This window comes from Haliotis rubra, unplaced genomic scaffold (genome assembly GCF_003918875.1).
Source record: "Haliotis rubra isolate DU_JTF1 unplaced genomic scaffold, ASM391887v1 Scf12, whole genome shotgun sequence".
Lineage (NCBI taxonomy): Eukaryota > Metazoa > Mollusca > Gastropoda > Lepetellida > Haliotidae > Haliotis > Haliotis rubra.
The window spans coordinates 1,722,764-1,783,711 of NW_025765114.1; the positions used below are offsets into that span (position 1 = coordinate 1,722,764).

The 60,948-nt window shown below is 41.5% G+C and overlaps 2 protein-coding genes and 1 long non-coding RNA gene across 4 annotated transcripts; 2 read left to right on the plus strand and 1 right to left on the minus strand.

Moving 5' to 3' along the window:
• Positions 1–1,878: 1,878 nt before the first annotated feature.
• Positions 1,879–39,519, minus strand: LOC124262267 (protein VAC14 homolog). Of its 2 annotated transcripts, XM_046696755.1 has the most exons (18): positions 39,338–39,519; positions 37,433–37,583; positions 31,783–31,950; positions 30,065–30,127; positions 29,806–29,913; positions 29,333–29,442; positions 29,145–29,251; positions 25,956–26,094; positions 24,392–24,427; positions 17,663–17,836; positions 12,863–12,989; positions 11,550–11,615; positions 10,809–11,032; positions 9,494–9,668; positions 9,152–9,270; positions 5,310–5,389; positions 2,996–3,146; positions 1,879–2,299 (listed from the first exon to the last, which is right to left on the minus strand). In XM_046696755.1, the coding sequence occupies exons 1-18, from the start codon at positions 39,436–39,438 to the stop codon at positions 2,140–2,142; spliced, it is 2,259 nt and encodes a 752-aa protein (XP_046552711.1). In that variant the 5' UTR covers positions 39,439–39,519; the 3' UTR covers positions 1,879–2,139. The 2 variants fall into 2 exon arrangements, with proteins under 2 accessions (XP_046552711.1, XP_046552719.1); XM_046696763.1 differs by lacking the exon at positions 24,392–24,427.
• On the plus strand, positions 9,699–10,043 carry LOC124262291. Its single transcript, XR_006894541.1, has 3 exons — positions 9,699–9,785; positions 9,824–9,919; positions 10,002–10,043. It is a non-coding gene; the product is annotated as an uncharacterized LOC124262291 (long non-coding RNA).
• A 221-nt stretch (positions 39,520–39,740) lies between the features above and the next one.
• On the plus strand, positions 39,741–51,010 carry LOC124263027 (plasmolipin-like). The gene is made up of 5 exons (XM_046697646.1): positions 39,741–40,155; positions 40,534–40,728; positions 41,032–41,166; positions 48,120–48,289; positions 49,059–51,010. The coding sequence occupies exons 1-4, from the start codon at positions 39,805–39,807 to the stop codon at positions 48,243–48,245; spliced, it is 807 nt and encodes a 268-aa protein (XP_046553602.1). The 5' UTR covers positions 39,741–39,804; the 3' UTR covers positions 48,246–48,289; positions 49,059–51,010.
• The last annotated feature ends 9,938 nt before the right edge of the window (positions 51,011–60,948 follow it).

Sequence of the window (60,948 nt, forward strand, 5' to 3'; positions counted from 1 at the left end):
GCTGTGTAAGATAAAAGTAATTAATCAATCAGCGTGTTATCGGTTAATCCTTTGATCGATGTTTATAATGTTGAATATTTACTCCAGACACAAGAAATGCCAAATGGGAACCTTTGTCGGGTAAATCTAAGTGTGTTACCACTAATTATACCTGTTATAAATTCATTAACTGACCATCAAGTGAATGATGACAAATAACATGTGTAGGTTTATACCACCTAACACGGGTTACAACAAAAGGGAGTATTAATTGCTGTATTGCAAAGTGAAAACTTATAAATACGACACTGTTTTGAGAATTCAAACAGATTTTTACATGACATGATTAAATGCTCGAGGTAAAAAAACACAGAAATGGGATCAATTTGGATCCAGTCATTATACAAATAGGACTAACGACACCAATCAATTGTGACAGAAGCGTCTATGAAAACAAGTTGTAACTTCGGAAACTAGGCAAAGCAGGAGACAAAATTAAATGACAGTAGATTGTGAGAACATATAGCTTTCATTTTCCACAACAATTGTCACGATTTCAGGTTTATAGAAGCCTGTAAACAAGATAATTTACCCCCTAAAATGTAGATGAATTCTGCATCGGCCCTCAAAGCTATTCCTCATATGACGTCACAGAGTCACGCCGCTCTGATTGGTTGAAATTTTGTTCGCGGGTGAGAATTGTGCACTGTTGTCAAAAAGGTCGATTTAAGTCAATTAAAGGTTGAAATGAGTAGTTTTAATGATGGGGTTTCATTTATAACGATGCCAGTTAGTGATTTATGTATTTTACCCCTAGGGTTTATGTGACCTTTAAGTATCGAACTGAGAAAGTGACTCTGTAAGAAGAACGTGTGGTGAAATAGACATATAAAACAGTTAATTTACTGTCATAACATATAAAAAGCTCGCGCCAGTGAGATATCAACAAAACATTAGAAAAATAGCTCACACCAAAGCCTTCACCGAGTATTCACCGGACAACCCGCTTCCAAGCTGCGTGAACCTATTTCACTGCGCACGTGCTATGAGCGCAGCCCAACTGTTGAAACCAGTTTTCCCGAAAGTCGGGGAAAATTAGCGAAACGTTTTGAACTCGATTTCAGCGTGGGTTTTTCATACTGGGCGTTTTTTTTCAACTTTATAAGGTGAATTTGCATTTTGGCGATTTGTTTGGTAAATCCATACCGAAAGGTATCAGAATCTGCAAAGTTGTGTTTTACGTTGCATGTGACCTTTAAGCATTTTTGTTTCACTGTTGTGAAGTGAAGTCTTCTGTCTTTGGAAATATAATATACATTTTCCATATATATTTTCTCCCTAGGAAAATGTATCTAAACAAATGTATAAGAATCTCATCATGAAGTTGTTTTGGAGCACCCACAGTGAGAGAGTATCCCTTAACAATGTACATGTTCTTCAGGATTTGTCACCACATGACTCACAGAGATATCAATGACAGCCGCCGGCCCATTAGTGTAATATAAACACAGATGAGTATGTTGCACCATTAATAAACAAAACACCATGTAAACTGAGCAGCTGCTGAATACCTGACAAACCTCCAATACTACAGCATGCATTGACCCACTCAGATAGAAGCTACAGATCACATCTGATGACAGATACCCTAAAACAAATACTCTACAGACACCAAAGTCACACTTGTGACAATGATACACTACATGCCACATTGATGTTCCATAGTCCCACAAGTCCTAATTGTGATGATGATGATGAGACTGCCAGCATCCCACGGTTACAGGGGCATCTCTCTAGTAAGATGTTGAGTAGAGGTGAAGGTAAGACACAGAACACACTCCCTGCTGAACACCAGGACCTCTGAATCATTGCTGGGAATATCTGTACTAGATTTCACACTGTTGTCGTCCCTTCCCCTGCAAGCCATATCTAATGCTCATATTTTTCTGAGCAAATACAGCTGTGCCTGTTTCACAAGCATAACAATTTTTGTTTTCTGTTCCACTCAGGTGATAGCATACAGTCAGACATTACTGTCAACTTAACTACATTCTCATGGTGTCTGACAACACCAGCATCACACTGTGCAAATATATATACCAGGGTATTAACACTTATATTATCTATCTTGCATAAATTATGTTGTTTTCTAACAGTGGTTCACTGTATATTGAGTGCTTTAACTGCTGACAGCTTTAGGGCATGCTGACTACGCTTGGAATCACGATGTTTCGCCTGTACTTTGTGAAAATGAGCTAACAGTTCTTCAAAGTTTATCTTAGCTACAAGTGGCCTCTCTTCTTTTTTCTTAGGTTTTGATCTGCAAAAAAATGAACATAACATTATTTCATATGCCAGCTGTATACTGTAAAACAAAAGACATGTCATCCAATGGAGCAGAGTACAAACTACATTCTCTCAGGTTCCAGTGTAGACACTGTAAACATTTAGCAGACAGCTACAGTTCAACCCAAGTTCATTAAATGTGCCCAGTTGAACTTTATATTACAAATACCAATATTATAACAGTACTGCTTTGTAATTCATTTGTACCTATTAGAAGGGTTTGCGAGAAATGTCAGTCTCTTTAAAGCCTGAAAACATTCCTTTGACCTGTAAAATTATCAAGATCATTACAGTGTAAGTTCACGAAAGATCTCCCATAAGTCCTTTGACACCTATTGAAGAGAAAAGATGGCACAACAACATGTCATTATTAAAGGCAACAGGAATTCCACTGACAATGAATGAGACAAGGACAATGTCATACTCTACAAAGACCTCAAAGCTGACTTTCACCTTTGACTTAAACCTTTTCAAAGCTGAACTTATCCTAGAAACTTTACACAGAAAGCTTTATGTTAAAAGACACTATGTTTTGAGAGGTTTCTAGTAGGATTCATTTATATTGTCAGAATAATTCCAGATATGGATCACCTCATGGCAATAACCTTTGCACAGTTGAAAGAAGAAACTGTCATAACATCATTGCTGTTGTCAACAGTCTTAACCTTACGTTTTGTCATGGAAATGGTAGTGTGGGATGCACTCAAGTCGGTACCGCAGCAGCTTGAATGCCTCGGACTGCGGCAGCAACATCAGTAGTCCATACAGACTCTTGATCAGGTCTTCATTGTTCTCTACATCAAGCAGCTGCAGGCGTAAATCTGAAGCCAAAGGGTAACCAACCCTGAAAACCACCATGGAATCACCACAGGTAGACAGGGATGATGGGACTGGGGACATGGGATCACCACAGGTAGGACTGGGGACATGGGATCACCAAGGGTAGACAGGGATGTATGGGACAGGGGACATGGGATAACCACAGGTAGACAGGGATGTATGGGACTGGGAACATGGAGCATCACAGGTAGACAGGGATGTATGGGACTGGGAACATGGATCACCACAGGTAGACAGGGATGTATGGGACTGGGAACATGGGATGACCACAGGTAGACAGGGATGTATGGGACTGGGGACATGGATCACCACAGGTAGACAGGGATGTTTGGGACTGGGAACATGGGATCACCACAGGTAGACAGGGATGTATGGGACTGGGGACATGGGATCACCACAGGTAGACAGGGATGTATGGGACTGGGAACATGGATCACCACAGGTAGACAGGGATGTATGGGACTGGGGACATGGAGCATCACAGGTAGACAGGGATGTATGGGACTGGGGACATGGATCACCACAGGTAGACAGGGATGTATGGGACTGGGGACATGGAGCACCACAGGTAGACAGGGATGTATGGGACTGGGAACATGGGATGACCACAGGTAGACAGGGATGTATGGGACTGGGGACATGGGATCACCAAGGGTAGACAGGGATGTATGGGACTGGGGACATGGATCACCACAGGTAGACAGGGATGTATGGGACTGGGGACATGGATCACCACAGGTAGACAGGGATGTATGGGACTGGGGACATGGGATAACCACAGGTAGACAGGGATGTATGGGACTGGGGACATGGATCACCACAGGTAGACAGGGATGTATGGGACTGGGGACATGGGATCACCACAGGTAGACAGGGATGTATGGGACTGGCGACATGGGATCATGATAGGTAGACAGGGATGTATGGGACTGGGGACATGGATCACCACAGGTAGACAGGGATGTATGGGACTGGCGACATGGGATCATGATAGGTAGACAGGGATGTATGGGACTGGGGACATGGGATCATGACAGGTAGACAGGGATGTATGGGACTGGGGACATGGGATCATGATAGGTAGACAGGGATGTATGGGACTGGGGACATGGGATCATGATAGGTAGACAGGGATGTATGGGACTGGGGACATGGATCACCACAGGTAGATAGGGATGTATGGGACTGGGGACATGGGAGCATCACAGGTAGACAGGGATGTATGGGACTGGGGACATGGGATCACCACAGGTAGACAGGGATGTATGGGACTGGGAACATGGGAGCACCACAGGTAGATGGGGATGTATGGGACTGGGGACATGGGATCACCACAGGTACACAGGGATGTATGGGACTGGGGACATGGATCACCACAGGTAGACAGGGATGTGGGTTCACCACAGGGACTGGGGAACATGGAGCATCACAGGTAGACAGGGATGTATGGGACTGGGAACATGGAGCATCACAGGTAGGATCAGGGATGTATGGGACTGGGGACATGGGATCACCACAGGTAGACAGGGATGTATGGGACTGGGAACATGGATCACCACAGGTAGACAGGGATGTATGGGACTGGGAACATGGAGCATCACAGGTAGACAGGGATGTATGGGACTGGGGACATGGGATCACCACAGGTAGACAGGGATGTATGGGACTGGGAACATGGATCACCACAGGTAGACAGGGATGTATGGGACTGGGGACATGGGAGCATCACAGGTAGACAGGGATGTATGGGACTGGGGACATGGGATCACCACAGGTAGACAGGGATGTATGGGACTGGGGACATGGGATCACCACAGGTAGACAGGGATGTATGGGACTGGGGACATGGAGCATCACAGGTAGACAGGGATGTATGGGACTGAGAACATGGGATCACCACAGGTAGACAGGGATGTATGGGACTGGGGACATGGGATCACCACAGGTACACATCGATGTTTAGGGCTGAGTACTTTCAAACATCAGAGGGAGTAAGTTCAAGAGATAAAAACGTCTTAACGTCATCTATATAATTTAAATACTTTTGTTTTGATGAAATTAATTACATGCTGCAAACTCATGCAAAGAAGAATAGCTTTTGGACAAATGTGAACAGAAGAAATGTGACAAATGTGTATACCTACACACAAAGATAGGAGACTCAATGAGCTGTACCAGCTTGTCAATCTCCTTCAGGAAGTCCACAGTCACCTCAAGGTCACCACTACAGAGGTTAAGGAACATTCACCATTTCACAACATCTATATTGACTTAAGTGTTTTACATCATCTGTACAGGTGTGTGGTGAGTACCATGATGTATTGAGAGTATCTGAGTGTTAAAAGATGTATTATTCTTGGTATCTGGGTTTACCTGGGTATTCAGGGTGTTAAAGTACTGTCAGAAATAGAAAAACAACCTGATTTTTCGCATTGATATCTACAATTTATGTAGTTAATATGTGTTAGTGTGAAATATCTGTTAAACCAAGATTACAGTCTCAGTGGTAGGGAGATAGGAAACGTGGAAAAAGGACTTTACTGAGAGATTAGTGCAAAAATGAGAAATGCAACTTATTTGGAACACACCTTGGCTTTATGCAAATTAGTGTGCGATAATATTAGATTACAAAGGACAATTTTTAAATGTCCATTATGAAATTAAACTTAGCTTTAATATAAACGATAGCTGACGTAAAAAAAAGTAACTTTAATACTGAAACTATGAAGGATGTAGCTACCATGGAGTCTCACTATTAGTGTTGGTATTGGCATACAACCTCTGATACGATACATCACGATACTCAAATTTTAGTCACAATGATATATTGCCAAAATATTGTGTACTGAAGCTGCGATATGATACGAATCCCGATATAAGGGGGGCGATTTGATACGTATCACGATACTAAAATCTTCAATTTCTAACACCAACTATAAAACACCTTAAGATCAAAACAAAACCATTTTAAAGTATTTTGTCAATACCGCCAGCATTTTTTATTGTTCATTCGGAAACAAGATGATTAAGGTTATACACAGACTTTGTGAAGGTTAATAACACAGTTTTTGACGCATGAATTTCCGAGGAAAGCATATATTTTAATCATCAAACATAAGTAAGTCTTTTTTGCTTGACAGATATCGTGATTCGGCAATATTCAAAGTTAAACATTGATGTATCGTGGTCCATTTGAAGTATCGTATCGGGATATATACGACAATGTAAAAGTTTGTATCGATTCACTGTAGCGGCGGCCCATGGATCGATGCATCGATGCGTATCGATGAATCCTCACACCACTACTCACTATCACTATAAAAAGAAACAGGTAGGAGGGGTCGTCTCAAAAGCAAATCCAGGACGGGTGTCGCAGACGGTGGTTGGGGTCGAGCTTGGGGCTAGAGATATAAGCTGAGATAAGATAATCCTTTAGGGGAATTAAGCTGGGAAGCAAACGGCATGTCAATAACAATTTAGAAATAATATCCGACCTGTCGATCTTTGGGTGGTCATGCCACCTATATATTTTGAGACATTTAATACGATGGCTAATTTAAACTTTTCCATGGGTATCATACCCTTTTATGTATCTCAGCATAAACTTTTTGATCAATAGATGAGACATATTCAACACACATGAAAAAGCACAAAATATCTTTGAGATGACCCCTTGTGTCTGTAGGCAGCACATGCATTTCATGCCAGGTGAGTCGACGGTCCGTCGTCATACCTGGCTGAGCAACCTAATTGCCATCTATAGTCCATCTATTGTTTTGAGCAGCTATTCATATTTTTCCCAAGTTCTGCCCAATTTTACGAGTAAACATGCTTTTCTGGATATACTATTACGCATCCCACTGAATGCCCAGTTAGGCCGATGTGGGTTATTTTGATATATGCTATTTGTAAATTTTTCAATATTAGGGATACAGAGTAACACCCTTAAAACAGTTTTTTTCTATTTCCGAAAATGCTTTAGTATGTAACATGAGGTGTTGAGAGTATCTGAGAGTTAAAAGATGTATTATTCAGGGTATCTGGGTTTTACCTGGGTATTCAGGGTGTTAGTGTGTACCATGATGTATTGAGAGTATCTGAGAGTTAAAAGATGTATTATTCAGGGTATCTGGGCTTTACCTGGGTATTCAGGGTGTTAGTGTGTACCATGATGTATTGAGAGTATCTGAGAGTTAAAAGATGTATTATTCAGGGTATCTGGGTTTTACCTGGGTATTCAGGGTGTTAGTGTGTACCATGATGTATTGAGAGTATCTGAAAGTTAAAAGATGTGTTATACAGGGTATCTGGGTTTTACCTGGGTATTCAGGGTGTTAGTGTGTACCATGATGTATTGAGAGTATCTGAAAGTTAAAAGATGTGTTATACAGGGTATCTGGGTTTTACCTGGGTATTCAGGGTGTTAGATGTGTTATACAGGGTATCTGGGTTTTACCTGGGTATTCAGGGTGTTAGATGTGTTATACAGGGTATTCTGGGTGTTAGTGTGTACCATGGGTATTGAGGGTATCTGAAAGTTAGATGTGTTATACAGGGTATCTGGGTTCTACCTGGGTATTCAGGGTGTTAGTGTGTACCATGATGTATTGAGAGTATCTGAAAGTTAAAAAGATGTGTTATTCAGGGTATCTGGGTTTCAGGGTGTTAGGGTGTTCAGGGGGTCTGGGTTTTACCTGGGTATTCAGGGTGTTAGATGTGTACCATCTGATGTATTGAGGGTGTTAGTGTGTACCATGATGTATTGAGAGTATCTGAGAGTTAAAAGATGTATTATTCAGGGTATCTGGGTTTTACCTGGGTATTCAGGGTGTTAGTGTGTACCATGATGTATTGAGAGTATCTGAAAGTTAAAAGATGTGTTACACAGGGTATCTGGGTTTTAGCTGGGTATTCAGGGTGTTAGTGTGTACCATGATGTATTGAGAGTATCTGAAAATTAAAAGATGTGTTATACAGGGTATCTGGGTTTTACCTGGGTATTCAGGGTGTTAGTATGTGTATCTGATTACATGGTTATACAGGGTATCTGGGTTTTACCTGGGTATTCAGGGTGTTAGATGTGTTATACAGGGTATCTGGGTTTTACCTGGGTATTCAGGGTGTTAGATGTGTTATACAGGGTATCTGGGTCTACCTGGGTATTCAGGGTGTTAGTGTGTACCATGATGTATTGAGAGTATCTGAAAATTAAAAGATGTGTTATACAGGGTATCTGGGTTTTACCTGGGTATTCAGGGTGTTAGATGTGTTATACAGGGTATCTGGGTTCTACCTGGGTATTCAGGGTGTTAGTGTGTACCATGATGTATTGAGAGTATCTGAAAGTTAAAAGATGTGTTATACAGGGTATCTGGGTTTTACCTGGGTATTCAGGGTGCTAGATTTGTTATACAGGGTACCTGGGTTCTACCTGGGTATTCTGGGTGTTAGTGTGTACCATGATGTATTGAGAGTATCTGAAAGTTAAAAGATGTGTTATACAGGGTATCTGGGTTTTACCTGGGTATTCAGGGTGTTAGATGTGTTATACAGGGTATCTGGGTTCTACCTGGGTATTCAGGGTGTTAGATGTGTTATACAGGGTATCTGGGTTTTACCTGGGTATTCAGGGTGTTAGATGTGTTATACAGGGTATCTGGGTTCTACCTGGGTATTCAGGGTGTTAGTGTGTACCATGATGTATTGAGAGTATCTGAAAGTTAAAAGATGTGTTATACAGGGTATCTGGGTTTTACCTGGGTATTCAGGGTGTTAGATGTGTTATACAGGGTATCTGGGTTCTACCTGGGTATTCAAGGTGTTAGTGTGTACCATGATGTATTGAGAGTATCTGAAAGTTAAAAGATGTGTTATACAGGGTATCTGGGTTTTACCTGGGTATTCAGGGTGTTAGATGTGTTATACAGGGTATCATGGTTTTACCTGGGTATTCAGGGTGTTAGCGTGTGACATTACTGAAGGATACAAGGAGTGAAGGAGATTGCAGGCATGTGTGTAGTTCTGTGACAAGTAGCACAGACACACCGTTGCTACAGGACTGTGACACCAGCACTTGTACAGGCAACAGAACAGCGAACAGCTCTCCTGGATACAAAAACAGTTACATAAAACAACAGCAATATCCTACAAATTCTGCCAACAGGCATCTTACTCTGACTGATCCAGAAATTAACTAAATTGTAATTAAAGCTGCTTTGACACATGGAGGGTCTCTAACTGCAGGTAGAAATGTTACTCATAGTGTCAGACAGTAACATGGCTCAACAAGTTGAATAAACAAAAAATGTGTTTCTGTTTTTTTTAGTACCTCTGTTTGCAGATCTTTGAGTTGCGACCTGAGATGGAAGAGTTCCGTGGATGTGAGGAGGATGGTGTTCAGTGTCTGAACCATGGTACATACGAAGGTCACGTCCTCCTCCTGGGGCAGGATCTCAGCCAGGCACCGGAACAACGCATCGGCATTCAGATATACAGCAAGCTGTCTACAATAAAAGACAAGTTCCTATAAAAATAAACAGTTCCCAGCATGTGTATCTACCTGGTCTGTTCAGGTGTGAAGGAAACACTTCCCAGCATGTGTACCTACCTGGTCTGTTCAGGTGTGAGCCCAGTATGTGTACCTACCTGGTCTGTTCAGGTGTGAGGGAAACACTTCCCAGTATGTGTATCTACCTGGTCTGTTCAGGTGTGAGGGAAACACTTCCCAGCATGTGTATCTACCTGGTCTGTTCAGGTGTGAAGGAAACACTTCTACCTGGTCTGTTCAGGTGTGAGGGAAACACTTCCCAGCATGTGTACCTACCTGGTCTGTTCAGGTGTGAGGGAAACACTTCCCAGCATGTGTATCTACCTGGTCTGTTTAGGTGTGAGGGAAACACTTCCAAGCATGTGTATCTACCTGGTCTGTTCAGGTGTGAAGGAAACACTTCCCAGCATATGTATCTACCAGATCTGTTCAGGTGTGAGGGAAACACTTCCCAGCATGTGTATCTACCTTGTCTGTTCAGGTGTGAGGGAAACACTTCCCAGCATGTGTATCTACCTGGTCTGTTCAGGTGTGAGGGAAACACTTCCCAACATGTGTATCTACCTGGTCTGTTCAGGTGTGAGGGAAACACTTCCCAGCATGTGTATCTACCTGGTCTGTTCAGGTGTGAGGGAAACACTTCCCAGCATGTGTATCTAACTGGTCTGTTCAGGTGTGAGGGAAACACTTCCCAGCATGTGTATCTACCTGGTCTGTTCAGGTGTGAGGGAAACACTTCCCAGCATGTGTATCTACCTGGTCTGTTCAGGTGTGAGGGAAACACTTCCCAGCATGTGTATCTACCTGGTCTGTTCAGGTGTGAGGGAAACACTTCCCAGCATGTGTATCTAACTGGTCTGTTCAGGTGTGAGGGAAACACTTCCCAGCATGTGTATCTACCTGGTCTGTTCAGGTGTGAGGGAAACACTTCCCAGCATGTGTACATGTTCATATCCATAGTCTGACCAAAGGACACTTTAAAAACAAGAGTCAAAATTATTTTCGTCCAGCATTTTCTTGACCACAGTAAAACAGAAGCACACACACAAGATTTCATATAGCAGTCCAACAGTACAGTAAAACAGAATGAGCCTACCTAATAATAAAAGATCCTCTATCTTCCAACAATTGTCTGTCTGTCTTGAACAGGTCCAGCAGATGAATCATGAACTTGGTGAAATACTGATTGAGACCTTTCTGTAGATCCACCAACTGCCTCACAGGACTTGGAATTGTCAAATTTGTAGTTTCTGTGGTAAAATTGTCACCAGCAGGATTGGATGAAATTTCTGCCAAGACTTCAAGATCTAGTAACACCACCTACAAGCATATGAGAACTTTCTATTTTGGTTGACTTAGAAATAATTATAAATACATGTTAGGTTTACTAAATATAAATGACATAAGCTGCAGAGTACTCATAGCATGCAGATGTTGTATTTCCTAGGACACTGTCAAATTTGGCTAACAAACATCTTTGTTATGTTTATTTATGTAATATCTTTTCAAGCCCACCCACCCCACAAAATTCATATTAAATGTTTGTAATTGATTTTTTGAAAAAACTCCACAGTGTTCCCCCTTCTCCCCAATCTCCCAAATAAGGCACCAGTCACTCAACAGGAAACAATAAATAACATAAGAGTCAATCAAAACCATGACTGGGTACAATGGCAGCCATGTACATGTACCGCCAACTTCCAATTACAAATCAACATTCAAACAATATGAGATTACATAGAAACAATAATTAATAAAAAAACTGTTTATTTCTAATGAAACTTCATCTTTGATTTGTTTTTCTAACTTTTAATCTAACAATTAAGATCTGACTTACATCATCAGATGGGTCGGACAAAGTGTTGAGAAGAAGTTTGAAGAACTCATCTATATATCGAAAGGTCTGTAAAAGAAAACATGGAAGCTACTGACATCAGGTGGACAGTATGGACTAAACATCTAGTGTATGGAAAACCCATCTTTGCCCATTGAAAACAAATGTATATCTAACTACACCTAGTGTACAGACAACAGTTACATTGTTATTAAATACGAAAACAATAAATATGCTACAATAAGCCACTCGTGTCGACATGACAGTAATGGTGTCTCCTGGCACAGAGCGGCATGGGGTCCTGTGCACTCTGGACTGGTAACAAGTGGGTGTCCGCCCAGAAAAGCCACATTTGAAAAATACCAATTGCCGCTAAAGCCAGATTTCAAGTACAAACCTCAGTGCCGTGAATCGCCGCGAAAGCCACCCAATGAGTAAGGGAATCAATACCGTTTTTTCAAATAAGCGTTACCTATTGATCACATATGATGGGCGGCTTCTTTATTCTCATTGAAGTTTTTAGTTAACATAAGATAACATATGTTCTGAGATAAAATGATACATGCTAATGGGCCATTCTATGGAAAAGGGCAATTTAAGCTTTTGCTCTTAAGAAAATATTATTTCTATTTTCTGTATTTTTTATGCCTTCATCTAAACTACTTTGGTTTGTATGATTGGTATGCTGCATCAGAAGTTTGAACAAGAATTTTCCATCAAATGTATTGTGACGTTTCAACTTTAAATCAAAATGCAATTACTGTAACCGTGGCAAAAATACCGTTTTGGAAAATCTAGTCATAAGTTTTGCTTAAAATTCAATTGACCCTCTCATAAGTCAAAATGCTTCGAAGAATTATTGTTTGTATAATCATAAATAATTCGTAAAAGGTGTTTGAGTACCAACGTGAGGCAGCTAGTTTGCGTGATCTTGACTTTTCTCCACGAACAATTCAACTGGATTTCTAGATTTTACATAATGAATATTTCACATTAGTTACGGTAACATGGATTAGCTAATAGCGCATTGCCGGGAGAGCCACATTCAGATGATCACTCAACCATGCCCATTGCTGGTTAAGCCACACCATTTTCAACTCTATTTTTCTTAAATGTGGCTTTAACCAACAAATCAGGGCAAGTGGAGCATGACTGTGTCTAACAGCAATTCAGCTGGTGACTCCTTTTTGGGCTTCAAGATGAAGCACTTGTAGCACATGTAGTGTCTTCTTAGGGATGTCACTTGTTTTGTGATTCTGTTAGCCAGTAGGATGAGATGGTAACATGACAGTTACCTAGGACTGATTATTATTTACCTTATTGGGTGTCTTTGATAGAAGTAGGCTGAACCACCGTAGGGCTGAAACTCTAGTCTGTATAGCTTTGTGGCCTAACATTCGTTGTAAAACTTTGATCACAGATAAAACATCCAACTGTATTGCACTGAAACAGCAAAGGCACCATGATCACATCAACTCTTGCTTTCACTCAAACACTCAGGGCGTTTCTCACACGCATATGACAGTAAAATCTCAATGTAAAAAAACAGAAAGTAAACAAACCACACTGGCTGCTGTGAATCTATTATTGTTTTGCTTTGTTCTTCTTTGTTCCATGTCACCTAAAAACATTCCTCTGTCTTCGCTACTGCCTTGTGTTTGCGCTTAGAGCATAGCCAAGTGTTGTGGAGTCGAGAGCATTACAAATGACCTATATTATTATAATATATGAGGTCTGCATTCAACAGTTCATGTATAGTGAGGCCTGCATTCAACAGTTCATGTATAGTGAGGCCTGCATTCAACAGAGTTCATGTATAGTGAGGCCTGCATTCAACAGAGTTCATATATAGTGAGGCCTGCATTCAACAGTTCATGTATAGTGAAGCCTGCATTCAACAGTTCATGTATAGTGAGGCCTGCACTCAAAAGAGTTCATGTACAGTGATGCCTGCATTCAACAGTTCATGTATAGTGAGGCCTGCATTCAACCGTTCATGTATAGTGAGGCCTGCATTCAACAGTTCATGTATAGTGAGGCCTGCATTCAACAGTTCATGTATAGTGAGGCCTGCATTCAACAGTTCATGTATAGTGAGGCCTGCACTCAAAAGAGTTCATGTACAGTGATGCCTGCATTCAACAGTTCATGTATAGTGAGGCCTTACATTCAACAGTTCATGTATAGTGAGGCCTGCACTCAAAAGAGTTCATGTATAGAGAGGCCTGCATTCAACAGTTCATGTATAGTGAGGCCTGCATTCAACAGAGTTCATGTATAGTGAGGCCTGCATTCAACAGTTCATGTATAGTGAGGCCTGCATTCAACAGAGTTCATGTATAGTGAGGCCTGCATTCAACCGTTCATGTATAGTGATGCCTGCATTCAACAGTTCATGTATAGTGAGGCCTGCATTCAACAGAGTTCATGTATAGTGAAGCCTGCATTCAACAGTTCATGTATAGTGAGGCCTGCACTCAAAAGAGTTCATGTACAGTGATGCCTGCATTCAACAGTTCATGTATAGTGAGGCCTGCATTCAACAGTTCATGTATAGTGAGGCCTGCATTCAACAGTTCATGTATAGTGAGGCCTGCACTCAAAAGAGTTCATGTATAGTGATGCCTGCATTCAACAGTTCATGTATAGTGAGGCCTGCATTCAACCGTTCATGTATAGTGAGGCCTGCATTCAACAGTTCATGTATAGTGAGGTCTGCACTCAAAAGAGTTCATGTATAGTGATGCCTGCATTCAACAGTTCATGTATAGTGAGGCCTGCATTCAACAGTTCATGTATAGTGAGGCCTGCATTCAACAGTTCATGTATAGTGAGGCCTGCATTCAACAGTTCATGTATAGTGAGGCCTGCATTCAACAGTTCATGTATAGTGATGCCTGCATTCAACAGTTCATGTATAGTGAGGCCTGCATTCAACAGTTCATGTATAGTGATGCCTGCATTCAACAGTTCATGTATAGTGAGGCCTGCATTCAACAGTTCATGTATAGTGAGGCCTGCATTCAACAGTTCATGTATAGTGAGGCCTGCATTCAACAGTTCATGTATAGAGAGGCCTGCATTCAACAGTGAAGCCTGCATTCAACAGTTCATGTATAGTGAGGCCTGCACTCAAAAGAGTTCATGTACAGTGATGCCTGCATTCAACAGTTCATGTATAGTGAGGCCTACATTCAACAGTTCATGTATAGTGAGGCCTGCACTCAAAAGAGTTCATGTATAGAGAGGCCTGCATTCAACAGTTCATGTATAGTGAGGCCTGCATTCAACAGAGTTCATGTATAGTGAGGCCTGCATTCAACAGTTCATGTATAGTGAGGCCTGCATTCAACCGTTCATGTATAGTGAGGCCTGCATTCAACAGTTCATGTATAGTGAGGTCTGCACTCAAAAGAGTTCATGTATAGTGATGCCTGCATTCAACAGTTCATGTATAGTGAGGCCTGCATTCAACAGTTCATGTATAGTGAGGCCTGCATTCAACAGTTCATGTATAGTGAGGCCTGCATTCAACAGTTCATGTATAGTATGCATTCAACAGTGAGGCCTGCATTCAACAGTTCATGTATAGTGAGGCCTGCATTCAACAGTTCATGTATAGTGATGCCTGCATTCAACAGTTCATGTACAGTGAGGTCTGCATTCAACAGTTCATGTATAGTGAGGCCTGCATTCAACAGTTCATGTATAGTGAGGCCTGCACTCAAAAGAGTTCATGTATAGTGATGCCTGCATTCAACAGTTCATGTATAGTGAGGCCTGCATTCAACCGTTCATGTATAGTGAGGCCTGCATTCAACAGTTCATGTATAGTGAGGTCTGCACTCAAAAGAGTTCATGTATAGTGATGCCTGCATTCAACAGTTCATGTATAGTGAGGCCTGCATTCAACAGTTCATGTATAGTGAGGTCTGCATTCAACAGTTCATGTATAGTGAGGTCCGCATTCAACAGTTCATGTATAGTGAGGCCTGCATTCAACAGTTCATGTATAGTGAGGTCTGCATTCAACAGTTCATGTATAGTGAGGCCTGCATTCAACAGTTCATGTATAGTGAGGCCTGCATTCAACAGTTCATGTATAGTGAGGCCTGCATTCAAAAGAGTTCATGTACAGTGAGGCCTGCATTCAACAGTTTATGTACAGTGATGCCTGCATTCAACAGTTCATGTATAGTGAGGCCTGCATTCAACAGTTCATGTATTGTGAGGCCTGCATTCAACAGTTCATGTACAGTGAGGCCTGCATTCAACAGTTCATGTACAGTGATGCCTGCATTCAACAGTTCATGTATAGTGAGGCCTGCATTCAAAAGAGTTCATGTATAGTGAGGCCTGCACTCAAAAGAGTTCATGTACAGTGATGCCTGCATTCAACAGTTCATGTATAGTGAGGCCTGCATTCAACAGTTCATGTATAGTGAGGCCTGCATTCAACAGTTCATGTATAGTGAGGCCTGCATTCAACAGTTCATGTATAGTGAGGCCTGCATTCAACAGTTCATGTATTGTGAGGCCTGCATTCAACAGTTCATGTACAGTGATGCCTGCATTCAACAGTTCATGTACAGTGATGCCTGCATTCAACAGTTCATGTATAGTGAGGCCTGCATTCAAAAGAGTTCATGTATAGTGAGGCCTGCACTCAAAAGAGTTCATGTACAGTGATGCCTGCATTCAACAGTTCATGTATAGTGAGGCCTGCATTCAACAGACTTCATGTACAGTGATGCCTGCATTCAACACTTCATGTACAGTGATGCCTGCATTCAACAGAGTTCATGTACAGTGATGCCTGCATTCAACAGTTCATGTATAGTGAGGCCTGCATTCAACAGTTCATGTACAGTGAGGCCTGCATTCAACAGTTCATGTACAGTGAGGCCTGCATTCAACAGTTCATGTACAGTGAGGCCTGCATTCAACAGACTTCATGTACAGTGAGGCCTGCATTCAACAATTCATGTACAGTGAGGCCTGCATTCAACAGTTCATGTACAGTGATGCCTGCATTCAAAAGAGCTCATGTATAGTGAGGCCTGCATTCAACAGAGCTCATGTTAAGTGATGCCTGAGCAGTCAGTTAAGACACAGGGAGGAGTGAGTCAAGACATAGGTAGGAGTCGACCAAGACACAGGGAGGAGTCAGTTAAGACACAGGGAGGGGTCAGTCAAGACACAGGGAGGAGTCTGTCAAGACACAGGGAGGAGTCAGTCAAGACACAGGTAGGACTCGGCCAAGACACATGGAGGAGTCAGTCAAGACACAGGGAGTAGTCGGCCAAGACACATGGAGGAGTAAGTCAAGACACAGGGAGTAGTCGGCCAAGACACAGGGAGGAGTAAGTCAAGACACAAGTAGGACTCAACCAAGACACATGGAGGAGTCAAGACACAGTTAAGACACAGGAGGAGTCAGTTAAGACACAGTGAGGGGTTAGTCAAGACACAGGGAGAAGTCAGTCAAGACACTGGTAGGAGTCGGCCAAGACACAGGGAAGAGTCAGTCAAGACACAGGGAGGGGTCAGTCAAGACACAGGTAGGACTCGACCAAGACACAGGTAGGAGTCGACCAAGACACATGGAGCAGTCAGTTAAGACACAGGGAGGGGTCAGTCAAGACACAGGGAGGAGTCTGTCAAGACACAGGGAGGGGTCAGTTAAGACACAAGTAGGAGTCGGCCAAGACACAGGGAGGAGTCAGAGGGAGGGGTCAGTCAAGACACAGGGAGGAGTCAGTCAAGGCACATGGAGGAGTCAGTCAAGACACAGGTAGGAGTCGGCCAAGACACAGGAAGAGTCAGTCAAGACACAGGGAGGGGTCAGTCAAGATAAAGGGAGGAGTCAGTTAAGACACAGGTAGGAGTCAGTCAAGACACAGGGAAGAATCAGTCAAGACACAGGGAGGAGTCAAGACAAATGGAGGAGTCAGTCAAGAGACAGGGAGGAGTCAGTCAAGACACAGTGAGGAGTCGGGCAAGGCACATGGAGGAGTCAGTTGAAACACAGGGAGGGGTCCATCAAGACACTGGAGTCAGTTACTGAGTCAGTTAATACAGTGAGATACTACAGTTGGGATACAATGGCCACTCACCTGGAACTCTCTGGTGGGGCTGACTCTGTGTCAGGTGATGTCCCCCTGCTTGCATCAGGGTGAGAGTTGAGGGTGGAGTCTGCCAGTGACTCCAGGGTGGGTGTAGGCAGGTCATCCTGCATCTCTATCAGTTTCTGTAGACTGACATTCAGGTTCTCTGCTGCCTCCCGAACCCTAAAGAGGATCACACATGACACACTCAACAGATGTCTTAATACCTGTCTTACCTACCTGAAATGTTTAACAAGGTAAAGTGTGACTATCTATATTGCTAAAGTGTTGCTACCTGTGTTGTTATCTTTTTCACATCTGAACAACAACATTACATTGCCTTGTATCTTGAGCCTCATGATTGTACATATATATCAAACAAAGAGCTTGAACAATGAAAATTATTTGGGTAGAGTTGCAACAAATTCATTACCTTAGCCATGATGTAGGGTACATGTGTTTATCTGTATGTGTAACAGGTTTGTGAGTTCAACTTCCATTTGTCTTGATACACATAGTACCAACCCCCCTCAACAATGTTGGACTGGTGAGTCCAGAACTCACTACAGCACTACAATATTACACAGCATCTCTTTGGCCTGGCAAAAGCTGGTAAGATGAGAGACAGCACTGTACAGGCAACAAACATGTGAGACACCTGAGAATAAAGATACTGTACACCACAACAATACTGTAGGAAAGCATTATGTTTATTATCCTGTTGTTGATGAATTGTTAGGACTACACTAGGCACCTATATTAACAATGCATGTTTCATGTCAGCCAAAAGTCCTGTTATTTAAAGCAGACTATGCAATATGACCAGGAACTCACAGTTACTGTTGATTCCAAGAATACCATTTTTTCAATAACTTGTAAGAATTCTGAGAAACACATTTGATCATACAAGCAGCTTCTAGAAATCGTAATGGGAGGCAGGTGAGGGATGTGTTCTTATTATCACTACATATATAGTATACATAGCGGGGATTGCAGGCAAGGTGAGGGGAGGTGCATTATATAGCAGGTTGATGAACTCTCCTGACATCCATCAAGCCAAATACTGTAACATAGTGATGAACTCTCCTGACATCCATCAAGCCAAATAACAAAGTGATGAACTCTCCTGACATCCATCAAGCCAAATAACATAGTGATGAACGCTCCCAGCAACCATCAAGCCAAATAACATAGTAATGAACTCTCCTGACATCCATCAAGCCAAATAACATAGTGATGAACTCTCCCAGCAACCACCAAGCCAAATAACATAGTGATGAACTCTCCCAGCAACCATCAAGCCAAATAACATAGTAATGAACTCTCCCAGCAACCATCAAGCCAAATAACATAGTGATGAACGCTCCCAGCAACCATCAAGCTAAATAACATAGTAATGAACTCTCCTGACATCCATCAAGCCAAATAACATAGTAATGAACTCTCCTGACATCCATCAAGCCAAATAACATAGTGATGAATGCTCCCAGCAACCATCAAGCCAAACAACATAGTAATGAACGCTCCCAGCAACCATCAAGCCAAACAACATAGTAATGAACTCTCCTGACATCCATCAAGCCAAATAACATAGTGATGAACTCTCCCAGCAACCATCAAGCCAAATAACATAGTAATGAACTCTCCTGGCAACCATCAGGCCAAATAACATAGTAATGAACTCTCCTGACATCCATCAAGCCAAATAACATAGTGATGAACGCTCCCAGCAACCATCAAGCCAAATAACATAGTAATGAACTCTCCTGACATCCATCAAGCCAAATAACAAAGTGATGAACTCTCCTGACATCCATCAAGCCAAATAACATAGTGATGAACTCTCCCAGCATCCATCAAGCCAAATACTGTAACATAGTGATGAACTCTCCTGACATCCATCAAGCCAAATAACAAAGTGATGAACTCTCCTGACATCCATCAAGCCAAATAACATAGTGATGAACGCTCCCAGCAACCATCAAGCCAAACAACATAGTAATGAACTCTCCTGACATCCATCAAGCCAAATAACATAGTGATGAACTCTCCCAGCAACCATCAAGCCAAATAACATAGTGATGAACTCTCCCAGCAACCATCAAGCCAAATAACATAGTAATGAACTCTCCCAGCAACCATCAAGCCAAATAACATAGTAATGAACTCTCCTGACATCCATCAAGCCAAATAACATAGTAATGAACTCTCCTGACATCCATCAAGCCAAATAACATAGTGATGAACTCTCCCAGCAACCATCAAGCCAAATAACATAGTAATGAACTCTCCTGACATCCATCAAGCCAAATAACATAGTGATGAACTCTCCCAGCAACCATCAAGCCAAATCACAGTGGTGAACTCTCCTGGCAACCATCAAGCCACATAACATAGTGATGAACTCTCCTGACAACCATCAAGCCAAATAACATAGGGATGAACTCTCCCAGCAACCATCAAGCCAAATCACAGTGGTGAACTCTCCTGGCAACCATCAAGCCAAATAACATAGTGATGAACTCTCCTGACAACCATCAAGCCCAACAATGTAGTGATGAACTCTCCTGACAACCCTCAAGCCAAATAACATAGTAATGAACTCTCCCGGTAACCATCTTGCCAAAGAACATAGTGGTGAACTCTCCTGACAACCATCAAGCCAAATAACAGTGGTGAACTCTCCTGACAACCAATAATCCAAGTAACAGTGGCGAACTCTCCTGACAACCATCAAGCCCAATAATATAGTGATGAACTCTCCTGACAATCAACAAGCCCAATAATATAGTGATGAACCCTCCTGACAACCATCAAGCACAATAATATAGTGATGAACTCTCCTAACAACCAAAAAGGCCAATAACATAGTGATGAACTCTCCTGACAACCATCAAGCCCAATAATATAGTGATGAACTCTCCTGACAACCATCAAGCCCAATAATATAGTGATGAACTCTCCTGACAACCAACAAGCCCAATAATATAGTGATGAACCCTCCTGACAACCATCAAGCACAATAATATAGTGATGAACTCTCCTAACAACCAAAAAGGCCAATAACATAGTGATGAACTCTCCTGACAACCATCAAGCCCAATAATATAGTGATGAACTCTCCTGACAACCATCAAGCCCAATAATATAGTGATGAACTCTCCTGACAGCCCCCATTGTCAAAACAGTCATAAAAACACCAACATTTACAACTTTTCCCCTTCTGTATGCTTATTTCTTAAAGGTCACATGCAACGTAAAACACAACTTTGCAGATTCTGATACCTTTCGGTATGGACATACCGAAACAAATCGTCAAAAATGCAAATTCAACTTATAAAGTTGAAAAATAACGCAATGAAAAAAAACGCGTGAAATCGGAGTTCAAACGTTTCACTAATTTTCCCCAGACCTTTCTGGGGAAAACGGGTTTCAACAGCTGGGATGCGCTCATAGCACGTGCCCAAGTAAATAGGTTCGCGCAGCTTGGAAGCGGGTTGTCGGGTGAATGCTCGGTGAAGGCTTTGGTGTGAGCTATTTTTCTAATGTTTTGTTGATATCTCACAGGCGCGAGCTTTTTATATGTTATAACAGTAAATTAACTGTTTATATAATTTCATTTGTCTATTTCACCACACGTTCTTCTTACAGAGACACTTTCTCAGTTCGATACTTAAAAGCAATGTCATTATTTAGCGTTGACAGAAATTCTAACTGTGATATAGATATGTCGTTGTCACAGACAAAACTCAATGTCTTGTTTTATTGACACCTGTGTGTCTGCCTGCCTGTCTGCTAATGACAATATTCAATACACAGCTGCTATCACTGACCACATGCAATTTGAACTTAACACCAATCAGGCTATACACCATAAACAAAATGCATCGGTCTCTGTCACATTATGTAATTACACAGACAGGCAGGTGTGATACTTGAACACATGACATGTTATGATGTCTGTTGATTGCAAAATGTTATACACAAAAAATGAGCATGTATTTACAAAACCCAACATCTCTCTATATATATACACACAATTAGCCGCGAAGGCATCTGCAAATGAATCAGCCGTTACACTTGAGTGCACACCCACCCGCTCTGACTGGGTTCGGTATCCCGGTTGCTTCGTTTCTTGGGAAGTAAACCGAAGTACACAATTTTGCACTTTCGATTTGCGATTGTACGCTTATAATTTGGTTTAAATATTTTTTCGTAACCAGCAATGTATATTATATGTCATGAATAAGTGATAATTGTGTTTTAATTATGTTTGATTTTTTGATTGCATGTGACCTTTAAGTAATGATCTTGACACTGGTGACCTGATCCTGCCATTCCTTGACAAGCCAGATGGCAACTCATGCTCCTCTTGCTAGATTCTATATTGGTGACATCCACGAACATCTACTCCAGATAAGAAAGATAACTCCTATTCAATAAGCATCTTTTAAAATGGAGGTGCTTCTGTGGTGCCTGCTTGTGCCTGTTGTAAAAGTATTCAACCCCTCTAAAAACATACTTTCCTTAAAATGTCGATTTAACATGAAGTCAACTCATTTATTCTAATTGGTTCTTTTTTAAATAGGATTTCAAAATCAGATTAAAATAACTGACATTTAAAGATTTGGGGTTTAAAAGAATTTCAGCATTGAATTATCCAGTTAAGAATGGCAATTTCAATTTTGTGCTTAGCTTGCATGAAGCCACAATTTAAAACTTTTTTCTTGACTGTCTTTTCATGGATAGCATTTAACAAATAGTGATATGTGTTAAAATAAGCATTGTCACTAAGGTGACATAATCCCCCGCCGCAAATGATCAAATCAAACTTATAAAGTAATGAAAGTTTAAGTTAAATGTCAACAAAAACATGACCAGTCAACCTCTATTGATATCTTGCTCTTTAAGTGTTCAAACACACACATATTTTCAAGACTGAATTTGACCTTGACATGAATGTCATAGTGTATGAAATATGCAAAAATAGTACTAAAGAAATTGCTTATTGAAAAACATTTAAGGGAAGTCTTGAAAGTCTGAAGAAAATCCAGTGAACCGTTCTTGAAATATCTTGCTGACAATTCAGGTTAACATGCTCAAATCTTCAAAGTGTCGCTGTGACCTTGAAAATTAAGTGAAGGTCACCAAAATCAACAGGGCCCTGCGCCTTCCCTGGATGAAGCTTGGTGTCAAATATGAAGAAACTCCAGTGAATGGTTCTTGAGGTATCTCGCTGACAAGCATAACCTGCAGGTTAATATGCTGAAATCTTCAAAGTGTCTCTGTGACCTTGAAAATTAAGTGAAGGTCACCAAAATTGACTCGGCCCTGCACCTTCCCTAGATAAAGCTTGGTTACAAATATGAAGACAATCCAGTGAACGGTTCTTGAGATAGCTTAACATGCAGGTTTACATGCTGAAATCTTCAAAGTGTCGCCATGACCTTGAAAATTATGTGAAGGTCACCAAAATCGACTGGGCCCTGCGCCTTCCCTAGATGAAGCTTTGTATTGAATATGAAGAAAATCCAGTGAACGGTTCTTGAGATAGCTTTACATGCAGGTAAAACGTGAAAGTCCCCTTGTGACCTTGAAATGAAGGTCAAGGTCACCAAACCTGACTTGGACCTTTCTTATACTGTGATGAACCTAGGTACCAAATATGAAAAGAATCTAGAGAAGGGTTCTTAAGATATTCCAATTCGATGTACATATGTACGTGCGTACGGACGGATGGACGGAGCCTAATACTATATCCCCTGGGATAATAACACTACTAAGGATTGCCATATCATCATGTCTAGAGCTATATAAAAGTATTCCTTACTACACACATCTATGATGTTCTTTTTGTTGTCTTTAGTGAAGCATGATCTTGTTCTATAAGTAACACACTTGTAAATATCGACTTCCAAAAGCTTACCATAAGCTTAAGAGTACAGTAGGTACAAATTTTGTTTTGACTTCAATACATTGTTCAGCATATGGTTTTAGTAAACTGAACTACTTCCTGTACATAAATGATTGTGGACATTGGAACATATCATCTAACATGGTCTTACATGTAACAACCTCAACCGATGAAATACAGCTCTGTTATTATAGTAGCTGCAACCTCAACTCATAATTGTCAGAATTTTAAATGTTGAAGCAAATGCATGTTGCCGTTGACCGATTCAGATCAACAAGAATGTCACAAGAAAGTGTAATCCCAAATATAACATATGTAACAATGTCATGGAGAGTTGAAAGGATGCAACCACAAGTCCTTTCAGAAAATCCCTTTTAATGATACATTTAGCATGACATTAACATGAGATGATCATGCAGTGTTTCAGTTTCATATGGAAAGTTTTTAGGATGATTAATAAACAAACAAGCGAAAACTAAACCAATGCACGGTGCAGAATCAAATTGGTAAATCAAGCATGAAAAGTGAGTGAGTGAGTGAGTGAGTATGGTTTTATGCTGCTTTTAGCAATATTCCAGCAATATCACGGCAGGGGACACCAGGAATGGGCTTCACACATTGTACCCATGTGGGGAATCGAACCTGGATCTTCAGCGTGACAAGCGAACGCTTAAACCATTAGGCTACCCCACCGCCCCTCAGCATGAAAAGCATGATGAAACAAATAAGTTGATGCCATGCTGCTGCATACAGGAAGCTGGAGAGGAGGCTGGAGGGAAACTCAGTGCGGCACTGACAGTGACGGAAACTGATGGAAGTACTACCTTTCAGTGTGAATTGCATCAGGATGTCTATGGCCTCTAAGGAAAACACCAAGTGAAGATGATGAGTAACTTCTCGTCACGATTACTTACATTTATCACATCTACAGAAACTGCAAACATCACACTTTCCAAATCAAAACAACATTAACAGAAGAAAGCAACATCTTCAGTTTTGGAGTTACATTCAGGGAGGTGTCGTTTCATTTTCAGCAATTCATATGTATTCTCCTATATGTCTGGTACCAAATCAGTGATGGAAGTATGGGGTGAGTTATCCTCATATTACAATGAAGGAAACCGACAGTACATTTTCTCATTCTTATTACAATGGTTCACAGGTTTCTACCATATTGGACAAAGATTGCTGATGCTGGCGTCTCCTGCTGTTCCAGTAGGAGTTATCTTTCCTTACATCACACACATTGGAAAACTACAAAACCGTTGACTACACTCACAGAACATGGGACAGCACTACCAAACACATATAATCAAATACTGTAAATCTGAAATTAATGTGTTACCAAATTAATGTGCATGTCAACTCCAGTCTTAAAATGCGTCCTGAAATGTGTATTCATAAAGAATATGATTAGTATTATGTCACTGCCACTGAAGTTACTAGACTGGATATTTTCCCTATACCGGTGCACACTGTTTTGCTTGTAATTAATCATAAGACTAGTTGACAGTCTGCCAAGAAGACAGATGCCAAAACTAGCATAACTCCTTGAACAAGTTGAGTTAACAAACTGAACACACCTGATATAGACCTGAGTGAGAATCACAGTCTGCATTTATCCATCAATAACATTGTTTCTAGTGAGCTGTGTTACACATGCTACTGTTTCTGTCCATGTGCAGTATGTCCAACTGGACATGAGGATATACTCCAACATGTCCACACATCAATGTGTCACTTTCCACGCATGCATGAAAGGCATACTCACATATTCCACATTAAATTCATGATTTACAGTACGAAGCTGCTTAGTCCAACAAAACTATGAGGGCTATGGAAAAATAGAAACCAAAGAAAACAACAGTTTGTTTGAGAGGACATGCATATAACCATGATGCCCTTAGTTACGGAAGGTGTTCCAGTGACTACCAGCCTTGTTTTTCCTGTAAGTCAAGAGATAACCACATCCAAGTCTGCATTGTTGTTTGTCCTACCAAAACACCACAAGGTACCAGGTATTTCATCACAGAGGATATAAGGTCAACCATAGGTCTGGCTATGACTGAAATCAAACAACATTGTTGCATCTTTAGGAAAATACAACAACGCGAAATCTTCAAGAAAATACTTGTGTTACTGTATTGTAAGCTGCTGACAAGAAAAGAACAGATAGTTATATAATAAAATTGTATTTGCAGGTCCCCCACAGATAACTTCCTTCCCACCTAAGCAGATCAACACTGAACTTGCAGACCTGGATGAGGAGTCTGTTCTCTTGTTTTTTCTGCTCACATATTTTCAGTATTACACTAAGGTCTTTAGAGATAAATACTAAGGCTGATAGTCGACTTTACAACTCCACCATGCCACCAGCGAATGTCTTACTTTCTCCGTGTGTCATCATTGTAAGCCAAACAGGGAAGAATTGCGTTGAGTATTCCTGCCATATGAGGCAGCATAGTGCGCCCTGACAACACAATGAACTCCCGTAGCCAGGTTATAGCCGTGCTCTGTATCAGATCATCTGAAACACACAAACAATAACATTAGCCATCTGCATGAACACTGTAACATGAGCCCCCACCTCAACACTGAAGCATTAGCCATCTACCTCAACTCTGAATACATTAGCCATCTGCATGAACACTGTAGCATTAGCCACCCATCTCAACTCTGTAACATTAGCCCCCCACCTCAACACTGTAACATAAGACATCTGCACGAACTGTAACATTAGCGCCCCACCTCAACACTGTAACATTAGCCCCCCACCTCAACAATGCAACATTAGCCCCCCACCTCAACAATGCAACATACAACGTCTGCCTGAACAATGTACATTAGACACAAACCTCAACACTGTAACATAAGACATCTGCATGAGCTGTAACATTGGCCACCCAACTCAACACTGTAACATTAGCCACCCACCTCAACATTGTAACATTAGCCCCAACCTCAACACTGCAACATTAGCCCCCAACCTCAACACTGTAACATTAGCCCCCACCTCAACACTGCAACATTAGCCACCCACCTCAACACTGCAACATTAGCCACCCACCTCAACATACGTCTGCCTGAACACTGTACATTAGCAACAAACTTCAACACTGTAACATAAGACATCTGCATGAACTGTAACATTAGCCCCCCACCTCAACACTGTAACATTAGCCCCCAACACAACACTGCAACATTAGCCACCCACCTCAACACTGCAACATTAGCCACCCACCTCAACATACGTCTGCCTGAACACTGTACATTAGCAACAAACTTCAACACTGTAACATAAGACATCTGCATGAACTGTAACATTAGCCCCCCACCTCAACACTGTAACATTAGCCCCCCAACACAACACTGTAACATTAGCCACCCACCTCAACATTGTAACATCAGCCCCCACCTCAACATTGTAACAATAGCCCCAACCTCAACACTGTAACATTAGCCCCCACCTCAACACTGCAACATTAGCCACCCACCTCAACACTGCAACATTAGCCACCCACCTCAACATACGTCTGCCTAAACACTGTACATTAGAAACAAACTTCAACACTGTAACATAAGACATCTGCATGAACTGTAACATTAGCCACCCACCTCAACACTGTAACATTAGCCCCCCAACACAACACTGCAACATTGGCCACCCACCTCAACACTGCAACATTAGCCACCCACCTCAACACTGCAACATTAGCCCCCCACAACAACACTGCAACATTAGCCCCCAAACTCAACACTGCAACATTAGCCCCCCAACTCAACACTGCAACATTGGCCACCCACCTCAACTCTGTAACATTAGCCACCCACCTCGACAGTGCAACATTAGCACCCCACCTCAACACTGCAACATACGTCTGTCTGTACACTGTACATTAGCCACAAACCTCAACACTGTAACATAAGATATCTGCATAAACTGTAACATTAGCCACCAACCTCAACACTGTAACATTAGCCACCCACCTCAACACTGTAACATTAGCCATCCACCTCAACACTGTAACATTAGCCACCCACCTCAACACTGTAACATTAGCCACCAACCTGAACTCTGTAACATTAGCCACCCACTTCAACACTGTACATTAGCCACCCACCTCAACACTGCAACATTAGCCACCCACCTCAACACTGTAACATAAGACATCTGCATGAACTGTAAAATTAGCCCCCCTCCTCAACATTGTAACATTAGTCCCCACCTCAACACTGAAGCATTAGCCAAAAACCTCAACACTGTAACATTAGCCCCCACCTCATCACTGCAACATTAGCCCCCACCTGACCACTGCAACATTAGCCACCCACCTCAACACTGCAACATTAGCCACCCACCTCAACACTGTAACATTAGCCACCCACCTCAACACTGCAATATTAGCCACCCACCTCAACACTGTAACATTACCCACCCACCTCAACACTGTAACATAAGACGTCTGCCTGTACACTGTAATATTAGCTCCCCACCTCAACACTGAAGCATTAGCCCCCAATCTCAACACTGTAACATTAGCCCCCCACCTCAACACTGTAACATTAGCCACCCACCTCAACATTGTAACATTAGCCCCCCACCTCAACACTGTAACATTAGCCACCCACCTCAACATTGTAACATTAGCCCCCCACCTCAACACTGTAACATTAGCCACCCACCTCAACACTGTAACATTAGCCACCCACCTCAACATTGTAACATAAGACGTCTGCCTCAATACTTTAACATTAGCCATCTGCCTGTACACTGTAATATTAGCCCCCCACTTCAACACTGTAACATTAGCCATCTGCCTGTACACTGTCATATTAGCCCCCCACCTCAACACTGCAACATAAGCTATATGTCTGAACACAACAACACTGTCTCTCTGCTTTTTACCTGAATACAACATATGTCGTCTGCTCGAGTACAACATAAACCATCTGCCAGAATACACTGACCATCTGCTTCAATACAACATTAGCCATCTGTCTGAATATAACATTGAATGTCTTCCTGAATTCAACATCAACAATCTGCCTGAATACAACACTAAACATCTGCCTGAATACAACACTAACCATGCTAACTGTCTGCCTGTATACAACACTGTCTGCCTGAATACAACATTACCCATCAGCAACATCCTCTGAAGCCAGCTGTCCACACTGACCATTAATTGTGTGGTCCAGAAAGTGCCTGATGATGTGGATACTGTGCTGCATTGATGTAAGCTACAAAGTACAGGGAGTGATATGAGCACTACCCTATTTCCGGCATGCTGGCCACACAGCCACCATCAAGCATCAGATCAGTGATACAACAGGATCTACATTCTGGCACTATTTGACAGAAGTACTATGGAAACTGAATGAATTGAAATTATAAACCAAAAAAAATATTAACACAAGTACTATGGAAACTGAATGAATTGAAATTATAAACCAACTTCACATGATATGTATTAGTTCTGTAATTCACAAGGTGCCAGCACATGACAATAAAGAAACACAATGTCCTTGCAGAGTCAGGTGATACCAGTAGGACAGCCATCACATGCCACCACTGACCTGTATTCTGACTGTGAATGATGAGTATGTTTGCCATCCCTGTGAAATTGACACCATTTTTTGACTTCTTGATGCCAGTAAGAAACTCTTCCAGGACACCCTGGCACCTGTAACAAACAAGCAGGTTGAAGAAGCAACAACAGTCCCCCTTACCACAGTATCCATGTGAAGGGCAGTGGTTTACTCACAGTTTGCGTATCTCATGACTGCTGTCCCCCAAGATCTGGAATAGCCCATCTAGTATTTCTGGTAGGAGAACCAACATATTGATGTCAGGAACAGCATCCAAGACCTCCACCTGATGAGAAGTCATCGTTGTTAATACCACAATTCAGAGGTGAGAACATTTCAAGCTATAACAAATCACCATATGACTACTGTAGCATCGATGAGTGGATGTTATGGCCTACCTTGATCTGGATATTACAATCTCCCTCGGTCATGAAAGATCGATGGCTATTGCAACAAATAGTCAAACTAACAGTAAAGTTGCGTAACATGGCAAGGGGTTGTATAGCACCATAAACTGAATCCTGACTTATTTAATATTCCCCATCAGTTCTGTCCATCACTTAGACACACCCAAGGCTTAAACAGCTTTTACTGATGTTGACTGTGATAAAGCAGTTGTGATTATTGTCTCTCAACAATGTTATCTTACCCATGACACCACAAACTGTCTAGCAAAAGCATTCTTTGTGTAGATTCTCTCTCTGAGCAGTGGGATGAATGCAACTAGGTCAAAGGATGAACTTTCTGTCACAATGTCCTGAAACAGAAAGTGCAGACATCCTGAGAAAGCCATAGTATCAAATCTATGATAAAGATTAGGTGGGCACACTACCACCCAAGTTATCAAGTGAACAAAACATTTGGTTCATCACACAAACACCCAAGACACTGAGTGAACAAAGGCGTACCTTAATGAGTCTGTCGAGCAGTTCAGCTCCATTTTTGACGTTCTGGTCAGGATCTGCTGCCAACTGTATGACAACATGTAAGAGTGTGAAGAGGGATATATACATTCAATAACAGTACAGCATTGCTCCATGGTCTGTGAACCACTTAGTTTAAATAACATGCTTCACCAAAAATAGATTGCTGTAAGTTCGGTCTCCTTTAGAATACAGCATCACAACTTCTCGTGAGGACGATCTCTGCCGTTGGTCACGTGTCATTAAGACAAGCAACCAGTTTGTGAGAACCCGTCGGACGCGAACCCGTGACCTTCAGATTGTTAGCTCGACAGCTAACCGACTGAGCTACGTCCACACTGTTGCACAATGTGCAAATTTATCGAGTCATTCCTGTGACGTCGAATAGGTCACGGACAATTACGAAGGTTACGGGTAGACTTGGTGTCTCGTGATTTTAATCTACGGACAATTGCCGAAGAGATCGATGCCATTTGGCACACTTGTCCCATTCTGTAATCTACAGGATAAAGTGTGGTATGGAATGAGCCGATATGCCTCAAACTGAATAGGGTTGTTGACGTCAGGCGTCAGACGTCGATTTCACATGAAATGACGCGCCGTTATATAAATCGGTGATTTTGTGACAGAAAAGTGATGTAGGGAGCACTGTATGGATAACGTGGATCGCACGAAGGAAAGAGGGATACATGAGCATGTCTAGTGATGGCACGAGGGGGAGTTAGCCTTCGAATCATTACTGAACAAATGTTGCGTGTGTAAGAGGCTTGAGTGCACTAAGCCCTAACCCCTTAAAATAATCCTAATAAAAAGAATACATTGACCGAACCAGCACAAACATGACTGACGTGTCCAGTGTAATGCAGTATTACCGCTTCGAAAAATAAAATACTAATAAAAAACTTTTCTATCTAATAGTGCAAATTACTGAATGAAAAAATATATATATGTATGTCAGTTCACATTGGTAAATCATTTAGACCTAATAGTTACGTAGAAACCGAAATATAAAATATATTTACATAATTTAAATAATTACATTGACCAAAATTGCAAATTATCGAATATATATCATATAGACCAGTGTAACGCATTCTCGCTAAATTTAAAAAATACAAAATACAAAAATACACAAAATATAACACCTCACCCCCCCGTAATACAAATAAATATGAGTGTATTAGTTAAAAAAGAAAAATATTTCAAACTGGTGCTTGCAAAAATTGGCATCCGCCGGTATACAACTACTGGAAACTGTCAACATCGTTGGGCTTATGCAATGACATAGCTCGTAGAGATGAAACACCAGTGAGCGGAGCTTATATGCACTCGCTGAGCTGGACAACCGTGTTGCTATGCAGGCGTCATAGGGCATTGTTTCGAGAACATGCTTTAGAACAAAATCATATAAAATTACGTAAAAGGGTATTATGACGTATTTTTAAAGTTTGTGGTGCTGTATTCTAAAGGTAGGCCCCAATTCACAATAACTTGCAAAACCACAGTTTACCTGATATGCTAGTATCTCACAGAACTCTGCTGGAAAAAGATTCTACAGTTCAGAGATGTGGTGTTGTCATCTGTGGTAGTGCTCATACAAGGTTAATGTAGCTAAAAGAGACATCAACTTTAAAGAATTCATTGATTCATGTTGGCTGTGTCCACAATTTGTTTTCCTTGTATCTGAAGAATACTTAAATTACCTTACTCAAGCCATCAAATATTTCGTTGAAAAACGGTAGAACAGAACCCCTGGAGACTTTGACGATGTTGTAGAGGGCCTCACACGCGTAGTATCTCACACGACTGTCAGGGTCATGGAAGCACGCTATCACGGGTTTGGCCAGCTCGTTGATGTAGCTGCTGGAATCCTGAGGAAAATATGAAATGAGAACTGAAATCATAACAAGACATTATCTTGAGGCCTCAAAATGTTGTGGTTCTGATTACCCGACCGACCCTTGAATTCTGGTGCCGACTTTATTTTTTTTAAGCGGTATGAATAAAATATGCTTTCAGACAGACAGACACCATTGATTTTTCCTGGCCTGACGGACATCGGTCATTCTGACAGTGAAAGTTGACATGATGGCTGCAAGCTTGATTGAATATACAATTACACATTGATAAATGTGTTATTAGTTTGCACTTTACTTCTAAAAAACAATTAAAAAAAACCAAGAAGACAAAGTCATCAATATCCCCGCAACCCCAAAATACTCTTTATGAATATGTCTGCTAATAATGATTATATCTAGTGGTGGGAATCAGTTGAAATTTCATAATCGATTATCGATTGCAATCGGATTGTCCTATCCGATCAATGATTGATTGTACAATCGGTTACACTGATTAAGAATTAAATATTTTTTTACAACTTGACACCTGTGCAATTCCCAGGTAAACATTATAACTCTTTTACAATACTGCAATACTTTATGTTTGTCATTTTTAGAATTATGTGATAAATTGTGAGCATTAAATGAAATATGTCAGCTTTTGTGGTTGGTTTCTGTGAAAAACGTGACTTGAGGGTGCATCTACAAGAACTTACGAACTCCTGAATATAATATTTTTCATAAGTTTTATTTGTCATTTGAGGTCAAGACTGTACAAAATTACAAACAACCCAAGTCTACATTGATCAACCAAAAAATGTGTACAAAAATAAATACTGACAGACTACATGTACCAAGATATATAAAAGATGACTGTTCAAATCATTCTTTTGCAGATTTTACACTATCACAACAAATCCTCAAAAAAAATTCCAAATTTTGACTCACTTTTACACTAATGTACCGTATATTACCATAGCTAAGCCGAATTTTGAGGACCAAAAATAGCAGTCTGTAGAAGGGGGTCGGCTTATCTATGGGTTACACTTTCATCAAACTTTTTTCAGGGGGTAAGAAAATGGCATCGTGTCGTTTTAAATGACAGACAGACAAGATTAAGACTGACTGACTGAGTTTGGTTTTACGCCGCCTTTAGCAATATTCCAGCAACATCACAGCAGGGGACACCAGAAATGGGCTTCACACAATATACCCATGTGGGGATTCGAACCCGGGTCTTCGGCGTGAGACAAGAGAAGAAGACTTTGCAGTTAAACATCACTAGACAAGATTATTTACCTTTTCAGTTCTAATTGGTCTTGCTAGGCATTGTATTATATGCAGGGATTAAGATTACCATGTGTATTTGTCTCGTATGTAAAGCTGGAAATAGCAATCAGCTGTGCACACGTTCCCAGTGATCTAGTTTAAAACATACCCAATAATATAACGGGATGAATTTTGCCGCAGTGATCGGTAAAATATAATATAAAATATAACTATTATTTTACCAAGAGAGATATATCCTAGGATTGTGTAATTTTACTTACAGGTTTTGCTCTATAAATGTAAAATATTTTTAATCAATACTAAGGTTTTACGGACCCTCACAAACATGGTAAGCGGAAGTTCAATGTGCATGGAGTGAGGTGAAATAAGCATGCCATTTCACACGTTTTCACCGATGTTACTGTAAACAAGGGCCTCCATGGATGACAAGGTGGTAATCGGTTCGTGATTGTTGAGAATAATCTGAAACTGAAATTTCGCGGTTGGAGCGAAAGCGCACCCTCATGAGCATGGTAAGCGAAAGTTGTACGCGCATGAAATGAGGTGAAATACACATGCCAGTTTGTTGTGATCACCAGCTACAATAAATATGACATTTAGCAAAACAAAATATGTATAGGTATCCATTTTCTGTCAACTACACTTCATTTCGAGGCGTGAGTAGACACAATATGATTGTGATTTCTGTGAATAATGAGGATAGAAGTTATAATTATCGGTGACTGCCCGTTGTCTTGTGGTCTGAGTTGGGTATTCATTACTGTTTTTCTAAGAATTGTCAGCAACAATCGATTATGAAATTTTGCAATCGATTGTCGCATCGGAAAAGGGTAACCAATCAATTATCGATTATAATCGATCATCAGAACACCACTAATTATGTCAAATGTTTTGGAGTGTATATGTCGTGCGTAATATACGGAATTGCCCAATCCGCAAATTATGCAAAGGTATAGTCCCATTCCCGTCAACCGCGACCTTATTTGCTTAATCTGCGGATTGCGCACGCCTCACTGCGTAATCCCTTAGAATGAGCAAGAGTGAGTATGGTTTTACGCCGCTTTTAGCAATATTCCAGCAATATCACGGCGGGGGACACCAGAAATGGGCTTCACACATGGTAGAATGAGCAAGAAATGGTTTGATAATCAGAGACACATATTAAAACACAATGATACGCAATTTATTATAACATTTAAAATATCCTATTTATATCAACTAGCTGATAAGCTACATCGGCTGCACTCTTTAACTTCAGCGGTATTAATATGCAAAACTTCATCATGTGATCTTGACCAGTTTCTTGTTTGCATATCAATCTGACAGCAAGACTGAAACGTTTCAGACAGAATTGGTTTCACTATGACACCTTTGATGTTTTTTGTCTGTTCAACTGACAGTTTTCACAGACAGATATGAAATATCTCACCTGGTCACAAGATACATTACAAAACTTCTTACTTAGTTCATGTAATGTCCTCTTTTCGCCTCCATGTCCACATGACTGATGAGCATCTTTTATCACGCAATAGGTATTCAAACTGAACGAAATATTTAGGAGATTCCTCTGTTCCTTCTTTATCAAGCGCTTCAATCCCACCAACTTCAATTACAGCAGACGTTTTGATAAGTCTGTATTCGCGCTTTTACTTTGTTACAGTCTTTTGCGGAAGAAACATCCTTTATAACTTCTTCATATTTTACTTCTTGCAAATACAGAGAATGTACCACTGTTGATTAAACTTTCAAATCTAATTTTGTCCTCCATCTCAGTGCAACTGTCAGTCGACTACTGGGAGACAAACTATGAAACACTAATCATTGCCTAAAAACACAAGTTCAACTAGGTTTCTAAATACACAAACTCAGCTTCCTCAATCTATGGGATTACGCAGATTATTTAATTGCTCAATCCACAGGAATGAGCACTACTAATTGCGTAATGACAGGGTTTTGGCAGAGGGTCGCCCATTCTCGAGGATTAAGCAAATATCTTGCGTAATTCGCGGATTGGACAATTTCGTAAATTACGCATAACATATACAGCAAAGTAGAAGGAGAGTATTGAAAGGTTTTTAAGATCTGCTCCAGAAAGGAGCACTACTACCAAATTCAGTTGAAGCCTAACTTGTTGCCATGGAAATGCAACAAGATGACATCCTAAGTCATGTTTCCATGGAAACCACAAAAAATAAAATTCATATCTGGGTCTAACCCCCTAAAGGCACATCTCGGGATCATGCTTGACATATGTACCAAGTTTGATGAAGCTAGCATCTATAATTTGGGAGATCTGCTCCGGACAAGATAACATCCTCATAGTCACACCGTAAGTCATGTTTCCATGGAAAGAGCAACAAATAAAATTCGCATCTGGGTCTAACCCCCTAAAGGCACATCTAGGGATCATGCTTGACATATGTACCAAGTTTGATGAAGCTAGCATGTATAATTTGGGAGATCTGCTCCGGACAAGATAACATCCTCATAGTCACAGCGTAAGTCATGTTTCCATGGAAAGCGCAACAAATAAAATTCGCATCTGGGTCTAACCCCCAAAAGGCACATCTAGGGATCATGGTTGACATGTGTACCAAGTTTGGTTAAGCTATCACGAATAGTTTAGGAGATATGCTTCGGACAAAAGTGTGACTGACGCATGGACGGACACACGGACAGATGGAACTCGTTTCTATATCGTTTCTTCGTTGTTGCGGGGTATAAAAATCCTACCTGCCTACCCTAAATTTTAAAGGGGTGTAATCGGAACCACAACATTTTTTTTATTTGGTCTGATTAGTTTGTACGTTGGACTGACTGACTGACTGAGTTTAGTTTTACGCCGCTTTTAGCAATATTCCAGCAATATCACGGCGGGGGACACCAGAAATGGGCTTAACACATTGTGCCCATGTGGGCAATCGAACCCGGGTCTGACTAATACTGATATGGCAGTGAGAGTATGTACAATGCATGAAACCATCTGCAGCTAGGCCAGAACAGTGAAGCATGAAGCATGACCATAATGATGTAGAAACTTCCTCCAATATTACCAATGTTTAATCAAAGGAAAAAATAACAGTAGCTAGCTCCAGTCAAAGCAAGGGTAATAACTGGAAGCTACAACTTGCAGATATAACTTATAAGCTCCTTTCTCTGTATCTTTCTCTTATATGTAGGCCCTTTTATATCATGATATGTAACATACAATGCATATTTGTGGTAACTCATAAATCTTCAGTATGTGTGGTAATACATTTTGTGTATAACTCAGGACAGAAATTCAGATAGTACCTGAAGTCTTGGTACCACAGAGAATTTGAAATTTTGTGCTTTTCTATAGCCTACCATGAATATTTCCTGTGCGACAATGAGAAGTGTAACTATCAATAGTGATATGCAGTTTAGCATGAAGACTTGATTTGTTTTCTTCATGGGTGCACAGTACTTGCTGGCTTGCTAAGTAGCCATGCTCTTCATTTTTAATCCCTGATTTATATGCTGTAAGGTATGATTTAAATAAAAAGGAGTGTTTGAGCCTCTACAGCACCAAATCTTGTTTAAAGGCTTTAATGCTTTTTATAAGTTTTTCCTTGATTCAGATCAATGTTTTGGCTAAAAACAATTAGTTCATGTTTTAGACAGTAAATAACATGCTGTGTTTTAAGGATACTACTTTTATCAACAATACAACAGGAATATAATGTTTTTGAAGAAACTATGAAAAATTAACATTACAATGCAGCAAACGCATATAAGGGAATCAATCCCACTGAGTACATGCATAATTATAACACTACTAGCATGATTAGTGATAAAGAGGAACAATCATTCAAAATGATCATAATAACAAATGAAGCAATTCAGTTATTGTATTTTGATTACGTATCACGAAAAGCTTTCTGAACTCTTAAAAATTAAAACAAATCCCTATTTGGAAACGTACGTGGTATTTTATGACCTATCACATTCACCATGATACACATATTTCAACTGGAAGAGGTTGAAGCAAATGTCATGTTGTGGCAGCAATTAAGGACTTCTAAAATACAAACAATCTATTTTGTTTTAGCCAGGCAACAGACGACCAAGGTTTGTAAACATACTGATATGTCTGGACCATGAATCAAAGAACAGTTCTGTAGCACAAAATAAAAAGAGCATGACTCAACTACAATTCCCTTTAAAAATTTCACATATTACTGATGCCAAGTAAATGGCTTACTTTTCCCAGTGCTATGGCTGTGGCAGCAAGCCCAATCAGTCCCCCTTTCCGGGTGTTGGGGTTACTGGAATATGCGAAGTCATCACCAAGGACTTTCAGGATCCGTTTTATTTGATCAAACTGAAGGGATGTGGAGAAGTCTTTCACCATTCTGAAAATAAGTATGTTAAAATTAGGTAAACAATAATAAAGCAGGAAGCTGCATGCAAATAACATGCCCTGAATTACCACGATTATTTACAGGTCACCTCACAGTGAAAAGGCGGAGCATGATTCTTCAAGTTCTAACTCAGCAGTGACAGTACTGACACTACTATATAGGTTATTTATGAGTAATTCAATTTCTTTACATAAAAAGCATCATTTTGTACATGGAAAATGTTTCAAGGAGTTACCATGGCTAACAAACCATGTTCAAATAATTATATAGACATACCACTAAACCATTTCATCATGCACACTGTGCACAGGTTGTTTTTACCTTTATTTTAAAACACAAAGTCCAAGTTAAGAGGGTACCTACATTATAAATCCAAACTTTACAAAATTCACATATCAAAAACATAAAAATTGTGGGAAACCTAAACAAGGAAAATGCATATCTACACTATATCATACATAGTATATGGTGAATGGGGAGACGGTGATTTCATAGGCTGAACCGGTTCGTAGATGCAGTGGATTCATAGCCCAGACTGGTTCATAGACGATGATTTCGTAGACGTGAATTAATAATGGAATAATAGTATTTTGTAAACATCGCAAAGGCGATGCTGCCACTGATCGCAGCTGTCACACTGGATGGCATGTTGTCTAGGATACACTTCCTTCACACATGAAACGCATAGTGCCATGGTTGATGCTGAATGATTTCTTTTTACCTCTTGAGGTTTATGTACCATAAACTTTGTCGGCGGATTAGACAAACTTAGTCTACTCCTCATAATTTCCCGACAAGAAGAAAATAATGAAATTGTTTTCATTGTTTTCACTGTCGGTTGTGGGTGGATTAACAGGTTTCACTGAGTTGTTGTGAATGTGGATTAACAGGTTTAGCTGAGTTGTTGTGAATGTTAATTAGGAAGTGGTGAGTTGTTTTGATTGCGAAATACTGTGTGTATATTGAAGTGTTATCTTAACAAGTGTTTTCTGCTACTTCTCTGCTGGTATGCGTAGTTGAATGTTGAATGGGTTTTCGTCACTGATGATACTTACCTAACATATTTTTTAATTTCACCAAACTGAATTTAATATATTAGTGGCCTATCCTTTGTCGGAATTTGTCAGACGTGGACCGCTGTGAAGCATATTTTATTTTCATCACCGATCATACTTACCTAATATATTTTATTTATTTCACAATACCCAAACACTTTTCGTTTACATTAAAGTCATAATATCGATTTTCATCATCATTGATGTTGTACATCTATGAATCTACCGCTCAATCCGCCTACGAATACACCGGATTTCCACGTCTACGAACCAGTCTGGTCTACAAATTCACCTACAGCCTGGTGAATGTATGTACCATGTTTCCTGAAAATATCTCTCATTATATATTAGTTCTGCACTTTAGTTCTTCCATTTACAAAGTAAAGATTCATAAAATGTACATAATGAAAGCACAAAATATTCAAAGGATGTATAAAAGGCACATCTTCCACATTGAATTGTGAATATGTGTTGTAGGTTTTGTAATAGTATCTCTTATAGTTTTATATTTCTGTTCCGGAAAACATGCTCAGCATCTGCAATTTATGGATGAAGTTTGGTAAGTATAAAATGAAGTAGAACTTTGCCTGACAATTACTAAAATGAAAGTAGTACTGCCATTCAAAATGTTTCGTCCCATTTAATTGCTGCGAATATGTGCAATAACTTAGCCGTGTAGTGAACACAAACCTTTCTATTTCCAACGCTGCCACTTTTCTCTTTTCATACAGCTTGTCATTGAGTGCTCTAATACAAGAAGCACTCAACGGAGCATAGTCCCTTTCGCTCATTTTAAGTAATTCTAAATTATATGCTTTGAAAGCATGAATTTAAAGGATCACTCCCACAGTTTCCTGCTCGTTTGACGCCATTTTGACCGTCACGTGATAAAATTATGATGGGACGCTTAAAACATCACAAGTAACAAGAACACGCCGTTTTCTGAATAAAATCATGCAGCCACAGCCAAAGATTCAGAAAGGTTGAGATAACCCACACACTTAACTTTGTAAAATGGTAATTAAACATGTGAAAACGTAAAGTGTTTATACATGTGTATTAAGCGACTGTTAAAGGGCCTGTCTGCATTACTTCCGGTTTAATGTCAAAATGACGGTGTTGAATAAAATCAGTTGAGGTTTGATAATAATTGAGACATGGACGAAGAAGACGATCCTTCTCACCATAGCGAGCTAAGCGAAGAGCCAAGCTTCTACCCAAATTCAGAGACATCTTCATGTACAAGTATTTCCAATCCGCATTATGATGGGCCGTATCAGCTTCAGGATCGAGAGGTGTCCTCGAGAGAATTGGAAAATGAAACCAACTGTACCGAAATTAACACTGATGACCATGATCATGGACGAAAATCTAAACCTGAACCTAAGTATCGCGTGAAAACCCCTACAAGTCCTCCAAAAAGCAAACGGAAGAATGAAGTTGTCATGGTCATCTTTGACTTTAGTTATTTGCTCACATGTGCCGGTATTCTTCGTGTATTACAAGTCGTAAGTCTCCTTGTTATTGTGAGATCTTAAAGGTTTGGAATATTTGCAAATTATTTAGGGCTACTGAAAGCCACATAAACGGCTCCTCTACTAGCCCTAGCTCCTCTACTAGTCCAGCATATAACTAGACGACTTTGCACTATACCAAGGTGTGCTCGATGTAGGCCTAGCTGGAATATGAATTTATTTATATGAACTACCCTTACCCAGCTTGCCCTGTAAATGTTCAGATGTCCGCCTCTACAATCAGTCCCAAGAAAAGGTTTTGGGGTTTAATTCATTATAAATGTTAATTGTCTTAATGATAACTCTTGTTGTAATTTGTTGCCATCATGCTACATAAAAACCAGCAAGTTGTAATTTTTGTTAATGTTGCAGATCTTGTCATTGATGACACTGGTGTGCCTGGTAACGTCTGGTGGATATGAAGGTGGACTTCTCAACCTGCCGCTCAGCTGGCATTTCCGTATCATGATTTTTGTGCTCATCCTCACTCTACTCTTCAGCTTCCTCTCCATCCTTGCCAACATCACTAGCCTTGTTTTCGTCTTCCCTTTTGAATGGACTTTCATTGTAAGTTACCATGGCAAAGTAATCAAACATGATCCAAACACACTTACATAGGTTTGATTTCATGAACATGATGAAGCAACTGTATAAATTATTCTTAACTAAACATGTTGTAAAGCTACAATGAGGTTAACATGGTTAAAATATTTCCTTTCTCATCCACAGAATGTAGTTATGGAAACATTAATGTGAAACCCTTACAACCAACCATGAACATGATGAACGCTGAGCCAACTTTAAAAAGATGCCATAATGTCTGAGTGATCTTGTTTGCTAGCATAATCACATTATTACTTCCTCTTACAGGACTTGATACTGTATTCAGTATTTGCCTTTCTGTACCTGGTGGGAACGTCCCTCGTTGCTAGTGCTTTTGACTTCTATATCAAGATGCGGACCAATGTATCTCAAGAAACCATTCATCAACTGGTTGTGTGTGTGGTGAGTGTACTTAATCAAATACATGTGTGTTGAAAGGTTTGAAGGAAAAGCTGCTGACATGATGTTTTTGTGATCTGTAGAATATTTTAACTTCACAAAAAGATCATAAATGTCACACAAACTAGTGTCATCAATGTTGAACTGACGCATACATGATAAACAGAATTTAGCATCATATACATATTTTCTTGAGATTCCCATACATTAGATGAAGGAATCATTTGTCACCAACTGCCATGTTATGTTGTTGGTAGTTTTTAAAGATGGTAAAAGAGAAAGGTGTTATATTTTTCCTTATCCTGACTCATGCTCTTTTTGCTTGTCTTCTTCTTCTTGCGAACATAGTGGAACACTTGTATCTCCCTAATTGAAGCTCCCTTCAATTTAAAATCACTAATCAATACTCTCCAAGAGTTGCCTCTCTTTGGTCCCCTTTTGGCGGGAAAGGTGGCGCCACCACATCCCATATGCTTCACTCTCTCCTTCTTAGCCCAGTGAGCAGGATGTGAGAGCGCCTGTGTCTCCCTACGACACTATATCCTTTGATTATTCTTACTTAGTTACCTCTACAAGTCTCTTATAGAGGTTTACCTAGTATCCTTCAACAATATGGTTTGATATTTATTCGTATTTACTCGTATTTACTGCTGTTTATTCGCGGGACTCCGTGATTGTTCAGTAGATTATGTTGATGAAAATATGTACTGTTTGCAAGTTACGTTTTTCTGCTGCTGATCCGCATTTAATATGCTCTAGCTGTAATGTACCATGTGCTTTCAGTTCACGTTGCAGTTTCTGTATTAATTTATCTAATTCTGCTTTTAACAAATTTTTTCTTTGCGTCCTGAGACGCGCAGCAGATAGGTCACGTAAACAGAGTCTAGGCATGGCTAATGCTACTGAACCCCTTGCAAGTCAACTGCTGTCCGACGACCCCCTCCCGTCTGGTGTTCCGCTGGAGTTACCCTCGGAAGAGAGGCGTGGGACGCAGTCCGCCGTCTCCAAGAAGCGTCCTGCATCACCAGACCTTCCGTCGTCGCAGCCTAAGACTAAGAGGGCATCTACGTCACAACGCAGACTCCGCACCCCCAGGGCAGCGTCTACCACCAAGGGGAAAACTACGCAGTCAGCAAGAACTTTCTCAGCCGAGATTGTTCCACCTAAGAACAGGGCCTTTATGATGAGCAGCCGATCATCATACCTGATGTTCATCGCAAGAAGCGACCGGTGTCAGCTACAGTGACGTCAGCGCAGATCCACAATCAGCACGATGTATCAACGCTGAGGACTGATGATCTTCCCATGGGTCCCGTCGCTACCAACACAGATAGGGCAGCTACTACAACTTCGCAGACCGTCCCGGGCGACCTGGTTCAACAGATTATGAAGTTGATGGAAGACCGCTATGGACTGGAAAAGAGACAACCAGCCCAGGACCTGAGCCTTCGCGAAGGCTCCACCGTAGACGTCACCCCTGAGGGACCCCCCGTCAACGTAGCGGCTACTACCAAGTCACCACTGAAGGACCAGCCTGCGCGAAGGACGTCACAGTCTACCTCTGCGAAGGACCCAGACGATCAGCGTTCCCGAAGGCCTTCGCGCAGGTCACCTCATAGATCACCACGTCGCTCGACTCATAAGCCTTCGCGAAGGTCTCCAGTCAGGTCTCCTCATACGTCGCCATGCACAGCTGTTCAAGTATACAGAACTCCTCCTCAGTCACCATCGGAAGAGTTTCATCGGCCTCTTACCAACGCTCCGGATACCGAAGATGATGGAGGCATCATATTCTCCGACGCAGAGATACGCTATTGGATGGCCAACAACCTGGACCTGGCTTCGCCGTCTAAAGACAACAACCCAGCTCACACCTATCTCATGAGGGAGGACGACGCAGACACGATCACCCTACCTCCGATTGACCCTATAGCAACGGTTCCACAGAACTTGGATACAGCTTTCCAAGCAGCCACTAAAGCTCAGGCGCCGCACTTACCTCAGTTCAATGCCAAGAAGTTCTTTGCTCATAACATGGACCCATTCTACAAAGCTCAAGAAATCGACGATAACTTCAAAGTCATCAACGATGCCAAGGCAAAGACGTACAAGATCGAGGATCGCAAGCTGGCTCAAGATGAAACTATGACCAGAAGAATGTTTCTCAGCCTCAACAGATCCAGAACTATTAATGAAACTCTCATCACTAGATTCTGTGATTCTACATCAGAAGACGACAGAATGATATACTCGGCCCTCCTTATGCAGAAGAAGGACCAGCAATTCTTGACGGATCACCTTTCATCCATCTCAGCAGCTCTTACTCAGGCTCGTCGTCAAGGTCTCCTCGCCACCTGTAGTTGGGGTGAACAGTTCACAGCACCTCTATTCACAGCCCCATGGTCAACGCCTTCCATCTTTGCTGGAGGAATTGATAAAGTCTCTAAAGAAGTCATCAAGGATTCAAGAGAAGTCCTCATGATTAAATCGATTGACACTCTCACTAGCGTCATCAAGCAGACATCACAGAGATACTCCGGAAGATCCAAGTTTACTGGTCTACAAAAAGCACGGGACAGGAAGATGGCCAGCTTCAGAGGTGGAAAGGACTCTTTTCGCCTCCCATTCGGCAACTAAAGGGGAGGATCTGGAAGAGGCAGGGCACCCAGAGGCTCCCGCAACTATCGACGATGAAAGGCGGGTTCAGAACGACTGGAGTCTTCCACCCCCAGCCGTCCCTGTACAACCTTCGCAAGTGGGTGGACGCCTTCAACTGCACTGGGAGAACTGGGGAATACTAAAAGATCCATATGTCTCCAACATCCTTCAACACGGATATCGAATCCAACTACAGGCCACGCCTCTGCTTACAGTCAAGCCTCACAAGTTCGACTTCCAGGCACAACAACTACTAAAGTTACGAGAAGCTGTTTCATCTCTCCTAACCAAGCAGGCCATAGAAATCATGGATCAAGTAAACATCGAACCAGGTTTCTACTCCCCAGTTTTCCTAGTGCCCAAGAAAAATTCCAAGGAAAAGTTCCGACTCATCTACAACATGAGCACGTTCAACAGGGATTATCTACGCAAACCGCCAGCGTTTCGCATGATACATCTACCTCAACTACGGCACCTTGTTCGTCCGATGGACTACATGGCCAGTATAAATCTACAGGATGCTTACCTGCATATCCCGATACATCCCGACTCGAGGAAGCACCCATGGTTTACTCAAGACGGGCTACATTACCAATGGAGGGTACTACCATTTGGAATATCATCGGCCCCCTGGTTGTTCACAAGAGTAACGAAACCCATCGTCACTTACCTACATCGTCAAGGGCTACGCAGTGCGTACTACCTCAACGACGGGAATCAAGTAGATCAAGATCCAGAGCGTCTCAAACTACAACTGAATTTCACCATCAAGCTACTAACACAGCTAGGATGGTTAGTGAATCTACTCAAGTCGGACCTAGAACCTACGCAGGACCTGCAATTTCTAGGCATTCGATTCCTCACGACACAGAATCGTATCGTCATACCAGAGGACCGATGGCTCAAGATCCAACAGACCATTCCACAAGCCTTACTCTCTCCGTTACCACTACGACAGTGACAGAGTCTGTTGGGTCTCCTCATGTCAGCACAAGACATGACAGCCAGAGGCAGACTACAGTTACGCCCGTTACAGGTCCTCATCAACGCTCATCTCGACGACCTTCAACCATTCGGTCTACCGAATTAGCTCAGACCTCATGTACTTTGGTGGACCAGGAGGTCGAATGTTTGCGAAGGCATCTATTTAACAGAGCCGGGTTCAAAACCCATCTCTATGCAGACGCGTCGCTCCAAGGTTGGGGAGCTCATCTCACCAACCGGACGGCATCAGGGTTATGGAACCAAGAAGAGAGCAAACTGCACATAAACATGCTCGAAATGAAAGCAGTAATAAACGCCCTACTTCATTGGAGCACCATTCTACAGAATGCACACCTAATGATCCACACCGACAACTCAACAGTGGCGTTTTATATAAACAAACAAGGTTCAACGAGATCATTGAACCTATTGACTCTATGCTTCCAACTGTTCGATCTGATCGACGATCTAAACATACATGTCAGAGCATGCCACATTCCCGAGCCAAGAATGTACTAGCAGACGCGCTCTCTCGGCATATCTACCGTCACCGACGGAATGGAAACTCCACCCAGAAATCTTCGCTCAGATTATCATGGAAATAGGAGCTCCATTAATAGACCTATTCGCCACTCGCTTCAACAATCAGCTAACAACATTCGTATCACCAGTCCCGGATCCACAAGCATGGGCAACGGACGCTAAGCATATCCTGGGAAGGCCTCAACGCTGCGTATGCTTTCCGCCCATCAGCGCCAATACCAAAGGTGTTACAGAAAATCAGTCAAACTCAGAGCCTCCAACTGATTTTGGTCGCGCCCTACTGGCCAGCGAGAACGTGGTTTCCCATTCTAATTCAAGAAATCGGACAACCATACTACAACTACCAAAGCGCTCGAATCTACTTGTACATCCTCACACAAAACAAGCGCACGAAAACCCAGGAGCATTCCAACTTCACGTATGGACTGTATTAAAGTGTGTTTAAACGAGAGGTTATTCAGCCAGAGCGGCAAAAGCAGTCACGCTTGCTTTGCGCAACTCTACGCGCAACTTGTATGATGACAAGTGGCACAGTTTTGAGACATACGCTGCTAAAAAGGGATTTACAGCTAGAAATGCTACACACCCTGAAGTGGCAGACTACCTTTGTCACCTACAACAAACCAAACGTCTAAAAGGCTCGACACTATCTACGTATCTCGCAGCATTAAGTTCAGTGATAACTATGAGAACGGGTGTCAAGTTAACGAAGACACCAGAGTTACTGGCCTTACTACGTTCATTCCGATTGGAGGATCAGAAACAGAGATTTCGCGCTCCAGCATGGGATGTAAATATAGTGCTCCAACACCTCACAAGTGAGGCCTATGAACCACTGGAATCAACATCGTTCGAATTTCTGACGCAGAAAACACTGTTCCTGCTATCCCTAGCAACGGCAGCCAGAGTATCAGAAATCCACGCTCTAGACTACGAGAGAACACGTTTTGATGAGAATCAAAACACAGTGCATATGGGACTGCGATGGGACTTTATCGCCAAGAATCAATTGCCAGGTCAACCAGACAGATTATTCCATCGCCCCTGCACTTTCCTCGATACTGGACCTCATGATAAACTTTGATCTATCATGCCCAGTGAGAGCACTCAAAGTTTATTTACAACGATCCAAAACGAGGCAAAGAAAACTCAAGCGGTTATTCATCCCTCTATCTACAGCAACTGAGACTGAAGTCTCACGTACCACGATATCGATATCGATATGGATCAGAACTGTCATACTTCGAGCCTACAAGACTGCAGGACTCGACCCTCCAAGAGCATCTAATCCTCATGAAATCAGAGCACTGGCTTCGACACTCGCTCTACATGGAAATTGCTCGTTGAATACCATTATGGAGGGCTGCTTTTGGAAATCTGACATGGTGTTTGCTAACCACTACCTGAGAGACATCGCCACCGAGGACATCTCAGGTATTCACCATTTCGGACCATTGGTTTTAGCACAGCAGTTGACAGTTCCTCGTAGACGATGAGACATAGTCTCACGAGATTATATCTGTATATACTATATCAGTATTTATCAAGCTTACAAACTCTACAGAGTTTTTTTGCTAGTTGTATATCTTAAGCCTAAATTAGTCTTAAAACCCAGTACCTATGTTACATGTACTATTGGGTCGCGTCTCCACTTTGGAGTCGCTTATTCATATATTATTCTAATATTGTAGTACCCCCATCTATGGCAGCTGGTAGAACTTATGGATGATAGCAGCAGAAATTAATTTAATTACAGTGCCATTATGAAGTTCCCGTAGGGGGTTATTACATCTAAATCACTAATTTAAATCCAAAGTATCTGTTCCCACCTCCGATTCCGTCGGATTCTACAAGCAAAAAGAGCATGAGTCAGGATAAGGAAAAATATGTAATTTTCTGAATAAAGTTGATATTTTATACTTATCCTGACTCATGAGGTAAGCCCTCCCATCCTCCCCACATGACACTTTTGGATTTCCCTGAAAATTCAAGTGTTGGGCTCGTTAAACAGGAGAGAGTGAAGCATGTGGGATGTGGTGGCGCCACCTTTCCCGCCAAAAGGGGACCAAAGAGAGGCAACTCTTGGTGAGTATTGATTAGTGATTTTAAATTGAAGGGAGCTTCAATTAGGGAGATACAAGTGTTCCACTATGTTCGCAAGAAGAAGAAGACAAGCAAAAAGAGCATGAGTCAGGATAAGTATGAAATATCAATTTTATTCAGAAAATTACATTATTCGGATGTCAAGTTATACACGCATCCTCAGTAAATGAACATTTGTCGCTTCAAATGTTCCATAAAGCCTAAGATACTTTTCTCAGGTAAGGTACTGAGGTTGGTCATCATTATTTTCTTCACTCTAAGTCAGCCACCATATCAATACACAATAGGGCATGTGCAAAGTGAGTGATTGAGTGAGTTTAGTTTTACGCCGCACTCAGCAATATCCCAGCTATATGGCAGCGGTCTGTAAATAATCGAGTCTGGACCAGACAATCCAGTGATCAACAGCATGAGTGTCGATCTGCGCAATTGGGAACCGATGACACGTGTCAACCAAGTCAGCGAAACTGACCACCCGATCCCGTTAGTCGCCTCTTACGACAAGCATAGTCGCCTTTTATGGCAAGCACATGGGTTGCTGAAGACCTATTCTACCCCGGATCTTCACGGGTCGGCATGTGCAAAGACTTAAGGAGTAGGATGTAGAACAGAGTATGGAAAATATGTCTATTGTTGCACATTTAGTGAGTGGTGGTCCTCTGTTGCAGGTATTTGGCTATATCTGTATGGCATTTTATGGTCTAACAGCTCTGTGCAGCTACAGAACATGGAAGGTGCAGTATCGACTGTATCAGAGGAGGAGACTTCTTGAAGAGGATGAAATTGATATCTGAGATCTGAGAAAACAAACTGTGCAAGAAACAAGAAGTCATTTAACGTAAGAAACTGGTTTAAACTTAGGAGCTACACAGCCTGGTTTGGGTTGCATTTATTTGTTCATTGACTTGTATTATTTAAATATGGTTAATCTTATGTCCAATATATTTTAACTCCATGATAGTATGATAAACACCCAGAACCTATTTTGCTACCATGATTCTTGTGAAGTGCAAATGTTATTGCATGCCTCCAAAATAGCTGTCCAATCAAACTTCTCTCATGAGAAATTAGGTGAGAAGTTAGAGAAACACTCAGACAGTGATGTCACTGTTGAAATGAAGCTATTGTGGTGAATGTATCATGGGTGTTTATTATTATACAAAGGAGAAATAATACAGTCTGTAATTAAGGATATGTTAGGTGGCTCTTCAGATTCTAAATGTAGCTCTGTGAAATCTGCTAGCATGTCAGCAAGTACATTTCAGCAGGTGTCATAAACCTTGGCAGATGATACAGATTAATTCAGTAACCAAATCTACCTACCAAATTTCTTGGAGATTCCAACTTAGGATGGGTTCTAAGAAACCTGTTCTTGTCATAAGAGGAAATTTGCAATGATGGTTCAACTCAGTGATTTACTTTATGGCATGTCATTATACTCCTGACCACCATTAAGTTGACTCTTATGACCAGGATAGATTTCTTAGGAACTGTTATGGTTGTGTGATATATCACATTCAGACTAATTTTGAATGATGAATTTCATGACAAAATATGGAATATTTTACATTAGCAGTCATGTTTCTTTCTTTTTTCTTGTTTTACAGTTGTTTTGTTTGATGCTGATACCCAGGCATGATTCAGCCTCCCAGTCAGCTATTTACCTACAAACATGTCTCAACTTTAACAGTATTGAAGAACAAGCTTACATGCATTGTTATCATGGTTATACACCAGTTCTGTTCAGTTTGTACCCTTATCCTATATAATGCTTTAGTTGTAGTTACTTCCTGGCACATATCCTCAAAGTATGTATCTGACATATATATGTCATGAGTTTCACATACAATTTACATTGGTATTTTTTGTTTTATATATGATACAATTATTGAAAAAACAACAAACTTTACTTCTTTACCATATGTATTTACCATATAAATGTTGACATACCTGTTTGTTTATAAACAGATAAGTCCTTGTGCAATGTATGTTACTATATTTTTCATTTTTGACTGTCTTCCATCTTAAGCCTTTTCTCAGCCACCAAGTTGAAATATTTTGTAGTAAGCAACTGCTGAAGTCTCCAGTATATCATTATACATTCAGGGTATTTGTATATCCTTTGACACTGCTTGGTTCCAAAACACCATATTGTCAGCAAGGAATGAAGTGCATGCCATAAAATGAAGACGAAGGAAAACTTGTAGATGACAGATTGATTTGCTAAACATTCTGGGTTATATTGTGCAGATGTGTTACACATTTAATATATTTTCAATTTCAAGATCTAAGTACTTAATCAGAGAATCTTATTGAGTGAATCATTAGAAACATGGTTACTCCACAAGTTGGGCTGTTGTTTCAAGCCACCATGGCCTGGTCAGGACTAATGCTCAAACTATTGTCTAGTAAGAAAAAGTTTTTAATGGATCATTACTTGTTGACCAAATGGCGATTTTTGTGCCACTGTAGTAGTCCCATATCTTCAAAGTGCTCTTGTTTCTGAGCAGCAGGGCTCCAGATAAGGGCCGTATCGGCATTATGTAATCACATATTTATCTGAAAAAGTATTGTTTTATTGATTATAGACCTGTTAACACAAGAGTTGCAATGTTGTCGTGCATATATGAAACGAAACACAAGATTACTGATACTCCATTAAATTCCATTCAGTACTCTAAATGTACTCTTATGATTTTCAAGTATTCCTGTATTGAAAAATAAGGAGTACGTACTCCTGGTGATAAAAAATTATCTGGAGCTCTGGAGCATTGAGTCCACAAAGGTGGACATTTTGAGTTGTGTAGGTGTGTGTCTATTGGAGATTAATCTTTGGGAACTGATACAGTGCAGAAACTTTTAATTATAAAGTTTTACCTCTTGACAAGACAAACCTTTAATTCAAGATTCAAGCATAAATAATGGTGAATGCTAATTCTCATTATTTATGATAAACAATTATGAACCTTTCAAAGAAGACTTAAATGTATGCAGGTATTGGCTGACTGTTACAAAGAAATGAGAATGTTTTTTTTAGTTTTGGGGATTTTTTTTTTTTTACAATTTTTTTATATCATGTCAGGAAGAGCCCCACCTTTATTCATGTTATACACTATGTAATCTGCTGGGTCTTTGATTTTATAACCATTAAGCTGATGGTTACTGTGACTTTCTAGTCTACAAGCTAAATACAAAGTCAAGTGTTTTTTAATATATTTTTATTACTTACATGTGTTGCCTCTGTATTATGCTTATACATATCGTTAATGAGTTTGTTCGTTCTTGCCTTCAACGTCCAGGTTATGTTGTGATATATTAATGTACTTGACTGTTTACTGATACAGTATTTCAGCTGTAAAACTCATCAGTATTTTGTTGTGAACACATTTAATTTTAGTGTTAGACTAGGTATCGTGCTTGCAAGAGGCATGTGTCCAGTTGAGGCCTTCACCCATCTAGGGACCAATAACTGAAAATAACTAATGAGTTAATACTGATAAATGAAGGAAGGCAACTGTTATGAAGACATTGTTGTGATGGTTATCAGTTGTCGCAATCCGTCTATTTTTAAACTTATCCTATCTCACGACTTGCACCTCTCTCTCTTCATTCGACCATGAGTGGACCTACAAATTAAACTTTGCTCCAGGCCTTCCTTGTCCCTGTCCCCGTGCTGTGCATGCCTTCCTGCCTTAGCCATGCTCACTAGGCCGTGACAGCATGTGGCATGCGCAGTCCTCACCCACGTGATCACCTTCCATACTCATTCTCTTTCTTGTCGCTCGACAGAGTGGACGTGAATTTTTTCGTCTGATAATTGCTCAACATGGTTAAGCCTGTTCAGGCCAGAAACGAAGTTTTGCGCTCAGCGTAATTTGGGACCCACACACATCGTGTGTTGATTATGTAGGTTGTTGTGATTGGGACAAACGTTGTCTTTAAGTGTTCAGGACTGTCTAATGAGGATTTTAAAGCTTACAAACGTGCTTGTGCCAGACGTTTGGCAGATAGGGCCAGGAATGCTTATGCGGGATCTGGTCCATCTCCCGCTAAAAACAATGTTTACATCGCCCCAACCTACCTTCTCGCCGTTCTAAATCTCCCGTCTCTCCTAACGAAGATTTTATGGACGCTTCGTCTGATTCCTATTTGTCTGAGAATGTTAAAAGGCGTTTGGGACGCTTTCCTCACCTAGCTCAAGTTCTCATGGGCATGCAAGGGTGGTAATGACTGATATTTCCTCTACACAAGACCTGCGATCTACTTCATCTCATAGATCCGTTTCTTCGGACCGTTCAAAGTCCTCGAAAACTTCTAAATCCAAGCATTCATCATTGAAGCATGGATCGGCGTGGTTGGAACATAACCGTTCTCCTCTTCGTACGGTTTCATCCCACTGAAACAATTCACCCACACGAGTTGAGTCACCATCTGGTTCGGAGGTTCGAATTCGTTCTTCTACTGCTGGGAAGTGTCGTTCTAGATCTCGTTCACGCTCGAGCTCTCGTCGTCCTTCCAATGTACCAGTCCGAACCGATTCACCACCTCGATTCATTTCACCAATCAGAATTGGGTCTAATGCCAGTGTTGGTTCACTAGAACGGAACCATTCACCTATCCGTGTCATTGCCAAGGGTCGAACTAGTTCACTCAGCCGGGCCGGCTCACCAGACCGAACTCGAATGGATTCACCAGGACGAACCGGTTCACATTCCCGACTCAGTTCACCTCAACATAGGTTTCAGTTCGACTCACCATCTCATAGTCGAATCAATTCACCACAGCGTTTTGATTCACGTAGTCGTTCAGTCTCACCTAGTGGAAGTGGTTCGCCATTTCGATCCGATTCACCTAGCCGTACGGTGTGTTTTCGTCAAGAGTGATTCTCGTAGTCGGTCTCATTCACCTCAGGTGAATCAGGATATCCCGTCTTGTCAGTCTAGAGCTAGTGAGCATTTGCGGTCAGCACCTTTACGTGATAGTTCCCCTCATTAACATCGTTCTGTGCGGGTGGTTTCACCTGCTAGGCTGTGTTATGGTTCAGTGGATCGGCGTTCACCTTCATGCCATGCCACTTCTACTTTGCCTCGGTCATAGGTTATTGCTGAGTCTTGGAATCCTGCGCTTGAGCCCTCTCCAGCGCCGGGTTGAGATACCATGCTTCTTGCTGTTGACCCTAAGTATGCGTAATTTTGCGCACACTGTAACAATATTTACTTTCTCGGATCCCCACTCGTCATGTGTGGGTTGTATTGACCTGTGTTCCTGGAGCAAACATTGTCGGAAATGTGCTCCCTTATCAAGGACGTTTTTAGAGCATGTAGACATGCTTGCTCCCATTGGCTGGCAGACAGAGCTCGTTACACTTTAACAGTTGATCACCCGACAAACCTCAGCTTTTAATGACCGTTATTAACTGCTCGTCGTCCGGAGATTCCCATGTCGGGGATTACCGAACTGATGCAGATCACAGTCACGATACAGATCACAACACTGATCCAGATCACGGACTGATTCAGATCACGTCAACATTCCGGCTCACCACCCTGAACCGATTTACCAGCCCGACTCGTACCGTTTGACCAGGCCTAAAAGCTCCCTATCGTCGAACCAGTTCACCTGGCCGTTCAAGATCACTGAATTGTCAGCATTCATCGAACTGTCAGCTTTCGTCAATAATCCATTCCTCGGACCTTGCCAGCAATTGAGCTTATGCATGAATTGGGCGATTCACCACTCGTGTTATTTCCAACACGGCGCATCTTACCAGCCTATCAGAGCCTATGCCAAATGTGTCTGGGATGCCTCCCAAGACACTTAACCCACATCAAACCTCGTCTTTGCTTTCATGGTTCGGGCTACGCCAGGCGCCTATTAGATGCAGGAATTGTTTTGGTTGATTCAACACACATGATAGCATGGTTCGCTGACCACCTACAGCTACCTAGAGCAAGATACCAGATGTTCTATTGATTACATTCAACATGAAGGATCGGGACTTGTCAACACTGGTTTTCCACACCCTCAACAGGTTCGTGAACTTGCATCTAGATAGGGCCAAATTTGTCGAACTCTGCTAGTTTTCAACACGATCATAGTTTTCAGGGCATCTGTGAGGCGCTGAATTCCTCATTACGAAGTGGCAAGCTCTAAGCTCAACAATTTGATTTGTTTATCCGGTTTACCTTACGGCTTGAGAGGTGCTTAATGTTTTTAATCACATAACTTATCCCACCTTGTACCCCTTTTTATCCCACCGGCATATAATGCGGTGGGATATAGTCGTCGCCTCGTCCGTCTGTCCGTCCGTCCGTAATCATTTTGTTTCCGGATCATAACTCAAAGACCGTTCGATATTTTTTAACCAAAATTGGTAGATATGTCAAAAATAACCTAAGGTGGTGCCTTTTGCTATTTACAGATAATTGTCATTTTTATTTTTCTCAGTTTCCATGGAAACGTTTTGGACTTAGTCTTAAAGAAGGGTGGGCTTCGTTTCCGGAGCATAACTCAAGAACCGTTCAATATTTTTCAACAAAACTTGGTAGATATATCAAACAGATCCTAAAGTGGTGCCTTTTGCTATTTGCAGATTTTTGGCATTTTTATTTTTCCGGTTTCCATGGAAACATTTTGGACTTAGTCTCAAAAGTAAGGAATGCTTTTCGTTTCGAGGCATAACTCAAGAACCATTCAATATTTTTCAACAAAACTTGATAGATATATCAAACAGATCCTAAAGTTGTGCCTTTTGCTATTTGCAGATTTTTGGCATTTTTATTTTTCCTGGTTTCCATGGAAACGATTCGGACTTAGTCCCAAAAGTGAGGGGTGGGCTTCGTTTCCAGAGCATAACTCAAGAACCGTTCAATATTTTTCAAAAAGACCTGGTAGATATATCAAACAGATCCTTAAGTGGTGCCTTTTGCTATTTGCAGATTTTTGGCATTTTATTTTTCCGGTTTCCATGGAAACATTTTGGACTTAGTCTCAAAAGTAAGGAATGCTTTTCGTTTCCGAGCATAACTCAAGAACCATTCAATATTTTTCAACAAAAGTTGGTAGATATATCAAACAGATCCTTAAGTTGTGCCTTTTGCTATTTGCAGATTTTTGGCATTTTTATTTTTCCTGGTTTCCATGGAAACGATTCGGACTTAGTCCCAAAAGTGAGGGGTGGGCTTCGTTTCCAGAGCATAACTCAAGAACCGTTCAATATTTTCAACAAGACCTGGTAGATATATCAAACAGAACCTTAAGTGGGCCTTTTGCTATTTGCAGATTTTTGGCATTTTATTTTCCCGGTTTCCATGGAAACGATTCCGGACTTAGTCCCAAAAGTGAGGGTGGGCTTTCGTTTCCGAGCATAACTCAAGAACCGTTCAATATTTTTCAACAAAACTTGGTAGATATATCAAACAGATCCTAAAGTGGTGCCTTTTGCTATTTGCAGATTTTTGGCATTTTTATTTTTCCCGGTTTCCATGGAAACGATTCGGACTTAGTCCCAAAAGTGAGGGGTGGGCTTCGTTTCCAGAGCATAACTCAAGAACCGTTCAATATTTTTCAACAAAACTTGGTAGATGTATGAAACAGAACCTTAAGTGGTGCCTTTTGCTATTTGCAGATTTTTGGCATTTTTATTTTTCCCGGTTTCCATGGAAACATTTTGGACTTAGTCCCAAAAGTGAGGGGTGGGCTTCGTTTCCGGAGCATAACTCAAGAACCGTTCAATATTTTTCAACAAAACTTGGTAGATAAATCAAACAGAACCATGAGTGGTGCCTTTTGGTATTTGCAGATTTTTGTCATTTTTATTTTTCCCGGTTTCCATGGAAACATTTTGGACTTAGTCTCAAAAAGTAAGGATTGCTTTCGTTTCCGGAGCATAACTCAAGAACCGTTCAATATTTTTCAACAAGACCTGGTAGATATATCAAACAGATCCTAAAGTTGTGCCTTTTGCTATTTGCAGATTTTGGCATTTTATTTTTCCGGTTTCCATGGAAGCGATTCGGACTTAATCCCAAAAGTGAGGGGTGGGCTTCGTTTCGAGCACAACTCAAAACCTCTCTATATCTTTCAGCAAAACTTGGCAGATATGTGAGGCAGATATTGAAGTGATGCCTTTTGCTATTTGCAGATATTTGTGATTTATTATTTTCTCGGTTTCCATGGAAATGATTCGAACTTAGTCTCAAAAAGGAAGGGATGGGTTTTGTTTCGAACTGCACAACGAAAACTTCTTAATATCTTTCAGCAAAACTTGGCAGATATGTGAGGCAGATCCCAAAGTGGTGCCTTTTGCTATTTGCAGATTTTTGTCATTTATTTTTTTCATGATTTCCATGGAAACGATTTGCACTTAGTCTAAAATCAAGCTGGACTTTAAGTAACTGTCAGATGATTTGTTCTTTCAAAGATGTGGGGCCCGGGGGGATATGTCATCTTCTGATGACTCTTGTTCGGATGGTTGTACAGAGTACAGAGTAGCTATGTGCTTCACCATGCCAAATTGATTTACATGTGATGTCAGTAGCCCAGTCATCTAGACATATCACGCTCGGCACTTGACGGTCTGACGATTCCAGTTCTCAAGAGTCCTCCGTGACCGGGGCTCATCTCATCCCAGATTTTATCTACCATCCGATCTTCACCTTTGATGAATGATTCGGTTCAACAATTCTACCCTTCGGGTGTAGATATCAGTTCTACAACCACCCGATATGGCATTACTAGATACGCTTGCTAGCCAGGAATACTTTACGACGCTCCACTGAGTCTTGTTACTACAGACTACTCGTAACAGCGTGTTTGTGTATCGCTGGGTGCATATTGCAGATGGTTTGTCATCTTCAGCTCCCTTTGTTTTACACGATAAGCAAGTTTCTGGACAGATAACAGATGGGTCAAGTTTTTGCGCATGGTACCAGCAGTGATGTTTTGTCAAATAGCCAGCATAGCTCAGCCCGGAATTTATGGGTTGCGACTCGCCCGGTTAACCGAAGACCATGTTGTCCGTTTTTTTGTCACTCGTGTGTAACGTTTGCAAATGGCGGACTACTGTTTGTTTACCGGAATTTTGATGATTAGAGTGGCTATGAAGTGCCCTTGCAGACTTGTCTTGGTCCCACGAATCGGATACCAAGTCCAGCCTTTAAATGCTAGTAACAATGAACGCTGCCATTCCCCGGTAAAAGTGATTGTGTCGGGATTTCGACAGCCAGTCGAGAGAGATTTATCAAGGGTGACAGACAGAAACACCCGTGAACGGTTTGACTAGCTCAAGCACTGAATTCAGAGGTCACTGCAGTTATGCAAGGACTGTCACCAGGCAGCGATCTACTACCTTTATCACTCCACCTGGCGAACCATCATTTTGTTCGGCCAACCGAAACGTTCCTGAGGTCACCGATCGTAAGAATTTCTTCAATTCGTTTACAATGTGAACGTTCCTGTAGATTGACTGACAATATCCATGCGCCGAACATACTACATTGAGCAATCCCTCAGAACTGACATAGTTGCTCGACTTATTGAACGTTCTTATATCAGGAGATATCTTTTTGTCAGAGGCAAGAGTGGTTAGACCTCTCATTTCCCTCGACCTGCGAGGGCCGTGGGGTAGCCTAGTGGTGAAAGCGTTGGCTCGTCACGCCGAAGACCCTGGTTCGATTCCCCACATGGGCACAATGTGTTAAGCCCATTTCTGGTGTCCCCCGCCATGATGTTGCTGGAATATTGCTAAAAGCGGCGTAAAACTCAGTCAGTCCCTCGACCTGCGAGACGCCTACCTTCACATCCAGATACATCCAGACTATCGGAAGTATCTTCGATTTACTTTCAAGGGACGTCATTGATACCAATGGAGGGTCCTGCTGTATGGGCATATGTGCGGCCCCGCGGCTTTTTATCCCACCGGCATATAATGCGGTGGGATATAGTCGTCGCCTCGTCCGTCTGTCCGTCCGTCCGTCCGCCCGTCCGTCCGTAATCATTTTGTTTCCGGACCATAACTCAAAGACCGTTCGATATTTTTTAACCAAAATTGGTAGATATGTCAAACATAACCTAAGGTGGTGCCTTTTGGTATTTACAGATAATTGTCATTTTAATTTTTCTCGGTTTCCATGGAAACGTTTTGGACTTAGTCTTAAAGAAGGGTGGGCTTGCTTCGGAGCATAACTCAAGAACCATTCAATATTTTTCAACAAAACTTAGTAGATATATCAAACAGATCCTAAAGTGGTGCCTTTTGCTATTTACAGATTTTTGGCATTTTATTTTTCCGGTTTCCATGGAAACAATTCGACTTAGTCCCAAAAGTGAGGGTGGGCTTCGTTTCGGAGCATAACTCAAGAACCGTTCAATATTTTTCAACAAAACTTGGTAGATAAATCAAACAGAACCATGAGTGGTGCCTTTTGGTATTTGCAGATTTTTGTCATTTTTATTTTTCCCGGTTTCCATGGAAACATTTTGGACTTAGTCTCAAAAAGTAAGGATTGCTTTCGTTTCCGGAGCATAACTCAAGAACCGTTCAATATTTTTCAACAAAACTTGGTAGATATATCAAACAGATCCTAAAGTTGTGCCTTTTGCTATTTGCAGATTTTTGGCATTTTTATTTTTCCCGGTTTCCATGGAAACGATTCGGACTTAGTCCCAAAAGTGAGGGGTGGGCTTCGTTTCCGGAGCACAACTCAAAAACTTCTCAATATCTTTCAGCAAAACTTGGCAGATATGTGAGGCAGATCCCAAAGTGGTGCCTTTTGCTATTTGCAGATATTTGTGATTTATTATTTTCTCGGTTTCCATGGAAATGATTCTGACTTAGTCTCAAAAGTGAGGGGTGGGTTTCGTTTCCGGAGCACAACTGGAAAACTTCTTAATATCTTTCAGCAAAACTTGGCAGATATGTGAGGTAGATCCCAAAGTGGTGCCTTTTGCTATTTGCAGATTTTTGTCATTTATTTTTTTCATGATTTCCATGGAAACGATTTGCACTTAGTCTAAAATCAAGCTGGACTTTAAGTAACTGTCAGATGATTTGTTCTTTCAAAGATGTGGGGGCCGGGGGGATATGTCATCTTCTGATGACTCTTGTTACTCAGGTACCCAATCCGATAACAAGCTACCTGCATTGTCAAGGCGTGACATTTGAGAACTATATCGACGACTGTGTTCAAGCCCAGCAGGATCCAGTCGTCCTTCCTCTCCACAGGCAGTCCATCATCAAGTTGCTCACGCAATTAGGATGGCTGCTAAATTCGGAGAAATCGGAGGGAACACCGACCCGATGATTTCTTTTTATTGGGACAATATTCAACACGACAGGTCATGATGTTTGTGCCCCAGGAGAGGTGGGACAAGATTCAGTGCAACGGACCACTAGTGCTGGTCCAACCCACAACTTTTCGCCAGTGGCAGAAGTTACTAGGGTGGTTGACGTCGGCACAAGCGCTGACTTACAGGGGCCAGCTGCAGCTTCGCCCTCTTCAGATGTTTCTGTGCCCATACATCGGGGACGACAACCCCAGGGAGTTGATTCGTCTTCCCGCACAACTACATTCAGTCTTTCGTTGATGGATCAACAAGTGGAATGTTTGTGTTGGAGTCTCTATGGTGCCCTTCATACCGACTCAACTCCTGTTCGTTGACACATCTTTCAATCTGGGGCACTCACTTTCTCCATCAAGTGGCTTAGCAGTGGTCATCAGGAGAAAGGGCCCTTCAGTACAACGAATTGGAATTCAGCACTGTCATTCTCGCTGTTCGGCATTGGGCAGTTGAACTACGGTTCACTCATATACTGATTCAATCAGACATTTCGATGGTAATGTTGTACATAAACCATCAGGAGTCGACAGGATCAGCAGCTCTGCTTCAGTTGATGTTTCGAATTTATCATCTGATCGATTCACTCCACACAGAGGCCAGAGCCTGAGTGGAAACAACGGAGCGGAAACAACTGCCTCTGATCTTCCAATCAAAGATCTGCCTGTTATCACGACCAGATGTAGACCTGTTCGGCACTCGGGACAACCATCAGCTTCAGCGCAGATGATCACCAGTTGCGATCGTTTCCACTTTGTGTACAATCTGAATAAAATTCTGAATTTTATTTCTGATTTGTGTCTTCGATTCTTCTGGGACTTGTGAGTTTTCCGATTCAATTACCCTTTCACCCTCCACGGGACGGTGTCTGTGGGGGTTGTTTCGAAGCAGGGGCTGGCCCGATACTGGTCGTCAGACCTTGGAAATCGTGGTAATGCGACTGATTACACTCGCTAAGCTGCGTCCTTTCACTTTCGTGAAGGTAGTGACTGAACACCACATTGCTCGGGAATCCCGGTGCCTGGAGCACTTGTGCTTAGTAAGTCAATGGGTTCGAACTAACCATCGCATGTCTCGCATTTGAGACGCTGGAGGGTCGCCACCTCACTTACTGTCCTCTGCTCCACGGAGTAATTATGTCAGTGAAGTGAGTCATTCCCTAAGCGTTACACTTCGTAGCGTTCATGCTCCTAAGTACCTATACACATCTATGTGATCTTACTGTGGTAAGTAGTGGAAGTCATAAGATGATGTTGTGGTACTGAACGTTAAAATTGTGAGTTTTTCCAATTCAATTACCCTTTCACCCTCCACGGGACGGTGTCTGTGGGGGTTGTTTCGAAGCAGGGGCAGGGGCTAGTCGTTAGACTTTTATTACGGGGGTACCTTGGAAATCGTGGCGATGCGACTGATTACACTCGCTAAGCTGCGTCCTTTCACTTTCATGAAAGTAGTGACTGAACACCACATTGCTCGGGAATCCCGGTCCCTGGGAGCACTTGTGCTTAGCAAGTCAATGGGTTCGAACTAACCCTCGCACGTAGTAACTTTGGTAGTTATTGGCCTGCGTTGTAGTTGCTTCCTTCGGTTGTTCAGCATAACGCTTAGCTGTTATCACTTGAACTTTGGGTAATCTATGACCCACCTTCCTACCGTGGGATAAGTGCAAGTCGTGAGATAGGATGAGTTTAAAAATACTTATCCTATCTCAGGCGATAAAGTCCCACCCTACCTCCCCACTACTTAGATTACCACCTTTCCAGTTTTGTCCTTTTATGGCTCCAAGATCGAGAATGAGTATGGAAGGTGATCACGGGGGTGAGGACTGCGCATGCCACGTGCTGTCACGGCCTAGTGAGCATGGCTAAGGCAGGAAGGCATGCACAGCACGGGGACAGGGACAAGGAAGGCCTGGAGCAAAGTTTAATTTGTTTCCACTCATGGTCGAATGAAGAGAGAGAGGTGCAAGTCATGAGATAGGATAAGTATATAAATATACAATTTATAGTTAAAATTTCCAATTACCTTATACTACGTAACTTTGATTGCAGAGGCAGACTTACATGTCACTTGCAAAAGTTTACTGATATACAAGAATAGGCCTGTTTAGTTTCCAAGCTGTATTTCATTACATTTCCACTCTGATATTTCAGGGGAAAG

Excerpts from the sequence above, each read along its gene's own strand:
- LOC124262267 (XM_046696755.1), bottom strand. The coding sequence starts at position 39,438 with ATGAGCGAAAGGGACTATGCTCCGTTGAGTGCTTCTTGTATTAGAGCA. Across the intron at positions 29,914-30,064 it reads TGCTCGACAGACTCATTAAG|GACATTGTGACAGAAAGTTC; the intron begins GTACGCCTTTGT and ends TTTCTGTTTCAG. Across the intron at positions 29,252-29,332 it reads AGTCATGAGATACGCAAACT|GTGCCAGGGTGTCCTGGAAG; the intron begins GTGAGTAAACCA and ends TGTTTGTTACAG.
- LOC124263027 (XM_046697646.1), top strand. The coding sequence starts at position 39,805 with ATGGACGAAGAAGACGATCCTTCTCACCATAGCGAGCTAAGCGAAGAG. Across the intron at positions 40,729-41,031 it reads CTTTTGAATGGACTTTCATT|GACTTGATACTGTATTCAGT; the intron begins GTAAGTTACCAT and ends TTCCTCTTACAG. Across the intron at positions 41,167-48,119 it reads ATCAACTGGTTGTGTGTGTG|GTATTTGGCTATATCTGTAT; the intron begins GTGAGTGTACTT and ends CCTCTGTTGCAG.